Raw genomic sequence first — 72,089 nt, 5'->3', positions numbered from 1 at the left:
AGTATAGAAAAGAAAGGATGAAGGCATGATAAAATGTAAAATACAACTAATGGTAGATTAAACATGCATTTTTCCTTTTGTTAGACAGATAAAATGCACTGTAGTGTGATTATGACTAACTGCTAAGAGTAAGAGGCATCTCACTTCCAAGCTAGCCACAATGCATTTTTAGAGCATTTTATATAACTCTGACAGCTGATTTACAAACTAAGCATTTAGTGCTTTTTTATAATTTTATTCATTTAATTGTCCCACACTAAACAAGCAAGCAAATAGTAGCCAAATGTCAGTGCATATGTTCTTTAGTTATACACTCGACACTCAACCATAAAGACCATTAAGAGCAAGAACAAATCACCCTTGACGTAAATAATTTAACCATGCTCCTATTCTTTGTCCAAAGTGGCTATGCAGGATAACTTTAGGGAGAACTTATAACTGCCCATTCAATTATCGAGTTTTATTTTGAAAGTGGCTAGGATGACATTTGGTTTACAATTGAGAGAAGCTTACTCCAGAGGTGGAAAATAGTTCAGAATCTATCATAATATTAGATATATTTTATTTTGTGCCGTATTATTAGCCCAAAACTTGCTTTGAACATTTACTGCCAAAATAAAAACTACGGTTTAGTGCTTTCATCATATAATGATATCATTAGAACCTTTGAATAATATGCACTATACAAACAATGATTAAAAACACTTAAGCGCATACACACCCCTCAGTTTTGTCCAATAATGAACCAAATAGGCCAAGTAAAATATCAGTCATGTGTTTTAAAAAAATCCAATAAAAATCAAAAAGAAGAACTTCATGCCTATCAAATAATTACATAAATACACACCCACTAATTGTATCCAAAGAAATGTTAAAATTCCAAGGACCAATCCTATGCTAATGAAAGAAAATTTGACCAATTAAAAAACATCATAAATCATACTCCAGAAAAAGTTTTTTGCACTCTTATGGCTCCATTTTTTAATTCACTATTAATTGAAATTGAATTTTTGAGTCCTGGTGGCATGGTGACATTTAATTTCAACTGTCATATTGTTCACAGTATAACAAGTGTTTTTTCCGGTGTGGATATTTTTCTATTTAATCTGATTTATAAGAGTGCTACATATGGCCAATTTAATTGTATGACAGTCTGGGTGGTTTACATGGCATGGTGCGGGTCATGTACTGCTTTCTATGTTGGGAAAACCAACAACACATTAAATAAAAGAATATGCCAACATGTTTACAGCATCGAGAAAAAGACAGCAAAAGCACATTAGCTAGACATGCACTAACGTGCAGTAACTTTGTTAGGTTTAACTTCTGTGTTTTGGAACAAGTGGGATGTGAAGTTTTATCTGGTGACTGGAAAACGTGCTAACCTGTAGTTTTTATTTTGGCAATAAAGGTTCGAAGCAAGATTTGGGCTACCTGGTCATTTTTATTATTGCATTATTGGATTATTTATATACCAGTTCCAGAGTTCTGCTTGGTCTGTTATTTTCATTTCAAATATTATAGAAGTTCTTAGATGAGAAGCTTTATTGCTGTTTTTGTTCAATACAAATATTACTTTGTGAGGTGGCCTTAAGAAAGAATGCCATGGAGTAAATGAGTCAGAAATGGAAATTCTGTACTTCAGAAAAGTAAAAAAAAAAAACAGAGGTGAATAATTTAATTGCCAGGGAGATATGTCATATACTACACTCTATGAATGAACTGTGGATTCACTTTTGCCAATAGATGTTTAAAGCAGCAGTACTATTTTAATTAGAAGGCAAAATCATTTTCTTTCTGGATATGCAGATGTAATAGGGTATGTAGATGACATTCAGTTGTAATAGTTGCAATCTAGATTTAAATATTTTATTTAATCATCACTAGCTGTGGCCTAAACACTGCACTCCATGAATCTCTGTAATCCCCCATGGGAACTAACAATAAAAATGCAGCCATTCTAGATTTCATACAACCAATTCAATAAAGCAATGCATTGCCAGTCTTATGTACTTATTCACTGAGAAAAACATTGGTAAAATTCCAAATCAATAATCTACAAAATGCACATGCAAACTAATTTTATTATACCCAACGATTTCAAAGAAAGTAAAAATCAACATGTCATTGCTGATACTACTACTGCTTAAAACCAGAGAGACTACTAGTGGTACCTGTATATATCCTCCACTCCACATGATGGCACTGTGATTTATTATAAGACCTTGACTTAAATTCTCTTGCATTTGAAAAGTTCCTATTTTTACATTTGTCATGGACTCATCAGACTTTAGCCGCCAGTTAATTATATCAAATTCTACTGGCACATCACCATTTTCATCAAAGTACACTTGCTTTCCAGAAATATTTATGAACTTGACTTTCTTAATATAATGGAGGAGCTGAAAATAATTGACAATAAAATTAAAATGCTAGATTCCAAGTTCTAAACACAGCTAAACAAAGTGACACCTGCTGATAGAAACATGTACAAATCAGCTGTAGAAACAACAGAGGAAGATACTTAGTAAACAGTAGCAGCTGAGCAACTGTAATTGCAAAGGGATTTGTAGACCTGTTGTATAGATTCTTGCAAACACAATTGTTCAGGAATATGTAGACCTGCTATACAGATTTAACCACTGCTCCTTTTCATGACTAAAGGTGAGAGAATTTCAGGGGCTAGTAGAGATATAACTTTGGTTATAGTGATATGGTTTATTCATAACTCTGAATGACTAATTGGACAAATCCAGAAATAATCAGGGACAATCAGGAACACTTTTAAAATACAAGTACTGTTAACTTGAGACATTAGCAGAATAAGATATTGTGAATTAATATACATTTTCTAAAGTAAAAGAAGTCTAAAATTCATTATTGTCATTATTTATTAAATGAAATTCACTACCTTTTTCCCAAAAGTCACCAATTTTAGGAGGGATTAAGACAGACAGACAGCTAAAATTTGAGTCAAAATCAGGGACAGTTGACAGGTATGGGTTTAACTGAATCCATGATTTCAAATCACTGCCAAAGATATTCAATGACCTAGACGCCTGTTTTATTTTTATTGGTTTGTAGAGGTGTAGACTAATAGCTGTGAAGCAGTCCAAACAAATGAGAGTCACATAATTGATTAAACACACTGTTTCAGTCCACTGCATACAGATGAAGAGATCAGATGTGATGGTATGTCACAAAAAACATGGTGTAAAACATAGTGGCAGACATGAACTCATTGTCCAACCCAGGATGCCCATGTCCTTACTTACTGGATAACTTTTACATGATACTTAACTAATAAGGTATTCATTATATTTTTTGTGTCAGCTTCCATGTGTGAAAGTAACATAAGGACTAAGCCATTGAAATTCAGCACTGCTGCCTACTAGGAAGCAGAGTGTTGTGATGAGAAGTTAATTGTCATGAATAAAGGAGACGATTAATGGAAAACCAAAGGAGCTAACAATGGGTTCAGAACTCTTCACAGAGTTCAAATCAGACACATCTGAGAAACTGAACAGGATTAGTGGTTAAACAGAAGGCACATAAATGTGTACTGCAGTGCAGAATAGCCAGACGAGTCTAAGAAAGAGTGTGAAAAGTTATTGAGATGGGCAGAAAGAGAACAGTTGGAGTTCAGGGCAGTCAGATACAAAGCACTCCACCTGAGCGGCAGCAGCCCAAGTGCACAGTCTCAGCTGTCATGATAAAATCACACAACTGCTCAGAAAATACCAGAGTATGTGTATCATGCCTTTACTCCATCAGGAGCAGAGCAAGAGGATTATGTCAGCAGTAAACATAATTGACATCCTCAAGGGGCTGGATCCGCTAACAGAAAATGTATGCATTCATCTACATGTACTTGGGCACAGCAAGCTGTGAATTTGAAATGCAGTTATGAAATTCTTATCATGACAGTGGGCTGTCATATGTGCATCTGTTTTTTTTTAAATATATGTAGTACCCTCAAAAATCATTTGCTAGATCTTGTTCAAATGAAGTAAGTGACAGCCTGATACCACTGTTTGTCTTTTCCAAGCGTGTGTGCTACAAATATGGAATTGGCATACATAAGTTGGGGGTAAAGGAGTGCAGGAGTGTTGCATTTTGGAAAAAAATTATCTGTAATGATTGAATGAATGCCACTGATAAGTTTTAGTCACATAAGTATGTTCCAAGTGATTCTATCTTGGTCCTTTATACTTGAAGTTTGAGAGATGTAATATGTTGGTAGAAGGGATACAGAGGAAGCTATCAGAATGTGCAGTGGGATGGAATGGAGTGGGTACAGAAAAAATAAGATGTAATTGGTTCTTCTCAGTAAGGATTAGCAAATATAGAGTGGAGGAACATGTTATAGATGCACAATATCATTTTTGTAAAATGTGACAAGGGAGACAATGAGACAGAAAGACAAAACAGAGGAGGCACTGCCTCCATAACAGCTCACTAGATCTCTGCAGATACTTTTTTTTTCAATGGAGATGACTGAGGAAGCATGGAATTGCTTAGTAGAACAGGCAGTGGCATGGGAATCCAGAGGCACTTCGGTACAGATAAGACAGGTTAAGAAAAGGAGAGACTAAAGTAGGGATAAAGGGAGGTAGAAAGATAAATTCACGTAGAAGAGGAGGTATAAGGATAAATGTGTTTAAATGTAGACTAGATAGGCTAATTATCTCCATTACTGGCCAAACGTAATATAATGGAAGTAAACATTTACATGTACCATGAAAATAAACAAGAATATGTGATATTTAAAATTATAGTTCCGGTAATCAGCAATATTTAAAATAAACATTATGTTGAATTTGTTTGAGGACAAATGGAGGAAGGAAGTCTGGTCTGGTATAGTCTGCTCTTTTTAAGTGCCTTAATATTTTAAATCCCATTGTTTCCTAGCTTTCTCCTTACCCTTTACCACCTGTTCCAGTCTCTACTAAGTGTACATTGGATTTCTTCTCTAACCCTTATTTTGAAATTCCATTCTCTAAGTCCACTACCTCTTTTGCAGTTATGCAATCATTAGTCCTTGCAAACCTACACTTGCACTCTTCCCCTATAATTTGCTAAGAATTCCCCCTCAAACCTTCCTGAAACAGTCCTGTACACCAATATAATCCTCCCTCTCCTTCTTCTGGTTGTAAGAAAGAAGAGCTCTAGCTCCTATAGCCTCTGGTAACATTTTTACCAGCAATCCACAGACATGTCTGATGGCTTTCCTCTAAATTTCTTCAAGCAGACCAATATTTTTCCATATATGAACTTCAGACATACATGTATTATACAATCTGATAAATGTCAGTAGAGTGGAAACATTGCCTTCTTCTTTCTGGCTCCTGTCCTAGTGGATGCACTCTAGCATTTTGTTAGCTACTGCCACTAGTCACTCTGTGGTCCCTGTGGTCCAGCGCAGGTGTGATTAATAACCTCTTGTCTTTTTTCTGCTTTGTTACTACCAATTTTACCTATACTTTTTAGGTGATACTTCAAAACAGGGTTATCATGGGACAAGTGCAGGCTTTTCTTTTGTTTGCACTGGACTTTATTTACACTTTCTCCCAGCTGTTGACTCTTTCACTACTGCTGTAGCTATCTTTGTGCCATCAAGAAGTTGATCCTGTTCACTATTTCTTTTTCCTCAAACATATTTGAGACCAAAACAGATTGAAAAGTAATGGAACTGGGAAAGACCCAAAGCACTTGACCAGTGACTTTCATAATTTCTGACAGTGTACCTCTCACTATGACCCTCTGAAACTGTTTTTGACATTGTACCTCTCACTATGACCCTCTGAAACTGTTTCTGACATTGCACCTCTCACTATGACCCTCTGAAACTGATCAATCAGTCATGTAGCTATCCATTTCCTTAGTGTTCTTATTGCTCTGAAAGCTTTCAATTTCCCTATCTGGGTTAGGTACAAAGGCCTTGTTGAAACTCAGATAAACTATATCCACAGGCACTGCACTTTCATGCTCTTCTGAAACCCAGTCATAAAATTGAATCATGTTTGACTGCCAGCTCCTTCTGCCTGTAAATTTATATCAGTTGCTGCCCTGTAGATTTCTTTTAATAAGAAATGTTAGCACTCTTCTACCTGGGATTTACTGCATGATTTTCTCTGCTATCATTAAACTAAACAGACTTTTTTTGTCAAGATTTTTTTTTTCTTCCACCCCTTGTACAGGGGTCCCTCTGGTGCTGTTCTCCAGCCATATTGCAGTTTTGCAATAACCAGTGAGCTGTTGTTGATATCCGTCAAGTTCTCTGCTGCTGCATTCATCAGATTTCGGACAAGCAACACAATATAGTCTATATGATCATTCATTCTTATCATCCAAAATGGCAGACACTGCAGTTAGTTGATTATGAACCACCTCCCTCTTTATTTTGGCATCTGTCAATTGTTTCCCCATTCTGTGTCTCAGTCTAGGCAAGACTACCTCATCTTACTTTCCTTTTTAAGCACTGTATCAAAGCATTCATTCTGTAGCTCTGTTGTCATTTACTCTGCTGTGATTTTCTTTCTATCTTTCCTCTGACTGGTCTGTTCTAACCTTACCTTCTTTCAATCTTTCTGCTTTCCACCTAAAAATCCCATTTCACTTCTTGACCTCTTATTCTAACTCACTATTAATGCTATGTGTTGCTGTCTATACCCTGTCTGCCTCCTTTTTGTTATTCTTCTTGTATTGTTCCTCTGTTGCCTCCCCAGGGTTTGCAATTCTGCTTTATGTACAACTGTATCTTTTGTCCTAATTACCAACCTCAAATTTCTTTGTAGCCAAATTGGCTTTTTTTTCTCCTCATTTTGCCTTTCAAACTTTTTTTGACTCCTCTTTTTCATTTTTTCATAGCCCTGATGACTCCATTTATGTCCTATTCACACAGCATATTTAGTCCTTTGATTTATTGCCCATCTCATAACACATCCTTGACCAAAATAACTGATTTTTTTCATAAATCCAACTCTGCTGTGATTGTCTTTTATATTTTCCCTGGCTCTGACTCAAAATTGTGCAGTAACATGATTATTGTTCTACAAGAGTGAATTAACCTTGACATCAATAAAAGAATTCAATATGCATTTGCCCCTGTATAACCTGGAGTTCAGAATTTCCAAGTCTGTTCTTGACAGATTAAAATTCTCCAATAAGTATTATCATTTTACTCCTTTCCTACCCCTTTATTCTCTTACTTATTCTCCTCTCTTGTATTGTGTCATCAAAGTTAATGAAGCAACTAAATTCTATGTTAATAAATATTCTATGGTTTCCTAAAAAGCCAAGAATCAGCCATGCTTGGCACTACAGAAGCTGGAAAGATGGGGGGATAGCATTCCCAAATTTAGAACTTTATGCGTAATCTACCATACTTAATGTGATGAGCCAATGGTTAATCTACAAATTTAGTTCTAATTGGAAAAATCTCCATGTAACTATCTAATTATCTGACCTAGACACAAATACTGACAATAATATGTTCTCAGAAAATAAAAAATCCTCCTTGTTGTCAAAGAACATTTCTACAATACCAATAAGAATAAAAAGATTCTCTTTTCACTAATTATATATTAGATAAGTTTAAAAAGATAAACAAAAATCATATGACAAAAAGTTTAATATTTTTAATATTTCCCATAGCATACACGAAGATATGTCTGGACTCTTTCAACGTATCTAAAATAAAAGTAATGGTTGAAAATGGCTTAGTTTTCTGGCACCAGTTTCTCTGCAATAATAATATCCATGAACCATGTTCTCTTATGGCCAGGTATAACATAAAGCACAACATCTGATTGAACATACAAATATTTAGAGAATACATAGTTAATTTATTCAAAATATGTCATATCACCAGCACAACACCTTTACCTAAAATACTTTCTCTTCTTTGTGAAATAAATGCTTTGCCCATTAATAATATTCTATCATTGTCAAGTATATATAAATCTTTAAGAACCAATATGCAAATCCCAGAGGACTCCTTGTGGAATTTCACAGAGAGAATAAACAAATCCATCTTTTCAGATAGTGATAAATAATTAGTACTTATATCAATTAGTAGCACATCATTCCCTTCTTGGAAAATCTTGACTTGGAAATATATCCATAGGAGCTAAATCACCCCACATAAGATGGACTTGATATAAAAAAATAATCTTAATAAATGTTGGAGATGTGAGGAAATACTTTGTGCAGATTGGGTACACATGTTTCTTACATGTAAAATAGTAACTCCATTCTGGATAGAGTTCAGAAATTTCATAAAAGCATTGTGGTCTTACAAGTGTGAAGTATCTGACTCATTATTACTGTTTAATGCACCAATACCAACACATATTTCCAAAATACAGGTGCACCTTATTTGGTCCTTGCTTGCAACTGCAAGAAAAATCATTATGTCAAATTGGAACTGTAAAAAAAATCTTATCATTTAAAGATTTTTTACTATTAGCTAAACTTGTATGTAGTAGGGAGTTGCAAACGATTTCAGAAAAAAACTATTAAGATAACACATAAGAAATTAACTTGGTTGAAGCTTGAAAAACTACCAGATAAAATGTAATCATAACAATGACATTATATCTGTTATGGACATTGTAAATAGTTATTGTTCCATGTTATGATGTTTTTAAGACATATATTGTGCATATTTATATATCATATTTCTTGTATTATTTTATTTCATGAATGTCAATAAAAAATGTTTTACAAAAAAAGAGCATGCTGTTCTGATCAACAGGGATCATGCTATTCTGCTCAGAGCATCATCTGCAAATAAGGAGAGTTTCAATTCTTTGCTACACTCAAAGAAAAACTCTCAGTGGAGATTGTATTATCAATTGGGGAACAGGTTATAGATGCAAGACAAAGACAAGTGGGGAGAAGGGGGAACCCTGCCTTTTTCCCATGTACAGGTGCAATGTAAGGGTTATCCCTGCAGACATTTTTGCAACTATATTAAGCCCTATAAATTTTCTCTAAAAGATCACAAATCAACCAGGGAAGTCCAGGTTTTCTAAAAGTGCAAAAGAATAGCCCAACCTAATCTTATCTAATGCTTTTTCAGCATCTAAATTCAAAATAAGAAGAGTATTTAGTGATATAGTTGCCTTCTGTAAAATCAACTTAGCTCTTAATGCATTATTCAAAGTATTCTACTCCTCTTCCAGGCACATTGATCCTCCTGAATTAGCAGTAGCAGGTATTTTGTTATTTTTTTTCCTATAATATTCATGAAACATTTATAACCATAGTTAAAAATTGATACTGGGTGACAAGATACAGCGTAACAAGGATTTTTCCCATCCTTTAGCAGGAGCACTATAATGGCTTGCTTCCATTTCTTGGGAATTTTCTTCTCTGCCAAATTTGATTCACTAACTTCAACCATAGATCTTCTAATTCATTTCTGAACCACCATAACTCTATAGAAATGCCCTCTGGTCCAGTAGACTTCCCCCTAGACTGTTTCCTCAGAGACCTGCTTAGTTCCTGTTTTGTTATATCCCACTGTACTTCTTGCTCATGCTCTTCCATCAAATGAGGATGAGCCAGACCTCTAGGATAACTACCTGTCTCTTGTATTCTGTCATAAAATTCTTCTGGATAAGGAAACAGATTGCTATAAAATCCTCAAAAAAACTCCCAACACTCCATTCATTGAGGTTTGTTATAACCCCTCCCTTCTTTTCCAAATCTTCAAGATCATTCTTTCTACCACTTGCTGACTAGTATTCACTGATAAATATCATAGAGCCCTTGAAGTGTTAAAGAAATGAAAGTATATCTCAGGTTTCATTTTGAATGCTAATTTTTGCTCTGTAGCACACTGCACGTTTACCTTTAAATCCCTCAGTTTGTGTTTCTCCTGCTCTGTATGGTCCTTAGATAGAATCTGTAATTGTCCAGGCTGTTGCAGGTAGAACTGACCTCTCTGTCTCCTCTCTTTTCTTACATTTTGTATATTCCATTATTTCTCTCTTTACCCATTCATTGAACACATCCCACCATGGGAGTGGGGGCTGGGGTTAATGTCTCCTAACTGATTTAACCTGTTTTTGATCCTTTCTGTTAACCATTCATGGGTAGAGGTGTTTCCTAGCAAGAATGCTGGAAACATCCAATGCTTCGCAATACATGTTTAATCATCTTGTTCAGACCTGCTGTCAACATAGGGTGACTGAATTAATATATTGGGTGCACCCTGAGCTTTAAACTATACTCTCTCTCTCTTTGTCTCTCTCTCATTAACAATAAGAATTTTATCAATCCTTGACCAATGCTTAAGTGTGGGGAGTAAAAGGCATAGCCTGGTTCTAATGTGTTTCCTAGGGAAATTCTCCACATGACCACCTAATTCATTTGAATGAAATATTTAAAAAAACTTTCCCTGCAGCATTATCCTTCTAGACGTACATTCTATGGTAATATTCCATTCATAAATTTTAGTAATATTCAGCCCTTTAAAAATGATAATTCTTAAAAACCCTATATTTGCATTCCTCCCCTTTACAATTTTACTCCTCTCTTTCAGCACAACAAGTTTAACCAAATAATAAGAAACTCTGTATAATAATTCATCATTTAATCATAATCTGACAACCAATGCTGGGGCAGTCACTCTCAAAAGTGGTGCCTCTCAATATCTCTGCTAATCAAAAAATCACATGCCATCTGGTGCACCCCCCCCCCCATGCTTAATACAATGTCAAATAGAGAGAGAATATCCTCAGCATATTACTTTGTAAATGTTCTTACCATTCTTAAGGTAATGTCTGTCAACAGCAGTATAAAAAGGCAAGCAAATATTGGAGAACTAATTTTAAAAGCGATTAAGTAAAAGCAATTAAGAAAAGTTAGTAAGTCGAATCCTCTTAAGACATCTTCCAGTAAAGGAAACAAACCAAGATAAAGTTATAATAAAAGTTTGACTACAAAAGATCATAAAATCTCAAAATTACTTACTTCATTTTTATAATTACTTTTATAATTAAAATTGGTGATTAACCATGTCATCCAAAACAAGTCTACTGTAAAATTAGTCCAAAGTCAAGGAACACTTTTCATATATTATATACTAACACCACAGAATGAGTAAAGTTCCATTTATTTTCTTAAGTTTCTGCTAACAATATTGAAAGAGTACCTTTCAAAGAGACGGATGGACAAATGCAAGCACACAGGATCCAGTGATCAGCTATTCAGAGCAGACTGACTTCTTTTCTCTCGTATCATTCCTTTTTCCTCACAAAACAGATTCCCTTTAGAGAACAAAATAGTGGCCTGTTGTCTGCCTAGTCAAGATCAAAGGTTTGGTCTGGAGAGTTTTCAGTGGTGCTGGACTCCTCCTGATTTAAGTCTTTTCTTCTGTTAACTACATACGAGTGAAAGGTTACTTCTGCTTGGACCACATCTGTAAAGGAGTAAATGTTGCAAGAAAAAAATATGTTTGAAGTTGCAGAATACGTCATCCAGCGGCTAATCCCCTAAGAGCAGCAACATCTTGCAAATAAGGAAATGGCAGCTCTCTTTCTTCTACTAAATATGGAGAAGTCTTGGTCTGTAAATATACACCTATCAGCAAACATAGAAAATTCAGTCTACCACAGTGCTGACAAGATATTTTTTCTTTTAATGACAAGGATACAAAGCATATCATGATCTGTCTCAATTTACCTTTGCTGACTGCCTGGGGATTCCATGGGGAGCAGAGTGCTCTTTCTATTCTCATTTCTTCTGGAGGGATTCCTGTCCACTGGTTTTCCATAGTTTTAGCTAGTCTTAGACAGTCTTTCCTCTGTTGTTGCTCCAGTACTCCAGATAACCTAATATTCTTATGGGTTGTCTCTTCACTTTCAGTCGTCTCCTTCCATATACTCTTATCACACTTCCATAACATCTTTACATGCTGCAAACTCTGTGTTGTCTTCTTCTAGAAAGGATATTCTATCAGAATGATTAGTCACACTTGTATCAAGTCACTGAAACTTCTTTTCTGTGTTAGGTATACAAGACTGCAAAGCTGATTAATTCCCCTAATCTCCTGAAAAAATATTTTGTGGTAATAGTTCCTATAAATCAGTCCTGTCCACCTCCATCATCTAATGGCATGCAGTCTCTGCTATTGTAACTTACCCAATCTTGCAGAAATTTGAGATAAGTTTCTCTTTTAGTTTACTATTTTTTTTTGCCCTGTATAAATTTTGACATCACTCTAGCTATGTCATACACGGTTTTAGAGTAGTTCAAAACTTCTTAGACAAAGGATAATACACCTATTAGGAGAGGAGTGCTAACATAAGCATACAGCTTGTGATTAGATCGCCATACTAGTCCCTGAGCATGGTCTGTTTTCTGTAATGCCTATCCATGCCTCTTTTATCAAATCCCTCTCTATATTTATTAATTATAGAAACTACCATATCCTTCAAATACCTTGGCATTTGGCTAGAACAGTCTCTTAACTTTCAACTACACATTTAAAACATGCACAAAAAGATGAACACACTACTTTTCTTGGTGAACAAGCTATCATCTCTTCTGCCAAAGCCAGCCAGTGCTGCCATAGACAAAGGCGTCCTCTTATCTCAACTCGAATATGGACTATTCATTATAACTTCAACCTAAAAGAAAAATGCCATCACCTTACAAACCATCTCCAATAAAATCTGTCATTTTATTACCAACTCCCCGAATAATGAACACCACTGCCTAACTCTTGTCAAAGCTAAATGCCTTCAAGTACCTGAGAGATAACTTCCTACTAAGATCACTAATTTATAAAGCCTTTCCCATTTGTCATTGTCCCATCCAATTCAAACGTTTTAGCAAAACCCCCATATACAATCTCAGGGGTATCTCTCAATTTCAACCCACCATACTAACTCTAACAACTAAAGCTCATTGCACTAACCATGCATTCTCTTCAACTATAGGACTCTATTCCTATCTATGTCTAAGACACCTAAAAGGACTCAGACTTCAGACAACAGCTCAAGGAACACCCTGCAAATATTCTCACTTGTCTCTTCTAATGTCTTCCTACCACTTTATATAGTGATCTGCTACTATCCCTGTAGCATAAGCCATCTCAGTCATTATAGCTACATATCGTCCATAAAGCTCTGCTAAGCATAATTCCATTTTTCCATCCATGTTTCGCCATCGCAAACTGCTTCTTGAATGAACTGTTGTAGCATTTCTTGCATCTGCAAATATATATATATATATATATATATATATATATATATATATATATATATATATATATATATATATATCTATATTTATGTGTGTGTGTGTGTGTGTGTGTGTGTGTGTGTGTGTGTGTGTGTGTGTGTGTGTGTGTGTGTGTGTGTGTGTGTGTGTGTGTGTGTGTGCGTGTGTGTGTGCATGTGTGTGTACGCGTGCATGTGTGTGTGTGCGTGCTTGCATGCGTGCGTGTGTGTATGCATGCGTGTGTGTGTGCATGTGTGTTTGTGTGTGTGTGTGTGTGTGTGTGTGTGTGTGTGTGTGCGTGTGTGTGTGTGTGTGTGTGTGTGTGTGTGTGTGTGTGTGTGTGTGTGTGTGTGTGTGTGTGCGTGTGTGTGTGTGTGTGTGTGTGTGTGTGTGTGTGTGTGTGTGTGTGTGTGTGTGTGTGTGTGTGTGTGTGTGTGTGTGTGTGTGTGTGTTATTTTTAGCATATCCTTGAATTTTTAAAGATTTTTTTCTTCCTTTCTTATGTGATCCCATTCACCCAGGGTGTGCCTTCAAATGGACCAATAAGAGCAATGCATTACCCTGATAAACAAAATCTAGCTATATATATATATATATATATATATATATATATATATATATATATATATATATATATATACATATAGAGAGAGAGAGAGAGATACAGATAGATAGATATAGTTCTAGCTATAGACATAGATCTAGCTATAGATATAGATATAAATATAAAGCTATTTTCCATGGTTTTATTTTCATTTCTTTATCATTGTACTCACAATCCTCTTAATCTGTATTTCTGTAATTGTATGGCATCAAGAAAAGATGGACATTTTAAGCTCAGCCGTTCCTTTCTTCCTTACCATGACACAACTGTTGATCTATATTGCTTTTGTTTCATTTATTTATTCAGCCTCCAGTAAACAAAACCCCTATATTTCTGTACCAATTCCTGCTCAAAGAGATACAAGGCAAAACTACCTCATTTGACCTTTAATGTATATTAGTATGAGTACCCTTGGGTCTTGCTACTAAGCCAGGTTTTTGGGGCTACAGAGTTTTTTAATAGTCTGATATCATTTCACTTTTGATGGATGACTTAGTCTTATTTATTTCCATGTTTGTGGCTCAATTATCATTGATATGAAAAGTTATACAAAAGTCTAATCAGAGTGTGACTTCCTGTGCTAATTATTCAAAACCTATTGCACTCAAAGCTAATCATCCATAAGTGCAGTGACTAATTTCCATTTCCTATTCTTAGTGACCACCACAACAGTAAAGTTTTTAGGAGATGGCTTTTGCAGTTCATCTCAATACTGTGAGTTTAGCTCATGTTGATAGAGCTGAGAAGAACAAAAATATCTAACAGTAGGCCATTGTGAGCTAATTATTGCAGTGAAAGTATTACATCTTCGGTGAAAGTGCTCATCACCTCTGATTACAGTAGACTGTTTAACTTTGTATTTCACACAAGTCTAATCTCCCTGATTAAGTGCACAGATAAAGACCAATAGCCTTATAAATAAATGACAGCATATCAAATAACTGCTTGTTAATGCTAGGTTCACTGACCCTTCCAAAACTGACATCTGGAAATCAACAAAAAGAAAATCTATGTAATATTCTTTTTTTTTTTTTTTTTTGGAATCATAACTCTGTACATTTTCCTGTCCCAGGCAGTAGAGTACACGTCCTATACCCTTAGCTTAAATATTTTATCTTGGAGGTCTTTGCAGTCTATAGAAGTAAAAGCTGATACCACAGCAATTAAAATTGAAAACGTCTCTCTGTTTTATGACTGATAAAGTTTTTCAACCTTTCATGTATTAGTAGATGCATTCTTAGCAAATATATCTTCCAAGAATCAAAACGCAGCCAGTCTTTATAGCTAAAAATGCTGACAGGAATTCCTTTGATATAGTTTTCTTCTGAAATCCACAAATGCTGAGACAATCTAAATATCTTACATGCCTGCTACTGTTTAATATTTTCTATTTGTTTTATTAATGCGCGGTTTATCCTGATGAATATTTATCATCATACATTACAAAGATTTATATAGTCTTATTATCTTGTATTTGTCTTACAGAATTTTTGGGAAATATACTAGCTGAATGAGATATTTTCTGTTGTTTTGCTCAACTCCCCCCCCCCCCCCTTCCTCTATACTGTCTTCTGTCACATGCTGGCAGATTTCCATAAATTGCATAATCTTGATAAAGAAGATGGAATGTGGTGTTTTTATCAAACTGACAGTTCATTATCGGATACTAAATTTTGCTTCTGTATTTAGATTTTTTGATATTCAAAAGTTCTCAAGAGTGACTGTAGTTAAGAATTAAAGGGAAAAGAAAGAACATGGCCTGTGATAACATTTTATTAAAATAAAGCTAATTGGCCATTGTGTGAATCATTGAGGGACTTGGCAGAGAATTGTTTACTTTTATGTCACATAATCAAGTGAATGGTTAAGTATTTGCCTGATGTAACAAAAATATATATACCTTACCTGCCATGGCTGGAAATGCCTCTTGTCTGCACATGACCCATTTCTAAATGGCCCTTCATTGGCAGTGCATATCTGAAGGTTATACAGGGCATGAGCCAGTGAGTACACAGCATTTAACATATTGTACTGATACTTGAAATTTTCAAGAGGATATATGCTCTGCTCAAGTGATTCCAGGTTTTCTTTACCAGTACACAACTGGAATGGTGCAATGTTTTCTTCATTCTGAACATGTGTCATAGTTATGTTATCTAACCACTTGCATCTGAATACTGTCTCCCAAAATTCTTTCATGTAAATATCATGTGGACATTTTGAAGGACTGATACTATTAAGAAAATCTTTAAGTCCGGGAATTTCCATACTAGGCTCTGCAAACCCTACTGTGCCATTTAATATCTTCCAGAGTTCCTTTTTTGAAAATATACTATCATCTATCCAAGCTGAAGTCGCTATCCAGACTTTTCCTGCTACATTCTGTGCAGACATTTCTTCCATGATTAGTGCCACTTCTTGGGGGTAGGAAAAAATTATGACCACAATTGCTGATGAAGTCATAACTTTCCCTACAAGGGAAAGCATATTTTTCCTTTCAAGGTTTAATGGAATGATCTCAAAAAATGCCACACATATATTTGCTTCAGCTAATGTTGCCTTCAGTTGTTGGCTTGCTTCTACATGAAAGTCATCACCAGAATACAGAATCCCAATCCAGGTCCAACTGAAGTGCCTCAAAAACTCAGTAAGACCAAATCGTTGAGGATAAATACTCCCTGTAGTGCGAAGAAATGAAGGAAACTGATGCTTGTCACTCAGCAGTGGAAGCCCAGCAGAATGACTAATCTGTTAAACAACAAAAAAGAAGGTATTATATGCAAAACAATATACATTATGCAGTGTCCCACAAAACAGTATATAATAAATAGCAAAAAAAAAAAAAACTTTGAGAAGGGGTTAAAAACATTTATTTTGTTAGGAAAGACATATAATAACGTTTGTAACCTAATTAAAATGTAAATTATACCTTGAAACAATAACACTGAATTGCAGTTTGTATGAAATATGTAATTTATGACTAGCCATACATACTTAAATATCTCAGATATTAAACATATATGTAACTGAAGGTTATTCAACTTTTCATTCATTATTTCTTATAGATTTGATCCTGTGTTCTGCCTCCTTTATTTTCAATGAAATTGCTGTCAGAATTTACATTCATGGGCAGAGAAGCATGCAGTTTGACAACTGTGTTTCCACTGGATTTTCAATGTAATGCTTTCATTTTGAAAATGTACATACAAGGAGTACTCTAATATTATAGTCATCATTTATTTACTTGCAGATATGTAAAGAGGCTGTGAGCAATTCAAAGTTGCATTGGTTCTTTGTGTCAAACTGCCAAAAGGATTTGACACTGCGGTTTAAAAGTATTACTTATCTGAGTAATTCTTTTAACATTTATTTAGAATCAGTCCTATAAAATCAAAATACATCTACATTTTTGGCCAGTACATGTAAATTTAGATGGGACAACCAAATTATGAAAAATGAATAAAAGATGTCAGCCCAATAACTGAAAAGTGGAATAAGATATGAATATGTTGTGTTTGAAGCTAGATTAAGGTCAATTAAAATGTTTATAATTTTATCTGAGACTTCTTCAAATATCACAATCCATTTAAAAAACAGAGTACTGATGACCTAATGGTATTCTTTACATCTAAAACACCATATAGTATTCATTTTGGGACCAGGAGGTTGAGGGGAGGATGATAGTATTCACTAATATTGAATCCTATTCTATAGATTCTGTATTAAAAAAAACACTAAAAATTGAGTATACATATGCAACCCTGTGGAAAACAGTTCATGAGTACATTTGTAACAGTCTGCAGCTGAAACCTCTTTCATCTTTGATAAGAATAGCAGCTTATAATATGTAATACATTCTGCAAATCATATTAATAGTTATTTAATAAACACAGCTAGCACTAACAATATTATGTAGTATTAAAAATAATCATAAGTTCATAAATTAATAGTAGGCTAACTGCCCTTGTTGGTCACTTTAAGCCTAGTCCATTAACCTATGTGGAAATCAGACCCTGCACCTTGTGTCTGTAAGGCAAATATTTTAACCATTATGCCGGGGAGGATACACATCCTTCATTAAAATGGATTTGTTTTATTTTTCTGATGATATATACATTGGCTATACAATTTTATATATTGGTTTAATTGTTCTGAAGAGATACAAAACAAAAATTCCCACTGTCTCAATTATATTTGTAGCATTTCCACTAAATGTTATGCTTAGGAATAGGAAATTTCCTTGGTGAAACAAAAAACCTCCCTACTAGATGTTAGAAGTAGATACAGTAATGTTATACTTCATGGAATGTCTTGCAAATATGAATCTCCTTTTTTATTTAAACACTTAAAGACATTTTTAAATAAATGTACTGGGTAACCTGTCCCTAAGGACACCTTCATAACTTGTTAATAAAATGACATTTTAATGCTCTCAGACACAAAGACAAACATCCCTCTCTATATACATGCACTCTCTCATTCACACACACACACACACACACACACACACACACACACACACACACACACACACACACACACACTTATGTGTGTACATATACAGCTCATTAACTGTATATATATATATATATATATATATATATATATATATATATATATATTGAGAGAGAGAAAGAGCATTTGCACTTTCAGTGCCAAAAAACAACACTGATTTAAATTCAAATGGTTCAGAGTTAGGATTATCATAATGTCATTTAGCAAGAAGGAAACCTTCACTATGCTCCCAGTTATTTTTTTTTTTTTCAAAAAGTAACTTGGGTCTAGATGTTTTGCCCTGCCAAATTGTCTTTGGCATGGAATGGCCATTAATGACTAGAAGAATGGCTAGAAGGACTATAGTATACTCAAACTGCTTTTCTTAAATTGTTTTCTTTCAGTTCTGACTGAAGTTGTAAGAGTATTTTTCCCATAAAGCCAGCTAAATTACTTTAAACCTGTCTATGTCTGTGTTTTTTGTGTGCACAGCATTAACTCAGTAGTAATATGTAAATATCCTGAGACTAATCTATTGATTCTGTGGCACCATTTTACCTTCTTTTTTGACTATGACCACAGTTTACTGCTTACTCAGGTTTATTTTGTTCTTCCATTCTGAATTGGCTTAAAAATAAGGACACCTGTTGTTTAGGCATTATGGACTTGAACTCAAACATTTGGAAATCTGAGACATTTAAATATTTACTTACTAAATTTTGTTTTACTGCCTTATTTGTATTTCAGTCCATAATTCACATGACAGGAAATGGAGCATATTAAATAACTATGCTTATCCAAACAAACAATTGAAACTATGTATTAAACTGATATTGCATTACGCAAGTGCAAGTCCTAGCTGCACTTGAAAAAAAATGGTGCAAGCAAATAAGCAAAGTTGATGCATTTTGGCTACACTGAATACTCCAGCAATGCATAACAGCTCAAATAACAACACCATCTTCTTCTTCTTTTGGCTTTTTCCCAATTAGGGGTCACCACAGCGGATCACCTGTATGCTCATGATTGGCAGTGGAGTTTTTATGGTGTCGACTTGCCAGCCCCATGCCCAACCTTCCATAGAAGGCACATACACACACTCACACCTAGGTCAATTTAGAGTGCCCAAGCCACCTACCGCATGTCTTTGGGATGTAGGAGGAAACTGGATTACCCGGAGGAAACCCATACAACCACAGGGAGGACATGCAGACTCCGCACAGAAGGCACCCCAGCCAAGGATCGAACTGGAGAACCTCCTGCTGTGATGTGACAATGCTAACTGCTGCATCACTGCAGCCACCTATCTCAAATAACAACACTGTGATGCAGAATGGAGTGTAAAGAGTGACACAAAAATCTGTTCACATACATGGAAATGTTAAATGTGCAAAAGACTTTGTACAATAGCATGTTAAGATCCAAGATAACTCAATAGGAATATGCAGACAAAGTAAAATTGCAACAAGAAAAAAATTATGAATTAACCAAAATAAAATGTATTTCAGCCATAAGATAACCAGGGAAATAGCACCAATGGTGTATATCTTCCAAGTATAAAATGCTACTACTAAGAAATGGAAAGTGACATTTAGTATGTATGGATTAGTGGAAAAATTGAGTGGAAAACTGCAGTAACCCTAAGCCTATTCAATAAAAAGGAGAACAAAAATGAAGCAAGTTGTGGAGACTAAAGTACAAAAGCAGCAATATTGCATATCTAGACAGCATAGGATGACTAAATGTGAAAAATTTTCACAATGTTGATTTTTAATTTAGAAAGCATAGTAGTTGCATCTTATCCTAAAGTTCTGGTGGGTAATGAGGGAGTTGAACTTTAATTCTTGTGGAGTGGTTTATATTGTCATATGTATGACTTGCAGCTCCTATTATGTTGGTAAGATGGAGATAGTATTGAAATCCAGAATTTATGAGCATGACTATGCAATAGGGAATACATGCTTATGGAATGGACTTCTTAACAAAAAAAAAAGTTTATTTCATGCATTGGAAAAAGTAACCCAAAAATTTGAGATGGGGGGGGGGGTGTTGGAAAGCAAAATTTGAATATACTGAATTATACTGGAAGATTCTGCATACTGTGCATGCTCCCAGTGGCTTAATGACAAGCTGTGAATTAGTAGTACATTAACATTGAAAGCAGTGAAGTTACTGTAAAGGTTATGGACGTTTGTATTATTTTAGTATGTTTGAAAGGCTATATGGATGTTTATGATGTAGAATATTTTTGTAGATGTTTTAAATATTTACTTAGAAATTAATATAATGCACAGTTTTTAAGCTTGATGTTTTATTTAATTAATTGTTTATCTTATGTTTTGATTGCACATATATTACTAAAGTAGTTTATTAAAAATGAGACTATACCATTGTCTATAGTTCTTATGAAGTTCTGTATGATTGAGCAAAAGCTACCCGAATAATACATTTGCAATGGTTGTAATATGCCCATTTTTTTTTGTTTGTTTAGTTTTTTTGATTGTACAGTGGTTTGGGATTTTGGTTCTTTGCTCCTGTGATATATTTAACAAATAAATGGACTTCATTACAAGAAATGTCAGTGCTTACAGTTTTACCCTAAACTCATGAAAGCTATCAACAAAAAAAAAAAAAAAGAAGAAGAAAAAAAGACTCTCAGACTGGAGAACATCCTAGAAATGACTATACATAAAACTTTTTAAAGCTTCATGAATCTTTTTTCCATTAATTTTAAGCGATTAATTGTGACTGAATCCCATCATTAATCCCTGTATTGGTTTCCATTACTGGACAACACTGATTACGTCAACTACTTTGTTATCTTCATTTTTTTTCTCACAACTTTCCAAGTTTAATTCTTAATTCTGATTTTATTTATTTTTCCCTTTTGGAGACTACACACGTTTGAAATTTCTGGGTCTTCATTTGAAAAAAATATGTCCTTTATTTTTAATTTTGGGAATTAATGTTACTCCAATAATAATGTTCTTCTTAGCAAAAAAATAAATGTAAGGCTCACTTGATAACAAACCACTCTAGTTGATTAGAGTTTCAGAAATGTGTTTAAAATGAAGTTAGATTTAAAGGTGCTAAGTTGTTTATGCCCTTCAGTTTTATTAGGAATAAGCTTAATGGAAGTTGCACATTGAGTAGATATCACTACAAGGACAAACATTCTTGTTAATTGCCACATTATTAACCTTTTTTAGTTTTAGTAATAACAAATATCAGGAAAAGGAACTGACATTGAAGTTAAACCACTTTTATTTCAAAATAATGTGTTACACTCTTTGTCTGCTTAAAATGTTTTTAAATGTTATGTTCCAGCCTATAAAACAACTGCTAGCATGTACAGATACATACAATTCATTGATACACGGATGTTAGTTGCATGACATGATATGACATATAAAATGTATTTCTTTGTCTAAAAGTCTTATTTCCACACATTGTAATTCTATTTGAAATGTGTTTTCACCAAAAAGTACATTAAATTAAAATATTTAATTTTAAGTCATACATACCATAAGCGTTTGTGTCTTGTGTGTACATGCAAGCAAGACACACATTGCACGAGTACAACTTTTTTAGTGAGTGGTGTGCAAATGAAGAACATTTAAACTAGATCCTCATTGAGTAGATGACACTACAAGGACAAACATTCTTGTTAATTGCCACAATATTAACTTTTGTAGTTTTAGTGATAACAAATATCAGGAAAAGGAACTGCCATTGAAGTTTAACCAGTTTTATTTCAAAATAATGTGTTACACTCTTTGTCTCTTTAAAATATTTTAAATGCTATGATCCAGCCTACAAAACAACTGCCAACAAGTCCAGATACATGCAGTTCATTAATGTACGAATGTTAGTTGCATGCCATGATATAAGATATGAAATGCATTTCAGTCTCTAAAAGGCTTATTTCCACATATTGTAATACTCTTTGAAATGTGTTTTCACCAAAACGTGCATTAAATTAAAATGTCTGTTTAATAATTTTAAGTCATATATACCATAATTGTTTGTGTCTTGTGTGTACATGCAAGTAAGACACACATTGCATCAGTACAACTTCTTTAGTCAGTGGTATGCAAATGAAGAACATTTAAACTAGATCCTCCTAAGTAATTTTCATTAGTGAAAGTGATACTTGAGATAAACAGCATCGGTTAGTGCAACATGATAACAATACAATCCTCAAATAGACAATTTGACATTTTTAGCATAATTAAAATAGATGTGGGAAACTGTGGCAGACAAACGCAGTTTTAATGCATTCCTCATTAATATGAGTTGTGATGTTATGAAGTAGTGCCATCTGTGGAAGGTGCATGATCATATATGCCAGCACAGCTAGCTGGAGTTTTGTAAAGTATTTTATGTTATTTGACTATCACATTAATTTGTACAGATGTTTGAGTTAAAAATATATTTGTAAAGTTATTTGTGTTAAAAACACATCAACAGTAAGTCCTGCTGGGCAGAAGGAATGTATGCATGTATAATATGTTGTATTTTTAGAACTGATCAAATGTTCATGTTTATCATAGAACCCTGAAAGGGTGGAAAATTTGAAATTGTGTTATAGCTTTCAGATGCAGCCAGAAATTTTAGCAAACCTCTGTGTGTCTATTGTACCAGATTCAGGTAACCAGAGTTGATGTCAAACACTAACCAGCTTGTTTCTTTGGAACTTTCAGAGCAGCACTTTGGAACCTGACAAGACAGATTTCTGACAGGATATATATTTCACACATCCACACAAAGAGAGATATAATCTGGCTTTTGCTGTGGTATGACACTCAGCACACATCAGCTTACCTTGCTTTATAAGTAGTCAGGGAACAGTAATTCTTTAGTCAGTCAGTAATATTTAGTGAAAATAGCTTAGTATTATTTCCTGCATCTGTGAGCAACTATCCAACTGTATTATTTTTTATATCTTTGTGGTTGAAAGTCTGTTGTTTATTGTATTCACTATTCTCCTGCTTCCTGTTTTATTATTTATCTATAAATATTTCAATACCTTTCACTGTGGCTGGTCTTTTAGAGAATACTTTTAACATCTTGAGAGTACTTATGCTTGTTTTAGTGACACTGTGGCTGATCCTGAAAGCCTTGCTGCTTTGGTCACACACTACCATTTGTATTAATATTAATTTTACACAGTATAAATGTGTACCTTTTGTAAGAGCCTTAGGGTAGATGACTGGTGTAGAGAATACTTTTAACATCTTGAGAGTACTTATGCTTGTTTTAGTGACACTGTGGCTGATCCTGAAAGCCTTGCTGCGTTGGTCACACACTACCATTTGTATTAATATTAATTTTACACAGTATAAATGTGTACCTTTTGTAAGAGCCTTAGGGTAGATGACTGGTGGCAGAGTTATTACCTCAGAGTCTGGGCAGAAAAGGGCACATCTAGTAAATCTGTTCCAGCTTTTCCCAGGAATGTATGTGTGGGTGAAACTCAATTATCCAATGTGTATGTCAGCTATTGGGAACTCCAAAGTGGTTAGCATGGGTCCGGAGAGAGAAAGAGGATCCAGCCCCAAGTAAGTAGCATGCTGCCTGTGTGCTCTTAAGAGAAATTGTACTTGGTGCAGGAAGCTGCATTGGAAAATACTGTGTGAATCCAGCTTTGCTCTTAGTGATTATCCCACACCAGAGTCAGGGATGAGGAATGAGTCTCCTTGATTGCTGGCCTGGAGTAGGGCCCTGTCATATGAGTATGGGTGTCTTCCAGCACGAACCTGAAAACATAGTCACTGCTGTACTGTGTTTCCTGAGGCACTGAAAGATAAAATTTGGCAGCAGAGATTTCAGAAAAATGTTCTACTCTCTGTTCCTATACACCATGTCACTATGTATGTGTTGCAGATTCTCCATAATGCTGTTGGTAGCAGCTGCTTGTACATGAGTCACTGATCTGCACATCAGTGCTGCATTTACTAGCTATATTGGGATGAACTCTGGATTAATTGCAGCACTTCAATCCCACCCCCCACCATCTGTTCCTTATAATGTATTTGTGCACAACTTAGAAGTGGTGTGCATTTCTGATGATGTACTAACTGAAGACACAGATGGATTTTGTGAGGAGCTCCCAGGTAGAAGTTATAAGTCATCCTGGTGAGGCTGTGTGCTCAACCTGTACTTCTACATGGGCTTTCATTATTGTAGATGTCAGTGACCCATCTTTAGTGCTGCACACACTGACAAGGATTCAATGAATCATACCGATGCCATTTGTATTTTGCCATCATTGTTAACCAGATGTGAACTACTGAAATCATCCCCATGTTGCCTAATTGTGTTGGGCCCTTCACCAGTAAAGCCTATGAAAACAGGAGCAAACATGACACCTCTGCCTGCCTACATATGATCATCAACCCCCTTTTTCTTATTTCTACATGCGGTCTGGTTGTCATGTCAACTGTCACAATTTATTTTGATTCAGTGCATTTCAGTGATTTCTCTTGATTCAGTGCCATTTTCCTACCTTCTTTGACAGTCATGCCTAACTGTTAAAGGTCCTCTCTGATGCAGTGTATCCCTCTCCTTGGTGAACGTCCTTGTTTCCTCTTGCCTTCTTCTTGTCTCTCCCAAATCTTCATTAACAGATCATAGTCTGCTTTCTTGCACATGTCCAAACTACAGTAATCTGTTCTCATTGACATACTCTGCATTTGGAACTACTATGGCTTCTGCTCTTATTTCCTTATTTCTTTATCTGTCGCACAGTGTGCATCCTACCACTAATCAAAGGCACCACCTTTAGCTTCCTAAATTGCTCTGTGTTCACTGCCCAGTTTTCTGGACCATATGGTAGTGCTGGTCACACCATTATTTTGTACATTTTACTTTTCAGCTTCTTTGGCCTTTATTTATTTACTTACTTATTTGTTCATTGTTTTCATTTCTGTGATTTTGGACAGTGACAGATAAGTAACAGACTTCGATCAAAAGTTAGGATGCCACTACACTCCTTATTATACCATCACCAAGTGAGACATCAAACAGAGGTCCATGTGCATGAGTTGGTGGTAGGTCACATAGATATAAAACATCCCAAAACATTTTTGTAAGAGAGTCATATTCAACATAAACTTAAAAAAGAAGAGCTAGTCAATAAAAGAAAAGAGAAAAAAAATGACATAAATGCAAACAGCATATATATATATATATATATATATATATATACACACACACACACACACACACACACACACACACACACACACACACACACACACACACACACACACACACACACACACACACACACACACACACACACACACATATATATCTATCTATATATATATCAGTTAAATAAATCAGTTTCTCTCAGCATTTAAGCAGATTGAACTCTACAGTTCCCTACAAAACGGAGTCTACAGGACTGCAATTGGTCACCATAACAAAATCAGTTTCTCTCAGCATTTAAGCAGAGTAGGTTGCACACATAAAGCATTTGTTAAGCTTTCACTTACAGTGCTGTGTAATTTTGCAGGTCACCATTTTGGTCAGCCATAGGGCTCGTTTTTTCTACTTGAGTGTTTGCCTCCTTCCCCTGTAACTTAAGTAAACTGACTCTTACATTAAGAGTTATAATACATACCTTATAGCTTTAGCACACTTTAGGAAACCTTGTAAACTGTAATAGCCCCGCTACGTTCACCCTCGGTATGCTCGGGCTCTCTTCACTTCCCTCCCTGCCTCCAATTCCATCCCACCCCCAGTACATCTAAATTTATATTACTATAGCCACTCCCCCACTTTCTAGATCCTATCTGCTTTTATCTCGGTAATTCCTCCCACCCCCATTCTTCTACCTACATTTTAATAGCACCTATTAGCTTTCATCTGTCATTCTCCCATCCCCCTTCCAGTACCTTTACCTCACCACTCTATCTTCTGGTGTTGCATCACCAGGTAAAACAGTTCCTTAACTCACTAGCTGAATCACAGATAATGATATACTCCTCTTTATATCCCCCTTGTTCACACCATGCCTCCTTACCTTGTATGAAAACCAGTTTCTCACGGGAATCCAGGTCCTGAAAGGCCATACTATCACCCCAGCTGTAAATCCTCCCACCTTCAACCATACTTACAGTACCAGGTCTTATCCAACATCTTGTTGAGTCTATCAACATCTCAACCCCAGGCACATTAGCTCTAGATCCAAACACTACCACAAACTAATAAACAAATTCCTGAAGTTCATCACCAAGTATAGACTTAATCTAATACTTGGTGGTGATATTCAGCCCAACCCTGGCCCACCCACTTCAGATACACATACCCCCTCTACTTGCAATCTAAGCTACAAACCTGCAATTAATAGGCCAACTAACTCTCTCCTAGCCTGTCATCTCAATATTAGAAGTATTAATAACAAGGTACATGAATTGCATGCACTTCTGGATGTCCATTCACCTGGGATTCTCTGTTTATCTGAAACCTGGTTAAAACCTAACACTACAGACAATGAAGTGTTACCACCTTTTTACAACATACACAGGCTGGATCTTGCTTCAAGGAAGGGTGGGGGTAACTTTACTCTATAAATCTGAGTTGAATGTCACCATAGATGTAATACAACCACCTCAGATTAATAACACAGAGATTCTTGCCACCAAATTGCAACTTAATAAAAATAAATGCATTAATATCATCTGTATGTACATTCCCCCTGGTAACAATATAGCCACACTTGAAGATATCCTGCACTGGCTATCAGTTCACTACCCCCCAAGAAACCCTACTACTTGGAGACTTTAACATAGACTGGGACACCTGTTCCTCAGAATCCCCAACCACCCATATTAACCTGCATGCATTTACACAAATCATATCCACCCCTACCAGGATAGGTAAACCCAACCAAAAAGAAAGCATACTTGAGTGGGTACTCATAAATAGTCACCCCCAACTGTACACCTCTGGTACCCTCCCTGATGGCCTAAGCGATCACCTTCTCACATATGTAATTAAGCACAAAGCCATTAATTCCCAACAACCCTTACTCGGAAAGGTTAGAAACAATAAAAACTTTGACCCTGCCAAATTCCAACAAGAACTAAACTCATGTAATTGGTCTATCCTAAAACACCTCCCCTTAGAGGAAGCAGTAGCATGCTTTAACAACAAATTTCTTGAGATCCTTGATTTGCATGCACCTGTTCGTTCAAAGAGAACAAAGGCAAAAACTGTGCCATGGCTTTCTAAAGAGTCTAAACTCAAAATTACCCTTAGAAACAAAGCATGGGCTTTATGGCGTTCTTCTAAAGACCCCCAAGATCACATTAAATACACGCAATCCAGGAACGAAACTAAAAAATCCATTTTACAAGACAAAAAACAATACTACTGTAATTTACAGACAGTGAATCAAAACAACCCTCAGAAGTTTTGGGCAGGTTTAAATCATCTACTACATCCTGGACAAACTTCAACCCCAATCCCTGCTGCTACTATTGATAAAACCCCTGAAGATGTTTCTGACAGTTTTTACCAATTCTTTACTGAGACAATTCAAGCCCTAGAAACCTACTCGCATTCTGCTTCCAACCAGTCACCACTTCACTTATCCATACCTTGATCAAAAAATTAAAACCCACTACACTTTCTGCTGATCAACTCCCTGCTGAGTACCTACAAAAATCAGCTGATGCTATTGCTTACCCCGTCTCAATACTAATCAATCGAACCATAGTAGAAGCTAAAATTCCCACCATCTGGAAAATATCCTATGTAATCCCATTTCACAAAGGTGGCAGCTCTACTGCATTCTCCAGTTATAGGCCAATAGCTATACTCTCTCCACTTGCAAAGATTAGGGAAAAATGTATTCATAGACAACTCATGCACCACCTAATCCAGAATCACCTTATGGCAGACACTCAGCATGGATTCCGTCCTCATCACAGCACTACTTCAGCCCTCCTAGCCTTTACCAACACCATAAACCATAATCACAACAATAATTATACATCCTCAGCCCTCTTCTTGGATCTTTCCAAGGCATTTGATATGGTTGATCACCAACTTTTAATCCCACACCCTGTAAACATTCTGTCTAGATACTAGTGCCCTTCAATGGTTTCAATCCTACCTGAATGGTCGACAGCAGGCTGTCCTCTGGCAGAACAAACTCTCTAACCTTCTACCTAACATCCTTGGAGTACCACAAGGCTCTATACTAGGGTCTTTGCTGTTCTCCATCTTCATTAACAACCTTTATACTGTCATCCCAAAAGTCAGCTGTATCCAATATGCTGATGACTCTACTCGGCCACATCTCCAATAGAATTATGGTCAGCTACCCAGACCACCTTTAATACAATAGAAAACTGGCTTTCTGAATGTCGTCTGATCCTAAATTCCAAAAAAAACTAAAATGCTGTTATTTTCACCAACACGTAGGTCTACCACTTTCACCTTTACCATAAATTCGAATGATGGCACAATAATCTCCCCTGACCCCTCTACAAAACTATTAGGTGTCATCGTAGACAATAATCTAAAATTCAACCTACATGTTAACCAAACTATCAAAACCATCAATAAAAAACTAGGTTCACTTTACTGAATAAAAGCCTTCCTAACCTCTCCAGCTAAAATTGCCATAGCTCGCTCTCACCATCTTTCAACCCTTCTGTATGCATCCCCTCTACTCTCAAATTTAAACAAGACTGTCCTTAACAAACTCTCAATTTGCTACAACCACATTGCCAGGATTGGCACCGGGCTGCCTTATAGGACACATCATTGTATCAACCTAAATCACCTTGGGTGGCTTGAACTACCCAGCCTAATCCAGTATAACCAACTGATTATGGTCTACAAAATCCTCTATAATCCGGACAATACTCCTGCACTTAAAAATATTATCACCCCCCCCTATAACAACCCTAGACTGCTTCGATCCTCTAACAAACTACTAACTCAGACTAGCAAAATTAATAACACAGCCGGTGACTCGCTCTTTGCAAACTCTGTAAGTAGATCCTGGAACTCTCTTCCAGCTGATATTACCTTACTTTCCACCTTAGGTCAATTTAAGACTAGACTCAAACAACATTTGTCACTTAACTGACTATGTCAATGTATCAAGCCTGGCTAACTCTCTCTAGAATGTGTATAAATCTGTTAACCAGTTTACTGTGTAATTTAATTTAATCCTGACGTACGCTCGGGATTAACTCTAACCTGTGGAACTTGTTTAACTTGCTTACTTATGTAATCTCTGTAAATAGTCCGTTTGCAATGCTGGTATTATGTAATGCTTTATCTGCTTACCCTTGGAGCTTTTCTCCCCGGGCCTCTGTTGAAAATGGACATGCATCCAGTCGGACTATCCCAGTCAACAAATGTAAAATAAAATAAAAATAAAAAAAAAATATATATATATATATATATATATATATATTTAAATAAATATATAAATAAATATATATATAGGGTCTATATTAGTACAGCAAAAACTGCACTGTGCAAATTCCATTTGAGTGACACTAAATGTGCACACATCGCAAGATTGAATGTAGATCGCCTTAGCCAATTTTTCCCTTTACTTCAATGTAGTGCAATCTCAGAGTTGGTATTTTTAAGTAGTAGGGGTGTGGGGGGTTTGCCCCCCTGCATAAAACACTTAATGACTGTTAAACTGACAGTTTTCCTGTCTTAATTTTAATTTTATTCGGATTCAAAATTTTCAAACTTCGACCATATGGTATCGACCATATGGTATTCTGAGTTTGAAACAATTTTTGTTCCGATAATATATATATGTATATATATATATATATATATATATATACATATATATATATATATATAGCCACACCCTCCCACACAGCGTGAAAGAGAGAGATGGATTCACTTCACTCTTTTGAACATTCTGTATGTCTACTGAGTGAAGTGCTTAAGAAACTCACTGAGATCACTCATTACTGAGTGCCTGAAACGTTGAAAAAAGGAAAACCATGAACATTTGTGTTGGGGGAAAGATAAGTATTGGTTTGTACAAACATTTGGATATTCCAAACATTTTGGCATTAAGGGGATGTTTGAGTGTTTGTAGAACAGGTTTAACGTAAGGACTAGTTAAGGGGCAGGATTTAATGTTGTACATGTGTTCTGCTAGTATAGACTGTATGTCTGAGTTTTTGTGTAGCAGTATTGTTACTGAAGGGGTTTTCCAAAGGTAAAGTGCAGGGTTGGTCTTGGGGCAGGAAAGGGATAGGGTTTGCATGCATTACTAATGTGGTGCATGTGGATAAAGCAGTGACTACCAGGTGACAGTTCTGTGACAGTCTCCAAAGTAGGACTATAATATAAATTCTTAAGTTGTGTTCATGGTCATTATGCAGTATATATGCACTAGTCGAGTTCAGAGGCAAGCTGCACCATATTTGAAAAGTTAGATAATCATTTAAAAATCTTGCATGGAAAAGGGAATACATGTATACATATATGTATATGTATATGTTTTTTTGTTTGTTTGTTTTTTTTTTTTTTTTTTTTTTTTGGCAACAGCTTCTTTATCGAGACTACAAGCAGATGATGTGACCAAATATTAAAAGAAAAAAAAAAAAAACAATTAGAAAAGCAAGTGAGGGAATAGTAAGATGCAAATACAAAATGAGTAAAAGAGCTGAAAGATCTGCAATTTACTTAAGTAAAGCAACTTTTGCAATTCATAGTCTCCTTCATGTGCATAGGTATCATAAACATTTGGGTTATAAAAAACATTTCTGCACCTTTGCTACTTAACTTGGCATCCGCAAAGATGCTCTGAAATATACTCTAAATGCCTGACTGCAGTGTTACTCATGTTGTATTTATTTGTCAAAGGAAACGTGCTTTGCTTTCCGTTATTGAGTACGTAATTGCCACAGCTGTTTTCTCTCTCTCTCTCTCTCTCTTTTTTTTTTTTTTTGATTGCTGTCTCATTTGTTTCTTTCATGAACAAGAAGTGCAGATCTGATATGATCTCATCTAAACCTGCATGCAAAGTATCTTCCTGGTAAGTAACTTCTGTCATTTATATTTGGAAGGTGTCATAAAAATATCCCCAGAGACAGCGCTAATGATGGTCTCAGAGGCCATGAGCAAGTATTACCATGTGAGACTGATGCTGATCCAGTGAAAGGATCTACTGGATGCAGGGGACTCTCTTGACTGCAGGAGCTACTCTTGGACTCTGAGGTTCCATCAAATGAAGAGGACGTTTCCTGAGACCTAATGTCCTTCTTGTCAGAGGAATTCACATGAATACCTGCAGCACTTTTTTTGGGAAAAAATAGTATCTGGCCTGCATGTCCAACATGCATGCAGATATTCTCTTTTCTACTTCCAGATGTGTCCCCAGTGGGTGTCTGTTAACACTTAACTAGTCTGCCATGTGTATTCCCCCTCTACCATGTACTGTTTAGAGAATTCCCTCATATATTGTCTGCAGCTCCCTAACAATTTCAACTTGATTCCCTGACAGTGGCATTAACTTAGGCCTGAACTATATCAAGGTACATCTGCTGTTAGGCAACCAAGGTTCCGGGTGTCTACATAGCTAGCAATAAGAGATGTCATCACCAGGTAACTCTGTGTACAAGAGAAACAGTGGATTCTGCTACCACATAAAGGGTTGTCTTTTGATCAGGGAGTCGAGGCTTTGCCCAAGAAATCAGTCTACAGATACAAAGTGACCGCCATTGTTGCGATGTCATTCCCTCATTATGCAGTGGTTGTGCATCTGAGTCACTGCCTACGGAGTTATCCACCTGATGTGAGGTAGTGGTCCCTGCCAGTACACTTTTTGCAGAGTGCCACTGTCCTGAGGCTGTGTTATAAGAAAGTAATGGCATCATCATCAACAGCCATGCTGCTGTCTGCACTGGTCTGATGTGGTGTAGCACAATATGCAATTGATTTTGTTGGTGATGCTGTTATGAAACATGTATTGATTTGGTTAATGTGACCTGTGACATGTATATGACTTAATACAAAAGGTTGGATGTCTGCACTTAATATGGGCTGCTTGCACAGGTGATGCTACAGCTGAAACTATTGAAGTACCTGATGAGATTTACAGTTATTGTAGCAAGCAACCCTAGCCCAAAAAGTCCACTACCAGCAAAATACTGACCTTGCGCGTGTGTGTGTGTGTGTGTGTGTGTGTGTGTGTGTGTGTGTGTGTGTGTGTGTGTGTGTGTGTGTGTGTATATATATATATATATATATATATATATATATATATATATATATATATATATATAAGCTGTGTTACTTTTGGCAAAGGTCATGAGCTTTGTGTTGGGAATAAAGGAGGGATAGAGAAAACCCATGCTGGCAATGTGCTCTGAGCAATGCAAACTAAATTTGGGGACACATAATTTACCCTCTAAAGTACGCATCATGTCTTAAACTCCACAGCAGAAATAATGTTAAATTTTGGCTATAAGGAATTTACCTAAGGTGTTAATGTTTGGGATTAGGCAGGTTGCTGCTATATTGCTACAAGTTATTTTTAAGGGATGGAAGGTAAATTCAAACTTTGGGGAAAAATCTTAAGTTGCGGAAAAATACCAATATTTTTTGACTCTGGAATGAATACTGGACTGTTTTAACCTAACCTTTTGTAAATAAACTTTGTCTGACATAGTAATGTTAACAGCCCTTTCATAAATTTGTATTATACTTAGCCATATCTGGTTTGTAGATGTTTTCTATAATAAGATATATTCACAGGCAACATTTAAAACATTTACCTTTAACTGATGTCAAGCTTACATGTCTATAGTTGAAAATATTCTATTTTTTACTGCTCTTGTGTAAAGTCAGGAACCACATATGACTTGACCCAGTCTTGCTGCACTATTTCCCCATTTAATAATATATTAAATGCATATGTTAAAGGTTACACCAAGGTCCTGTGGCTGACAAATTGGCCTGATATGCTACCTGGAACCAACAAACAAGCATTTTTACTTCTGTTAATGTTTTTGTGTACATAATTCCTAGTAATATTTTTTACATAAATTTATGTGATATTTAGCATCATAATTTAATATCTGGAAGTTGGAAATGGTTGTCTAAAATTTCTGTCAAGTCTTGTTTGGAATCTGCTGGTACCCCTTCAAATAAGAAAGGTCTTAATGTTATTGATACATTTCTGTGTTTGTTAACATACATAAAAATTTTTTTTTGTTAGTATGATTGTTTAGTAACTGCAACTATTTTTGTAATTTGTATTTTTTTAATTGCTCTTCTTACTTCATTAACTTTTCCTAAAATAATTGTTCTTAATTATTATATGTTTCTTATGACTTATTTTTCTTTTAGTATTTTCATCAGCTTCCTGTCCCATTCAAAGTTTATTTCTTGAGTCATTAGTTTTTACTGTCTTTGTTTTATTCAAATGTTTTATTCAAATGTTATTTTAATGTATTTTTAAAGTGGTCTCAACTTGCATACAAATTATTAGAGTTGTAGTTGCTGTCCCAGAAGAATTTATTACTTTCCTTTCGTAAGTTTACCTCATAGTGTTTTCTCATATCAGGATAAGAAACATTCCAAATTTGTTTTTCAGTCTTGGGATGTCAAAGGTAATTAAATCATGACTAGTAGTACCTGTTGGTTGTTCAGCTCTGCAATGGTTAACTATGTCATCACAGTTTACTCATACCAGATAAAATATGTTCTTGTCTTTTGTGGTTACATTATGTCCATAAAGTACTCCTTATATTCAGAGATAAAATGGTCTGCATCCTGCATGACTTTTTGAATTCCTTTGGTCATGTGAACATTCGAACATGCGTAAATGTTCAAGACAAATATCTATTTCTTCATGCTATATACTTCGGTGCCACCACTCAGCTCACATCTGCATGAAACAGCAACTCTTACAAAGTAAATGAATAGGCAGAATTTACTTCTATCAGTCACTGGCAACTAGGGATAAAAAAAACTCCTGCTTTATCTCAGTGCAACACTGTACCTAACACCACAGGAATCCTAAATAAATTTTAAAAAAAATCAAACAGAAGTTACATCTTGCAAGACCAACTATTATAGGGTAATTGCAGAGGCAGGATTTTCTTCTGTTAGCTACTGGTCAGCAAGGATAAAAAGCAACATAAGCACCCCTGTTTTATCTTAGTGCAAAACGCAGCTACAATACCATGAAATGTAAAATAAAAAAGAAAATAATAATAATAATAATAATAATAATAATAATAAGACAGAAGTTCAGAATAGCAACTCATTAAATAAATGAAGAGGCAGGATTTACTTTTATTAGCTTCTTTACCTCAGTGTGAAAAAACAGCTTCAACACATTGGGGAGGTTTGAAAAAACAAAATAGAAATTATGACTCAAAAAAGCAACGATTTAAGTTAAATGAAAAAGCAGGATTTACTTCTAAGTAAAAAAAAAAAGAAGAGAAAGGAAAAAAAAGGGAAAAAGTAAAAAAAGAAAGAAAGCTACACCAAACTTACACAACCACCACGTTTATTAGCAAAAAATAAAAATAAGATAACGTTAGCACTTTCATGACTGCTCTTGTCACTTCATCAGACAAACTGAACAACTCTCCAACCAGTTTATATCACATGTTAGCTATCAGCTGATAGGAACAAAATGTTCCAATTACACAATTAAAGCAAGCTAATGTTCTAGTCAGAGAATGCTATAGTAAATTACATCTAAAATTTTAAAAAGCCAGTCTATAAAAATGCATATGTGAAAGTAGAAATAAACATCTCTAAATATATATATAGGAAAACCTATATACACAATGGGCTGGATTCACGAAACCTCCGTGTAAGACTTAATATGTCTTACTCGGAGGCTGCAGTTGAACGGTATGATGTCAGCATGCCATGAATATTCATGAAGACACGCTGACTCAACCGTAACTCTTACACGGACTGAGTAGGCAAGCAGGGGGCGTCTCAGACTGCAGAGCAGTCTAAAAGTCCACGCCCCTGCAAGGTTTTAAAAAGCATAATGTCAACAGACAAGAGTGAGTCCACTCAAATGTACTTGCACCCAACACCACACTCCCTGACACTGTAAACTCCCATCAGAGTTATAGAACGTAAAATATAATTTTTTTTTTAAATCCATGATTTAGCTGCCCGTATTTGCGCTTGTTTGTGCTGGTGTGCCCATTGCTTAACCACAGTTAGCAATTGTGACATTGAAGAGCATATAAGAACTATTTATGCAAATTAATCCAAATAGCAATTGCGTAATGGCAGAGCGTATGCACAAAGAGAAGGCATTCACGGTTCGAGTCCCACCACTCCCCTTCTTATTTATGTTTTAAATCAGTATTTGAAATAATACCAGACACATATGATTAAAATTTTATTAAAAGCAGAGACATGGCCAAATATATTTTGAAAATACCCAGATATATAATAGCCTGCTGTTAAGCAATGTTTTACACAGCTAAACACAGGTGCCCAAAGTTTAATAGTGCTTTACCCATCTAAACAGAGGTGCCCATAGTGTAATAGCGCTTTATCCAGCTAAACAGAGTTCCCCATAGTGTAATAGTGCTTTACACAGTGCAATAGAGTTTGCCCAATGTTTAAAAGTGCTTTACTCAGTGCAATGTGTTTGTGCGGACGTGCGTGCCGCGGCAACCAGGGCACAGTAGGGCACAGGGGAGCAACGTAGAGCTAAGTTGCTTAAATGCAGCCACACCCCCTAGCCTGTCTAGACAGTATTAAAATAAAAGAACGACAAGGTTTGAACCCAGGACCCTTTGTATCATAATCAAAGTACAGAACCACAAAGCCATGACAACATAGGGGAAACAGCCACTATTAACATTCATAAACTTAGGAATGGTAGTTTAACCATTAATAAGCAGGTTTGCAGTCAGCCTAGAATTTTACAAAATGGCCAATCACAAAAAAAGGCAGGACATGTGGCATATTTAAGCCCCACAGGCGGGAATACATGCCATAACTGATTGTAGCTCACGTCTGTGGTCAGAATGTCTGGTGTTGGAGAGGAAGCGTGCTTCCGAGCACAGAGATGGGGCATCAAGGAGTTCAAATACATGGTTTGGCTCTTAGTCCACCATCACGAGGCAAGACTCCTGCAGGGCCAGTTCCAATGGATGGAGAACAAGGCAGAAGCTTGGAACCAGTTAGCTCTTGACCTCACCAGTGCCACAGGCATTCCTTGGACTGGTGAGCAGGTCCGTCACCACCATGCGGACCTGAAGAGACGAAAGGAGGACCACCTGAACCAGTGAATACAGGAGGCCCGTGGCATGTGGGATGCCCCAGTACTGGGTACGTAGCCATGGAATGCAGTATGTAAAAATTTAAAATGGAGTATGTATAATGGATAGGAATGTCTCAATATCCCTTCATTTACTTTACAGCTGCAGGTGACCGTGTTACGAATCAGCAAGCCTATGCTGATAGGCTGCTAAGGCTGCACTGCCAGGCAGGTTAGTGATTATTCTGCATGTATTGTCATATAAAATATGGGAGAGAGCATGAAAGAAAGTGTTGTAGTCCAATAATATAGCCATAAAATGGACTGAATAAGTCCTCTGCATGTACTGCCAGATAAAACGTTAGAGAGGCAGAAAAAGAGTGTAGTAACCCATTAAAAAAGGTAACAAATGTCTGGAATAATATCTTTGCAGGCACTGTCATATAAAAGAATATGTGACTGAACCTGAAAAAAGAGTGTGCTAACCTATAAATAAATGTATAATACATTGTGAACATGTCTGCCATATATACTGTTAAAACAAATAAAGGAGTGAGCCTGTGGAAAAGTGTGTAATGTCATTAATAAAGGTCTAAAGCCCAGAGTGTGTCTGTTTCACTTAGTATGAAATGTTGTTGTACCCTTGCATTATACAAATAGTAATGTGTTAGAAAGTGCTGGCAACCCAGAGTTCTGCAGTCCCATCTAAAGTGTGTGATGGAAGTGCTAGTAGCTGTGAAGTAAATATACAGTCCTCAACAGTCAGTTACTGTCTGGCATGCATAAGTAAATCTGGCACATGAGTAGCATGCTAATATGTTCCCCAGAAATGTAAGTGTGCTTCAATAAATGCAGGGTTCTGTACAATGTGAAGTGAAAATGTCATGTGAAAACATCCAGATATGTAGATAAAGAAATATAAATGCAGCCATGAAATATGTAGCAGTAGCATCTGCATTCTGGACAGTTAGTATGTGAGATATAGGTCAAGTATAGATTGAACTAGCCAAACCCACTACACAACCTAATGCATGGTGGCAAGTGTAATAATACATGCAGTCACTAGGAATGTAGTGTAGAGTAAAAGTGTTTATAAGATGTTAACGGAGGTTTTTTATGCGCCCTATTGTTTGTGCATAAACCATGCAATTCCACACCTCAATGGGTATGTGTAATCTTAAATATTTGTTGGGATATATGTCCAATTGTTCTATAAATATTTGCACTCATGTTGATGCATGTGCCCTGTTCAAACACCATGTTCATGGTGGCCTGTTGCTACCAATCATCCCTGCATGTGTTTGGAATAACCACTGTTGTTCAATATATGCATGTATTATGTTTGCTATTCAACTGTTGGAACTGTGGTGTGTTGGGTTAATGGGAATATTACTGCATGTTGTTACAACTAATCTGGAATTCTGTTGTTTATGTTGTAATGAAACACACCTAATCACAGAACATATGGGAGGACGGTCCCAGCAGACCCACCTGTCCCTCCTCAGTTGGCGAGTGCACTTGGCACCAGTGGCTCTGGTGCCCAGCCCGGATTCCCCTCCTCTGTTGGTCCTGTGCCACCTTCAGATGGAAGTGCTGCAGGGGATGGGGCTCATCACCCCTGTGCAAGCATGGGCAGAGAAGGGCTACCTGTCACTCTTAGAAGGGTCCGGTTTGTGGTGCATTGGGAGATCCAGTGTTCAGTCGCTGATCCTCTATGCCAGCTTGAGGCAAGAGTGGCATGTCTCATGGGTGAGCCTGCCTGTCCTACTCAGCCCCCAGCACAGCCACCTCCGTGGCTGTGAAGGTGCAGTGGTGACTGCCCATGGGTGGGGATCTCAGTTCCACTGTTACCATCTGTGGGCTCATGGGCTTGCGATTTCCAAACAACCTCCCCCGTCAACTGTGTTCACCCACCCCATGTGTCAAATTCTGCCCCTGTATGCGTCTTGTTTGTCTTGTCTGTTTACCTCCCCAACCTACCTCCCCAAATATACCTACTTCCCCTACCTCACTTACCACTCTCACCTAAAAAAAAGAAAAAAAAAGGGCAATCTGTACCCAAAAAAAAATTACGCCCCATACATAGCTTTCCATTTTGCACACATGTCCATAGGACATGTACACTGATAATTCTAATTGGCAGTGCAACAAACTATGTTGTCCGCACCCCTCTCTCAGGGGTGGAAGCTCTCAAAACTCACTCCAAATTTTCAACATATGCACAGCTGTTGCTGTTAAAGAAATGGGCAGCTATGGGCCTTCCCTACACCCTTCCTGCACATCCCGAGCTTGTTTTCCTACTATCTTTCCCTCTCTGTGCCCCCTTTTTCACCACTTTCCTATCTCCCCATTTTCTTTTCTTTAAAAGAAATTAGCGCGGGGGTTAGCAGGAGTAAGCACTTTTAAGCAGTAGTTAGCGGGGGTACGCGAGTGTGAGCTTGTGTGCACTTAGCTAAGCATTGCTAAGCGTCGCACAAACCCATGCAAACCCCTTACAAGTGCTTAAAAGTGCCTTAGTCACTCTGTATGACAAGGCCCTTGTACTGTTCAATAGCAAAATAAAAAACTTTGTCAGTCTTGAACCCGGGACCTTGGACTCACTTATCTGCATGAAGTACCACTACACCACAGCAAATATACAATAACTTACTGCAGAAAGCAATTTATCATGCATTACCATGAGTGAATGTAAAAGGAAAATATGAATGGCATAACACAAATCTTGTTCTGTGGGCCTTAACCAGCAGGTGTTGTTGAATTGCATGCCATGACTGTGAAAAGAGAATCAGCCATGCTAGTAGGGAATAAGGTTACAGTAGCAGCTTACAAACCCCACACAGTATCAGGGCAGGATAAACACTGGCATATTTACATAGGTCACAGGCCAGACCTCCCAACAGTGACTGCTCTACAGTGATGACCCTGATTTGTAAACAAATGTAAGCTGTGCCCCTATGACTCCCTGTGAAATGTACTAACAGTAGGCAGAAAGGTGTTGAATCTCACTTAATAACAAATGTCAATAAGTGAGAGTGCATGTCAGAAAAGGTGTAGTAATAGAAATGCTCTGAATCACCCAAAGTCTGAACTGCAAAATGTCTGAACTATATGACAGGTGTATCCCAGTTATATGTACCTTTCCCTGAGGCTGTTCAAATATATACGTGAGAGTATCTGAGGCATGGAAGAGTCAGAAACACACAGGCATATCAGCTTGTCTGCTGTTACACACTCTGCAAATAGCTGTAGAATGAATCCCACAAGCATGCCCTTATGTAGAAGTACAACACAGAAATAGCAAAGGATGTAGCCATGTACTGCTAGCAACCACCTGTGACAATGCCATTGTTCATGTGCTGAAAAGACTGCTGTAGTGCACAGTCAAAGAATACTAGGCTGACCTCTGTCTACCATCTGGATATGTCCACAGGTGGGAGCTACTCAGATAGACTACAAGCCTTCATAGACTTACAGGTACACAGCAACTCTGCGTGTTCAGTAAGATACACATCACACGATAATAAATAATGCACACTGCCATTCTGCACCCCTACCCAAAGGTACTATATACCCATGTAGTCAGGCACAACCAAGGGTGTAGGTAGGCATACACAGTACAGAAATATGTCCAGTCATCCTGAGCGGACTGTGCTAATGCCAATACAAACCACAAACTGTTCAGATGTGAGTAACTTACTAATGGCAGTATAGCAGTTCACAAACAGTGCATGTGCCTGATAGTCATAATTGGTAGTACAACATACTTAGATGTCCTCACCACTCTCTCAGGGGTGGAAGGTTTCAAATATCCCACTTAATGTATTGCATATGCATAGCTGTTGCTGGTAAAGAAATGGGCAGCTATGGACCTTCTCCACACCCATTGTGTACATCCCAAGCTAGTTTCCCTACTGTATTCCCTGTTTGAGCACCCTTTATCGCCACATTCCTATCTCCCCAATTACTTTTCTGTCAAAGACATGAGCGCGGGGGTTAGCGGGAGTGAGCACTCGTAAACAATAGTAACCGGGTTTGCACCAGTGTGCGCATGTGTGTGCCTAGCTTAGCATTGCTAAGATATGATAAGCTGCACCAATCTTAGCTTACTATTGCTAACATAAAATAAGCTAAGCTTAGCTTAGCTTAGTATTGCTAAAATACAATCAGCTAAGGTAAGCGGTGCTTAGCATCGCTAAGCATCGTGCAAACCCACGCCAACTCACTTACAATTGCTTAAAAGTGCCTTTGTCACTCTGTATGACAAGGCCCTTGTATTGCTTAGCAGCAAAACAAAATACCGTTGTTAGTCTCAAACCCCACACCTTGGACTCACCAGTCTGCATGATGTACCACTAAGCCACAGCAGATATACAATAACCTGGTGCTGAAAGAAATATAACATGCATTACAGGGAGTGCATGTAAAGGGAAAATAGGAAAGCCATAGGAAGACATTGCAAGAAAGAAATAGAACATGCATTACAAGGAGTGAATGTAAAGGGAATATAGGAAAGCCATAGGAATACATTGCAATAATGAAATATAACATGCATTACAAGGAGTGAATGTAAAGGGAAAATAGGAAAGCCATAGGAATACATTGCAATAAATATAATATGCATTACAAGGAGTGAATGTAAAGGGAAAATAGGAAAGCCTTAAGAATACATTGCAATAAAGAAATATAACATGCATTACAAGGAGTGAATGTAAAGGGAAAATAGGAATGCCATAGGAATACATTGCAATAAAGAAATATAACATGCATTACAAGGAGTGAATGTAAAGGGAAATAGGAAAGCCATAGGAATACATTGCAATAACTACTGTTGTATGCCAGTTAATTCCCTAATTCCAAAAGAAAGTACATACTCCCATGTATCCAGTGTTAGAATTAGGAGGTGTGAGTAAACTTACACACTGAGAAGAGTGTACTGGAAGAAGCAACAGTCAGGTTTCAGTACAACATGCATTTCACTGGCTACAACCCAGCTTCAGATATGAGACATATACCAACCTTCTGACTGACACAACAGTGTCCACAGCAAACAGGCATGGTCCCCACCTTGCAAAACTGAAAGGCCTATGCCTACCTAACCTATCATTTTATAGCAGTGTCCTGAAATCACAGTGAGAACTGCAATTACCACACAGCAGGCTGCATGGAATTACTAAATGGTGGGCACCAATTGGTGCAGAGGCCGTCACATGCACATGTGCAGATACCTACAAAAGCAGCCTATACTTGCTGTCCACAAATGCAATGATATCATTGCAGCAACTGGAGAGAGAGAGAGAGCAAGCGAGAAAAACAGACAGACAGACAGACAAACAAACAGAGTCAGTTGGAGACCAACCCAATAAATAACAACAAACAGAGGCAGTTGGAAACACCAACCCAAAAAAATAAATAAACAGAGGCGGTTGGAGACACCAACCAAAACAAAAGAAAATCAACAAACAGAGGCAGTTGGAGACCAACCCAATAAATAATAACAAACAGAGGCAGTTGGAGACACCAACCTCAAAAAAAAAAAAAAAAAAAGAGGCGGTTGGAGACACCAACCAAAACAAAAGAAAAACAACAAACAGAGGCAGTTGGAGACCAACCCAATAAATAACAACAAACAGAGGCAGTTGGAGACACTAACCCAAAAAAAAAAAAAATAACAGAGGCGGTTGGAGACACCAACCAAAACAAAAGAAAAACAACAAACAGAGGCAGTTGGAGACACCAACCAACCAAAACAAAAACAAAAAAAAAAAAACAAACAGAGGCAGTGGAAGACACCAACCTAAACAAATAATAAAAAAAAACAAACATCAACAGGTACAACAGACTGAGGTGAGAAATACAAAGGTAAGGTATGCAACACAGATGTAATTTCTGGCACCCGAATGATGTGTGTGTATATATATATATATATATATATATATATATATATATATATATAGATGTATAAATATATAGATATATATATAGATATATACAGATATCTAGGGATATCTATGGATACATATAGATGTGTATATATATATATATATATATATATATATATATATGTATATATATATATATATATATATATACATATATATATATATATATATATATATATATATATATATATATATATACATATACATATATATATATATATATATATATATATATATATATATATATATATATATATATATATATATATATAGTGAGAGAGGGAGACACAGGGTCAGGCGTATTGCAACAGGTGCCTGGTGACCAAGGCATGGACTGAACACCAGTGTTGATACTGCAGTGCCATACCCCATTCCAAAACACTTTACCCACTAACTACCAGATAGGCGGTTGCCTGAACAACACTGAAGGTGTCAGAAGGGAACATGGGACACAGGTGGACAGTAGCCTCCCCTTTGATATTCACAGTGCCACACTAGTCTTGTAATCTGTCTACGTGGTATGTGTCATCACAAATTATGTGTCATGTACGGAAATATAGGTCAGTATTCCCCTGTACTCATCACAATGCCCCATGTGGTATGTACCTCACATGACAACTACAGCAAGTGGAAAGGCCACATACATACCTCACAAATGGTAATACTGCCCTGAAACACATTCCCTATGCAGACTGACTCACATAACCACAGCTACAGTGCATTGCATACCGGCCACCCAGAGGTTACCTGTGCCGAACATACAGAGGTATGCCACACCCATAGCAGTCAGACAGCCACCATGTCAGCATCTCACAATCCCACCGGGCTACATGGCCTAGGTTCCTAATTCCTGCAACCTCACTAAACAGCACATGCTGCAGGGATAGGCTCCTATTGGCAAATATGCCATACTCTGGAGTAAACCACCCAGCATGAACAAACAAGGCTCCTCAGTAGCAGATATCAGACATACCCCTGATGATTGTCTGGGGGATAGGTAACATGCCCTGGGAATCATCTCTGTGTATCCGGTTGACAGAAGGAAGTGAAATCTAATTACATGTGTGTCAAAGGCCAGGGTAGCATATGGCTAAGCTGCTGTAGGCCCCAGGGACAATAGCGTATTACCTGCTTATGACACAATGCACACAGACATGTACCTGCTATGTGAGGTGGAATGAGTGTGACAGTGAATGTGTGCAAGGTTTGTAACGGTGTGATAGCTAAGTGTGAGGTTGTTTCTGTCATGGTCGTTTGTGTCCTAAGTGTGAGGCCAGAGAAAGATGTGTCAGTTATTGGGATGCAGACATAGTAGGATGGTATATGTTGTGACGTAGTTCCTTGTGTACGACTGTGGTGTCCCATCATAGGCTGAAGCAATACATGTATGCTCAGTAAGTGGTACTGCTGGTGAATCCAGCCGACATTTGAACTGTTGTACCACCTGAAGCTGTAGACCTAACCAGCACAGTATAGTGTATGCTCACATTCCCTGGTAACACTGTCTTGTGTGTTTCCTGTAGTCTGCACAGATTACATTCCTCAGGCATAGGTATCTGTAAGTAGGGGGCACACAGTACTGTAAGGTACACAGGAAATGCTCATCTGTGTCAGCATACATTTGTGTGTTGTGCGAATGTCTGATGTGTGTGTAATGGTGCCTGTACCATGTCCGCAATCACATGTCTGATGCAGGGTTTGCATGTGTACCTAGCAACATGTATACTCTGTTATAGCAGTATGCCAGCTATATTAACAACTGTGCACATATGTTAGGTAGGGGTATGGCATCAACGACTAGGGTGGGTTATTGGTTATACTGTAACTGTACTTCACATTCATTGCAATGGATGACATATTTCTGCATACATTAGCATGATATGTACCCCCCTGGCGAGGCTGTGCATTGGATCACAAACAGTGAGCCGAGTACTGGTGTATACTGGTGTGTCATATGGAGTGTAGCAGGCACTGTCAGCCAGTTGTGGGCTGAGCACTGATATGTGGTATTGAATGTGTGTATCCTCTGACAGATGAACAGATGCTATATATGGCAGTTAACTGATATCTGTACTGTATAATGTTAAGTGTGCCACATGACCTGCTCACACATATCGTTTACTTGTCTTCCAGGCTTATGGCTCATCACAGGAATCCCTGCTACACAGCTGCAGAGGAACAGGAAATCCACCACAGCCTGGTTCAGCACTATACCCTGCTGTTTTCCAGGGCCAGCCAGCACCAGCAGGAGCGTACTGCACTGTGGCAAGAACTTGTTTGTCAGGTAAATGACATAGGCATGCATAACTGGACATATGAGCAGGTATGCCATCACTGCAGTGACTTAATTAGACATGTCTGGGAGCATGCATCTGATATCCACAGACAACAGCTTGCCACAGCTGGTGGGGTGGCCATACATCCCCCCTTCACCAGAGTGGAGGAACTGCTGCTATGTGTGATGGCTCCTGGCCTACAGCAGCAACAACATCACACATGTGTCATCATGGAGGCCAGAGCCACCCAGCATGGTGACATGGAGTGTGTATGTAACATGCCCTAGCTGTAGACTACTGTTACCTGTATTGTTAGATTATGCATGTGTGAGATGTGTACAGTGTTTAGCAGTTGTGCTGCCTATTGTGTGCAATACTGATAATTTGAATAGTATCTGTACACCTATGCCTATTGTTCTACTGTAGTTTAGCACACTCACACTAGCAATACCACAGTTGTGGCCACTGACAAACTGTGTCATTTTCTTGCAGGTCCCTCTGTTGTGACAGCAGGGCAGACGTTATGTGCTGGTGAGTGTGTTAAAACTTTAAACTTGGTATTGAACTGTGCATGTCATAGGCAAGGTGTAGCCCATGTACACATAACACACCTACGCATAATGCATAATGCATGCTGTACATGTTTGCTGTGAGATGTGAAACATCTCAGTAATGTCAGTAGCTGCCTCAATCACATGCAATGCACAGAGCATCAGACAGAAATGTGGCAACACTGTACTGCACATTGGATAGGCATAGTTGACACACATGTACACAACATAACACATTTGTCATACGCAGTACACCTCAACATGCTACACATAGTGTAACCAGACACCCGCTGCCAGGTCACACTTAAGTATCCCACATGTCATCCACACACCACACATAATATACCTGAGGGATAGGGGCCTAGCATGGGGCTGTGCAACACTCCCCAACACATAACACAGTCATGTTAGGCAATGCTTCCTATTGGGCACCTCACACACCCTTGTGCAATGTGGCTGTGTAATTGTGAACTTAGCCATGGCACTGCAGTTCAGGTACAGCATGCTAGGCAGTGGTCTAGCACACTTTAGTGGCCTTGAGTGACCACATGATGCATTATGATGATGGCTAATGGTACTACACCCCATACAGTTACAGTGACCACAGTACTACACAAAGCTGTCATTGCTTTGCACCTCCATGTTGTGTGTGCACACACATATGCACCTATACACATTATGCATAGCATGTTGTGTGTGTGCAAACATATACAACTATACACAATACGCATAGCGGTTGCATTCTGTACAAAGTGACACATATTTGTCCTGGAATGCTATTGGGTATATAGGTCACATGACACACACTGGGTATGTGTGATGTTTAATGTTACAGTCATGTACCATGCAATGTCATGGCTGGCACTGGCATATCTGGAATATGACCCACACTCATTATAACCACTGTACAATGGCCATGTCCAGGATTGGTATTCCATCACGTATACATGCACCACTCATCCTGTGTTTGTACATAGCATGCATGTGCTACACCTGTGTCCACAATTATCTGCTACAGACACAGACACTGCAATCAGACATGGAAATCCATGTGACACACAGATAACACATGCAACCATGGTATGTATACCTGTGAGTGATGGTACACAGGACATTGCAGAGCTTATAATACTTGCACAGACATGTCGTGTCCTTGTACACATTGTGTTCCAGGGTGTAGGCAATCACTGAACATGTACACACATGCACCACAGCCATGTACACTGTCATTAACTATGGCTGTCTACACTCACACTGCATAGACTTGATGAACACTTATTCTGCATGCTGACATGTGTGACGTGACTGTTTGCCTTGTGATACTGTCACCCACCTTCAATCAGTATTGAGTATGATTTGGATTTCTGTTGTGTGTGTTTATCTGCTGTAGTAAGGAGTGTGCATGTGTTCCTGTGTGCATGTGTTTCTGTGTTCCTGTGTGCATGTGTTCCTATGTTCCTTTGTTCCTGTGTGCATGTGTGCATGTGTGCATGTGTTCATGTGTGCATGTGTCAATGTGTTCATGTGTTCACGTGTGCATGTGTGCATGTGTTCATGTGTTCATGCGTGCATATGTTCATGTGTTCATGTGTGCATGTGTGCATGTGTTCATGAGTTCATGTGTGCATGTGTGCATGTGCAGACCAAAATGTGTGTTTCCTGTCTTCCTCTCACAGGTGCTGAGGTAGGGGTTGGCGAAAGCAGCAGCCTACCTCTCAACTGTACATATTTTCGCAGAATGTCCAGCTTTTTGGCTCATATTTTTGGCCTGCTCCTCTTTTTTTTCCTGCAAAATACTTGAATAATGTCAGGATTAAAGGCACTAAATAATGACATACATTTGAGTTTCAGACTTCATATCCTTCAGAAAATGTATATTAAAACAAATCCTGTTACTCTAGCAACATTCTAAGTTTAAGTTTATAAGAGCAATATTTAAAATATGTCCCTATTTGTACCCCCATTTTGTCAAGCTTTGTCCAGATTTTTTGCATTAACAGGTTGAGAGGTATGGCAGCAGGTGACCTGAAGCCACTGCCATGGATAGTGGTGATGATAACACATGTATTTTGTCACAGGGAGATTTGACATGGTCTGTCATTAGTCCGCCAATTGACAGTACACAGCGTTCATCCCCATCTATGAGCACACTCATGCTGCCATTACATCCCTCACCACCAATGGCCATAGAGGAGGGACAGCATACAGTTGGCATTGACCAGGAGAGTGTGGTACCCATGGCACTTGCATCCCCTCACAGCAGCCATAGCCATAGACCTGGAACGGTGCCACATAGGCAGAGATCCAGGGGTTCTCAGGGGAGCACCACTGGACATATTGCCCCTGGCAGGTATGCCCTCACAGGTCTTACGATGACCACTATGTTCTGGGCTGTAATGCAGGCTCAGGCACGAATGGAATGGTACACCAGGCAGGGACTTAGGGCACAGAGGGCACATTACACCGCTATCAATGACAGCATCTGTGACCTTGCCGGTGCCATCCAGATGTACACCGAGGTCATTGATAGACATTGGGGGTAGACAATAGATGCCCTCCACAACATGTCTTCCTTGAGCCAGGACCATGCGGGATGGTTGCAACGCCGATGCAGACACATGCCAGCAACAGCAACAGCTGGCAGTGGTCGCAGATGGCCCACAGTTCACAGCCGCTCCAGTAGTGGCAGTACCAGCCCCAGCAATGCTGGGGCTGGCCTGTCCATTGTCCGTCCCAGTAGACCACGTGCACGTGGCTCTGGCCAGTCACAGCAGGGACGTGGGTCCAATCGTCATACCTCTGCCTCTGATGACAGTACCCAGTCAGGGTTGGTACCCGATACTGTCCGTAGCACCCCTGCCAGGCACAGGTACTGTGTCCATGGCCAGAGACAGAGATCTGTACAGCCAAGCAGGTACAGTCTGTGGCTGTCCCACAAACCATCCTATATGGCAGCCACATGGTGGAGCTGTGTGCATGCAGACACACACACATTAACCAAACAACTAGGGCTCACACATACACACACACATTACATCAACATTGGCCCATGCTGTACTGTTGTCCCTCTCTCTCACACACACACACACACACACACACACACACACACACACACACACACACACACACACACACACACACACACACACACACACACAGACATGTCGATTGGATGGGTCAGTGTCAGGCTTTGGCAAACAACAAAACACCCTGTGTATATGATGATACCTGTGCTACCTCCTGTCATCTGCAGTATCAACGGAAGGACAGGCTAACATGGTGCTCATGCACAGGGTGCACTATAGCAGTGTAGCAATAATAGCAAGTTGTCAACAAGGAAGTGTAACTACATCCTTGTAGGTATATCTGAGCAGACATTATGCATCAAAGCTCTGATTGTCTATGTAGTATTGTTTACACCACTGTTAGGTCTAAGTATGTATTATCCACCCATGTGCCACTTGGCTGATGTGTGATGTGTTGCCAGCATGTGTTAGTGAGTGTGCAGTACATGTGTGATGTGTGCAGTACAGATTAGCAAGTGTACATCTGTGAACATGGTGGGTGCACACTGTCTGGATGTACATGCATAGTGGACACATGGGATGTGTGGCATACCCTGTCGTACACATTGTTAACATCTCATTGCATCTTTCAATGGCCAGTATGCAATCTACTACAGTTATGTAATAACATGGGTAGACATGTGTATGACTTGGGTTGACACTATGCTGCGGGTGATACCATTAATATAATTCAATGATTTGCAGTCTGGTAGTATACACAACCTCAACAGCATGACTATAAGCAACCATTGGATGATGTCCTGACAAATGACACACAGTAGTAGGGAACCCAGTATCAATTGGATCCTTCCGGTGCTACACTATAACACTAACCAGTCGTGATGACCGCCACCCATTACTGTGACCACACCTGTGTGTCATATAGCCCCCTTAGGTACATGCAGACACACTAGGGATGTGTCCATCCAAATCTGAGAATGCATGGATTGGTCTACAATGCATTCCCTGGATGGGACACATATCCTACACAAGGATATCATACAGACAGATATCTGTTGCGTGATACATGCTGTATAGCAGTATGCCAACTATGGCATAGTCATCCTCATGTACTAAACATATTATCCCATCAGTACCACACAGGTGGTAGCCCTCAACATGTATGTCGGGTACCATTGTGTACATACAGACACATGTTATGTCATGTGTCCCTTGGTATCCACATATCCATAGGTATTGTGGAGTCCCAAGGTGTATCACATAAGACATTACAAGACTGAATGCATAACCACAAGGCAGTCATACACCTATAAAGACTGTCCATTCTTGGCAGACTTTGTTGTGTATGACCATGTCTGACATATACCCCAGGCATATACCCTCACTCACACTACTCTTAAGTAACTGTCATGGGTGTGTGTGCCACAGATGACCTTGGCCACAGAACATGATAGTGGACGGCCATGTCACATACATACATATGTGACCTATGATCTGAGGAGCAGCGGCACAACCTGTCAATGCAAATAAATGTATTCATGTAGTATGCAGGCTTCACACCCATGTACTGATTGAGGGGACATGTACACATATATATTTGCCACGCAGATACCTGATGTCTGCAATGCACTTACTTTTGTCATCATACCATAGTAACAGCAAAACCCACACCGCGTTGACCAACAGTGACACACACAGTCAGCATTTGCAGGATTCAAACCCCTACCTATGTTATAATACTAGACAGAGATGCAGTAACACGACGCACTATTTGCTTTACTGGCTGGCTTCCCTTCTCCTGCAGTATTTTTAGGATGGTGACATCATCAGACTTTCCAAAGAGGAATGTACCTCTTTTAGTGTGTTTTCACAGTCTCCAAAAAGGACACTCCTTTCAAAGACAATTGCACACATACACACAACCCCCCCACACACACACACACTCACTATTTGCAGGATTCAAACCCCTACCTAACTATGTTATGATACTAGAGAGTGCTGCATTAACATGGCGCGCTATTTGCTTTACTGGCTGGCTTCCTTTCCGCTGCTGTATTTGTAGGATGGTGACATCATCAGACTTTCCAAAGAGGAATGTGCCTCTTTTAGTGTGTTTTCACAGTCTCCAGAAGGGCACTCCTTTCAAAGACAATTGCACACATACACACAACCCCCCCCACACACACACACACACACACACACACACACACACACACACACACACACTGTTTGCAGGATTCAAACCCCTACCTAAATATGTTATGATACTAGAGAGTGATGCATTAACACGGCGCACTATTTGCTTTACTGGCTGGTTTCCCTTCTCCTGCTGTATTTGTAGGATGGTGACATCATCAGACTGGACATGGTGATGTGTGTACACTTTGTTTTATGCCATTCCAGGAATGGTCCATGTGGGTCAGCAGGTGTCAACAGCTTGAACATTACCTCAATATCCTTACCTTGTGTGATCTATCTGTGGACACATTGACATTCCGTCATATGTCATCACATATTTATGCACAGCTTCTTGGTTTTGTGGATACTACATGTGTCTGGGATGTTGATAAAGGGCTATTCAAAGTCTATGTGACACATGTGTAGATGTGCTCATTGATGTATGTCCTGGGTGGCTGCCTTGCAAACAGTCTAGCATGTTTGGGGACCATGATCCGCACATGAACATACCACAGTTGGTACGATTGTGTGTGTGTCAGCTTCCAATAGCTGTGTTTATGACTGCAACCATGATGGACTCCATTACCTTGCAGATCAGATCTCATAGGCATACTGGACTTGACTTCCCATGGTGTGTTATGTACCAACACTTGTGGGGAGTGCCATATGTAGCTGTTACACATTCAACGGTTCCACATCCTGTGTAGGGGGGGCGGCTCAGCTGACTGTTCAGGTGCATGATCTGTTTGTTCTGTAGTTTGTGCATGACACATATTGGGAATCAATGTATTCCACCTGCTGCCATGCTTTTGGCAGTGGGGGTAGCTGCTCATCCATTCTACTTGTGATATCTCCTGGTATGATGATGTGGACTATTGTCAGTGGGGGATGGGTATGTACATATGGGCCTGTCTGTCATGATGGCATTGACACTCAGGTACAGTTGGCCCTGACTCAGGACATATATGGGTGTACACTGATATTTATGACATAGCTGAAGGAGGTGTCATGATTCAGTCTGGACTCCTTCTCAGCTCCTCTTTACAAAACACTAACAAACATGAGCACTAATCCCTGTTATACTCTTTTACACTCTTAACACCCTACTGATCCTTTGTGATCAGGCTACAGAGTATGTCATGATAATATCCTGGCATGTCCAGGAGTCGGTTTTGTGTGTACTCTTCAGTCCAGCTGGTGGATATTGTGATATTGACACAATGTCACATCTGCCTCATGTACACAGACAACCCTCTCCTCCTCCTCAGGACAAACTCAGATATATGTGTGAGATGCACCTATATAGACATACAGGGAGCTGAACTCTCTCGACCCATGACTGGCACAGTCTATCAGGTGGTGAAGGTAACCACACACACCACGTATCAGTCTCACATATCCTCTAGCAACAGCACTCAAACCACATTAGCACACATTGACATACTCGGATGCTGTAAATGTACTCTACCTAAGCAGCAGAGACCTCCAAAGCAGACACATACATCTACTACCCCACTACAATACCCACATATCACAAAGTTCACAATGTCAGTGTGCCACACAGTCACTGCCCTTCAGGCTAAACAACACACCTAATACACTTGTAATAGGAGACACTTATGTTCAGACACACTGACGTACCACTCACCAGCCCTGACAAGGGAATAGTAACTTTGGGCTGTCTGTTGGGTGCCAGGATCTACTGCATAACACAGGCAGTCAGGTCACTCCAAAGCAAGTACAAGACTGGCACCATCATTGTCCATGCTAGTGTGTGTAACCTCAGACGTTACTCCCTGGACCACATGACATGATACATGGAGGTACACTCTGATCATGTAACCCAGGCCAGTATGACCCTGACCTTGTCTAGCATCTTACACCCACCAATTATGATGTCACAGTATACAGACACACATATCACATTTAACAGTTGGCTAACAAATTTGTTTCATTCATAGGGGATACAGTGTCTGTCAGCGTATGGTGACATGCTCAAAATGCCATGTAGCTTCACTAAGGACAGCTTGCACCTGTCACCCTTGGACTTTGGTATGCTGGCTAAGGCTCTTGCTACCACCAGAGTGCCTTTTTTAAGCGGGGCTCAGAAGGCAAACCCACCTCCATAGACATTACAGGTTAAATGAAACTAAGGGTAATGCTGCTCAACAACAGTTGTGTTAACCTCATATTGTGGCCACTCAGGACTCTCCTTAGCATGGAGGAGAGCAATATCTGTGCACTGACAGACACCTGGTTCAGGCTGACTTATGCACACCAGCACTACCAGGTTATGTTTCATACCATGCTGTCTGACAACAAGACTTGAAACAGACAACACAACTAGGGGGAGCATCCATATACATCACAGATACACACACCTCCAGGTTAGTAGCACTGCACAAAGAATCACAGACCATACATATACAACTACCATTGTGCAATACTGCCTTTCAGTTTGTTGCCTGCTACAGAACACACTCCCAAACTCAGGAACCACACTCGGCTTTTGTGGTAACTATGGAGAATATGAAGGTCTCCACAGACACCATTATATTGTGTGACTTTATATACACACATACTGACTGGGGATACTACTCAAGCCCTGACAACCTCACCCAACAGTCACTACAATTTGTGGACTCATATGCTTTGGCACAACTAGTCAGCACAGCCACAAGGGGTAATACATATTGGACCTGCTTATCACCAACATGGGGAATCTATGTTCCACACCAGCGATGTACCCCTCATTGGTAAGGTCAGAACATACATGTATCTCACAGGACATACATATACCCTCCACACACCCATCCTGGGTAATCTTGGTGAACTTCTCATGAGCCAACATCAAGCTTCACCAAAGCAAGGTGGTATCCTTCAGAGATCCTGAGGCAGTGGCATATACAGCTCACACTGCTGCATACTTTAAATACACATTCTATGGACACCTAGTGGACCGCATGGATTGTGCTATCCCAAATAACAAGACCCACTACTACAATTTCAGGGGACCTGTCTGGTAGACCCCAGCCATTAGTACAATGTCAAAAGGACGCTACTACATGATAGAGCACAATCCCAGACTGTGAAGGCATCTGTGATCTGTACAGACAGCTACAATCACTCATGGACTTTTCTAAGGGACGCTTCTACCAGACAATTGCACCTGACATGTAGGACTATCACATGGCCTTCTTCAGTTATGTCAGGAACCTGAGTGGACACTCACTGATATGCTGTGAGTTACTGCATACTGACTAAACCTACCCTGAACCCACTGGCATTGCCTACATCCTGGCAAACAGGTTCAGTGCAGATGTCTCCCACCCATCCCTCCTAAGGAGCAACTATCCATCCCAACACAGTATAACCTCCCTGACATCACACAGTAACAGGTGAGTGCTGCCCTTCCCACAGCATACATCACAGTATCAATGTGATCAGATGGTGTCACAGCCTGCATCATCCACGAGTATCATGACAAACGCAACCCTCACATTACATCACTGTTCAATATCGGAGTTGCCATAGGATATGTACCCAAGGAATGGCGTACTGCGACAGTGGTCCCGCTCCACAGAGTTGGTGCCACAATGGACCACAGACAATATTTCCCTATAAGCCTATGTAGCTTGTTCTGCAAAGCTATGGAGCATATTGTCATAGGACTCCTACACATAGACATCGGGAACCTACAGATACTGTGTCCTACTCATTTCAGCATTGTTGTGGGCATATCTTGCCTCTTGAACCTGCAGGTATTCTTTAAATGGCTAACAAGTCCATCGACATAGGGATGGCTGTCCACACAGCCTACCTGAACCTTGCAAAACCATTCAACACAATAACCCACTGGGCCATTATGCATAGGCTTACTAGCATCAATTTGGACACATATCTCACACAATGGATTGATACTTAGATCAGGGATAGCACCCACATGGTCAGAATTGGAGGTGCCACGTCTGACTATACACCAGTTACACATGGCATCCCACACGGCTTGGTTCTGGGATCTCTCCTGTTCAGTATATATTTGTCTTACATACAGGCTATCACAGGGGGAATATGGCTGAACATGTTTGCACTTGACTGCAAACTGGGTGCCATGATCAACTCTCCAGCTGCCACATGCATACTCAGTCAGGATCTCACAGAGATGGATGACTGGTGCCTGAGCCATGGCCTACAGCTAAATGCCATTAGTTGCATAGTCATCCCCTTTGGGAGTAACAACATGCCCACACATTACCACATAGGTAGTACTCCATTACATATGGTAGGAGTTGTTAGGGGTTTGGGGACATCACTTGTTCATACTGCCGTCTTTAACATTCACTTTGGCAAAGTGGTTGGACACACCTTCTATGTGTGCCACCTTATCCCATATGGTTTCACATCTAGATCGAGTGAGGTCACTGTGCCACTATACTCATCACATCCATGCTTGGTTACAATGCCACATTTGGGGTGTACCTTACCTGACACCTGCAGCAACTGTACTGGCCATGGACAGTCCTCACCAAGCAGATCTAGGGACTCACACAGATGCCCTGCATGGTTCAGATGCAGTAACTCCAGCTCTACTCAGTCGCTTACCACCTACTCAGATATGATGTGTGCCTGTTGTTTACAGCTATACCCAAACCAGAATTACTGGACATGCTCCACGTCAGGATATCCAACTCCCTAGGAGCTACACACTGCAGGGACGTATACCTCAATGCAGATGTTAATAGGATATTGTGGAGGGACAGATTCTTATCCTGGGGGCTCCACTCACTACAGAATGTAATCCCAGTTTCACATAGGCAGAGCCACCCACTGACCATCTACTGGAGACATCTTGACGACTGTATGGGTAATTGTATATTTACCCCTGGGATATCTTCTGTGCCCCTGCTAGACAGAGGCACACTAGCATAAACGTACATGGGCTATCTTGTGTGACCTACTATTCACACACACAGTGTAGTAATCTGACAGGGTTGCAAATGCCAAACACACTCTGGCTAGGCTTGTACATGCTCTAGGGCAGATAGCCTAGTATCGACCTCTGAACCTATGCTAATGTTCAAGATGCACAGTGTTTATTGCTGATACTGTTTGCAGGTCTTTATCATCTTTACTTTACCAGTTTGCATGAAGAACTTCAGTATCTGCAGAACATATTTGATTATGACAGGGTTCCACTATATTATAGATGTGTCTGTTGTCATATAACTGTGTGTACAGGGTGGATTGCTGTATAGTGACAGGTTCCTGGGTTAACACATGCAACTGCCAGATATGCGTGGACCACTGCTGTACTCAGACATGGCCTAAGTGTGTGAGCATGCCCAGTTCTGACATTCCATGTTTTGTTGCCTGACATTTGTCTCATTTATTCAAGTGTGTGAGCATGCCCAGTGTGACCCTTCAGTATGTTGCTATCTGAGGTCCACTACATTTGCTGATGTGTGTGAACATGACCAGTATTAACATTTATACTGTGTGTGTTGGAAGTCAGGTTCTGTTCTCACTGCAGGACTCACCTTTGTGTCAGAACTCAACAAGGATTATGCTGTGCCTGCAGGGTTTCCATGGAATACTTTGCATAGACTTATCAACATTCCATCATACAGGTGGACCACTGCAATACTGTCATGGTTTAGTAGTTCAGTACTTTGACTATAGTGCACAGTATTCTGGGTTCGAGGCCCATCACTGCTTTATATTTTCATACTGAGCAGACAAGACTGCTTAAGGGCCTGTTAAGCAAATATGAGCATGTTGGCTTTTGTTCAGCTATGCCCTACTTAGACCAGGCTTGTCCGACATTGCTCAGTATTCACCAATATTGCTGGACGTTGCCCAATATTACTGAACATTGACCACAGTTGTGCTAGTTGGTGTGTGCAATTTTGTTTGCATATACTACATGGTGGTAATTGATGTTTAGCACTGCTTTATATTGCTTAAAACATGGCATTCATGCCTTAGGTGGTGCTGCAGGGCTGCCTATGTCGGATGCACATACTACACTCCTTGCACATGTTTGGAATCAGGTATTGTCAGCTTAGGCATCCCTTTTACTTTATGTGCAAGTCGGAGAGAGGTATCATTTCCAGAGTTCCTACTGAGCCAGTGTATGTGCTATGTGTTGCCTCTTTGCCAAGGCCAGAGCATACTGGGCATGCCTCCTTCTGCCTACTGGGGCAGGCTCAGGTTGTTCCTCCTCCGAGTCACACTCTGCCTGTGATGGCCTTGGCAATGGTGGGGGGCTGTTTGGCCCAGGCCTATGCTGGTCCTGCTGCAGCTGTTTTTACAGGATCATATTATGTAGCATAGCACATACCATGACAATTTGGGTACATGTAGTTGGTGAGTACTGCAAGGCTCCACCAGATGTGTCCAGGCACCGGAACCGTGACTTGAGCAGCCCAAACACATGCTCTATTACATTACATGTTTGTGCATGTGCCTCATTACGGTGTTCCTGTTCAAGTGTGTGTGCGTTTCTGATGGGTGTCATCAGCCACGGCTCCAGTGCATAGCTAGCACCCCCCACTAGGTGACCATGTGGGATGTCCCCATTGGCAAATGTCTGGTACAGCTGCGTCAGATGCCAGATATGGGAGTCATGGTAGCTTCCATGGCAGCCTGCACACACATTCAGCATTATGCCCTGGGCATCACACACGACCTGGCAGTTGATGGAGGGGAAGCCCTTGCATTTGAAGTAGACCCTACTCCGCTCACCGGCTGGTGCTTTGATGCATATGTGCGTGCAGTCTATTACACCCACTACCTCAGGCTATTCCGCTATTTGCTGGAAGAGACACATATTGCTGGCCAATACCTCACGGAAATTGGGAAAATATACATGATCACCGACATGTGCTGACATGGCATCCAGAAACTGGTGTAATACCCTGGATGCTGATGCCTGTGATATCCCCATCATATCAACAGTTGGTCTCTAGAAGGTACCTGTTGCTAGTATTCTTAGGCCAACACATACTTTGGTTTCCACTGGCTGTGCTCATTTGCTATGTAAACTAGCGATTCACTATCCTAACACTCATTTACATAGGATTGCCTACTAATGCTTAGTTACATGTCTTACACTGAGCTTTCCCCCTTTGCAACCTCTACTCGGTGGCCATGTTGTCTTCAGCCTGCCATTCCCTTGCATTGTATATTACCACTTTCAATAAAATCCACATTTATGGGTTTTAATTTGTAGTATTCTGGGTTTTAGAGGGCAGCCCATTTGCGCGGTGCTACCCTACGCTTATACATCGAAAATCGCCGAAAAAAATTATTTCTTTTTATTTTAATTTTGCATCAGGGAACTTTTCCAATGGCCATATATTTGGCCATTGGCATGCTTCCTGCACTGGATGCAACCTTTATTTGGAGCTGTCACGGCTCCATTTTGCTATTTGCAGAACGGTACATAGTTGTCAACTGAGTACATTTCTGCAAATAACACTGCTCTTACTCGGACAGGTTCTGGTTTCCTGAATCGTAATTCTACCTCATTTGCATGCCTTTCACCTGCAATTGAGGTGATTTGCATGTCCCAGCCCTGTCCATGTAAGACCCGATCTAGGAGCTCTCTTACACGCCCCTACATGCTGTTCCTGGATCGCTCGTCGGACATGATGGATGCATGGAGTCTTACTCTACTCATAGACTCTGTGCAAGCCATCATGAATCCGGCCCAATATCTATTAGAATATACATAAATGTACTATAGTAAATTGTTTAAAAACCAGTCCATAAGTATGCATATGTAAAGGTATATATAGACATCTCTAAATACATATATAGAAAAGCTTGTATGCACACTATCTATTTAAATGTACATATGTATATGTATATGTATATATATATATATATATATATATATATATATATATATATATATATATATATGCACACACACACACACACACACACACACACACACATATATATATATATTTCAAAATATATTTACATAAAACCATATACAGACAAATTCTTAAAAAACATATATTACTATCTAAAAAGTACTAAGACAATCATCTTGGAACAAAAAATTCTTCATAAAGGTTCATCTAAAACTCATATAAAGGCATATTAAGGCATAAAAAGGCATGTCAAAAATATATTAAAAGCATATATGTATATATGTGTGAGAAGACAAATTATACATACATAAATGATTATAAAAATACTTAACGCCTGAGACGACGAGAACGGTTTTACGGATGTTGTACTATTTAAAATAGGATATCTCTCAGCATTCAGAGAGAGAATCCATTTTTATTCAATGCTCTCAGTTAAATTTTCTATATCACCTCCTCTTACACTAAGGTGAACTACTTGAATAACAAAAAAATTAAAATAGTGTGTGCAGTCTGTTTCCTTAATGTGTATGGCCAAGGCATTGCTATCCTTACAGTTGTTGATGTCCCTAATATGTTCAAGTATCCTGTCCTTGAACATTCTGTTAGTTTTACCTATATAGAATACAAAACATTTCTGGCAGAAAGAGAAATATACAACATTCATTCTGCAATCAGCATAGCCCTTGCTTGCGATAGTAAATAGTCGCACGGTGTGTGTAAAAGTATTATTTCTATAAAGATGTTGGCATGCAGAAAATCATCTGCATGGAAAGGTGCCAGTCCGCATGGACTGGATAGGTCTATTTATATCTGTCTTGTTACAAAGATGATTTTTCAAAGACTTGTTGTTTCTAAATGAAAAAGATGGAATATTGCCTATCTTGTCCAGGTGTCCCAAGACCTCATGTAAAATATGCCAATGTCTTTTAATAATGGGAGTGTACTCATTTACATCACTAGAATGCTGAAAAACTACTCTAAACCTATTATTTGTCGAGTTTAAAACATGCTGGTCATCATTCTGTGTGACATCCATCAAATATGGTTTGCATCTATTGTCCCTTTGTGTCCAGGCCTGAACTATAGTGGTCTCAATCTCTTCCTTAGAGTAACCTCTATCTAGGAAATCTGATTTCACATTTTCAAGTGCCACTCTTGCTTCATCATCTTCATTGTGTAGTCTTAGAACTCTATATATTTGTCCCTTTAGGACATTTTTGGCAATATGTCTTGAGTGCATACTAGTTCTGTGCAGCAGGGCATTTCTCCTGGTGGGTTTCCTGTATATACTACTGCTAAGCTTATTCAGTTCAGATTTCCTAACTATCACATCCAGGAAATTGATCTCAGTTGTGGAATGTTGATACATGAATCTTAAAAAATCAGTGGTAGTATGTAAATAGTTCACAAAATCAGTTAACTCGCTTATAGTGCCCTTCCACAACATAAAAATGTCATCCACAAATCTGACATACCATAGAATATCCCCAAAGAAAGGATTAATATCTGACAATAGAGAGAGCTGTTCCCAACATACCAACGCCAGGTTGGCATAGCTATTGGCACAAGTGGTGCTCATTGCCATGCAAGCCTTCTGGAGATAGAACTCATTTTCAAACACAAATACATTATTTTCTAGGATAATCTCTAATAGACTGCAAATAAGTTGAACCTTGTCATTTTCATGACATCTGTTCATAGTAAGAAAATCTCTGATCATATTAATGCCCCATGTGTTAGGTATTGATGTAAAAAGTGACTCAATGTCCATAGTAACAAAGATATATTCACTCTCAATTGTCATTATTCTGTTGTGTAACCTTTCTAGGAACATTTTTCTATCTCTCAGTATAGTATGACATCCCTCTAATAATGTGTGGAGGTTGCCCTCCACAAAAATGGAGAGTGGTTCAGTGCACCACCCCGCGCCTGAGACTGTTGGTCTCTTAGGTGGCATTTGAATGTTTTTGTGTATTTTTGGAAGGCCATAGATTCTTGGGACAACTGGGCTATTGATGTTAAAATACTTAAATAGATGTTCATCTGTTAGATTCGTCATCAACAGATTTACTTCAGTCAGATACTGGCAACTATTGATATATATATAAAAAAATACTCTACACTTTGACTGTGAAACTGTACCTACAATACCTCTGGGACATTAGAATAAATAATAATTAAGTTGAACTATTAAAACATATTCTGCATCCTGTCAATGGGGTCTAACCCCCTAACTATAAAGTCTCCAGTCACTCCCTAAAGCTAAACTCCAACCCCATCGCTAAACCTAAATTCTTCAATAGCTCTCTAAACCTAAACTACCTTCTAGATTACATCCATTATATACAGCCCCATCGCATTCCATCCCCATGCATGTCTCACTCAGCTGCTTCGCAAACTTGTATTTGAGTTTGAGCATGAGTGGTATCCTATAAAAGCTGCAATTCAGTTCAGACCCTGGTTTCAAGATAGTTCTCTTTGAGCTCTTGGTACTCAAGTGGCTATAGTAGAATCCATGCAAAGCTGCCACACACACACACACACACACACACACACACACACACACATATATATATATATATATATATATATATATATATATATATATATATATATATATATGGGTCTACTACTTTTAATCGAATATCACTTATTCGAAAAAGAGCAGTAGACCGCTCAGTTACCCAAAAGTGCACTTTTGCAAAACACGGTTCAATGAACCATTAAAAATATAAAAAAAAAAACAAACACAAAACACTTCCTAACATTACAGTGAGTGGGGGGCTTCGCCCCTCACACCCCCCTACTTAAATATACCAACTCAGATCCATAAATTCCCTATTTCCCACTGTATTGTGGCTCAGTGCTTCAGTTTCCTTGAATAGTTTGTTGAACTGTGCTTCACAGAAGTGCACTTTCGCTTAAGTGCACTTTTGCGTAACTGAAACTCAGCTGTTCATTTTCAAACAAGTAGACTTTCGGTCTTTTACAGTAGACCCATATATATATATATATATATATATATATATATATATATATATATATATATATGGGTCTACTTTACTTACCCGAAACGTTATTCACCGACACTCCGTTGACCGACACCTAAAGACCGACAGTACGAAATACCGACACTGTAACACGCCAATGATCGTAATCCTGACAATTGCACTTAACAGCAAATCACGTAATATTCAGCATTACTGTATAAGTATACCATACATCTACAGGGAAGTAGCTTACTATGATCAGTATTTGTGAGCATTTCACAAATACTGATCATGGTAGGCTACTTCCCTGTAGATGTACGGTACACTTATACGGCATGTTACAGTGTCGGTATTTCGTACTGTCGGTCTTTAGGTGTCGGTCAACGGAGTGTCGGTGAATAACGTTTCGGGTAAGTAAAGTAGACCCATATATATATATATATATATATATATATATATATATATATATATACACACATATGTGTGGTATGAGTGCGTGTATGTGTGTGCGGTCAGTAAATACAAATAAAATAATAATGGTTATTTAATTTCATTATATAAATTTGTAGTTATTCAGTCATGGTTAATGAATAGCAGTGTTACAAAAATAAATACTACTGAGCTAATATCCTGAACATGAAGAGCTTTCTCTACTTTACTATTAAAATATCTAACCACAATATAATAACAGATTAATATTTTTGATTAGAAATCCTACTCTATTTCTTGCCACTGAAATAAAGACATTTCTTATTAAATACTTAGGAGTAATTTCGTTGTCTCCTTTTTTCTCTGTCTCTCTTTTTGTTTGGTTCCTTTTTTCATCCCATGCCATTTTGTTCATTTTTCTGAAACTCCTGTAAAATCTGTGGTACTTCAACCACAGTCAACCAGCAAGACCGACAACCACTGACCTCTGCTCACCGGGGAAGTTTTTCACAGTATTGGAGCTGTAGCTTCACCCCTGAGGTGTGACAGATGGAAGAAACAGCCTGACTTTCCTGGCTAGATGAAGGTTGCATTCAAGAGGGTGGAGAAGAGATGAAGAGGTTATTATGGATGTCTCCTCCAAAGGGGTGCATGACTTACTGTCCAGTTTGGGTCATATTACCAAGGGAACCGAGGCCTTATCCCCCTCACCATTGGGATCCCCCTGCTTAGGACCACTAAGCAGGATTATCTTTGAGGCTCTGGACTGTGATGTTACCATTCATGAGGGCCTCATCACCATTGTCTTTGTGTCTGTCTGTCTTCCCTTCCACCTGTCAGACCAACATGCTGTTTGTGTTTGTCTTTATGTTTCTCTCATAAAAATCCTAAACCTTTCCCTAACCTTCTGTTCTACCCACTCTGCCCTTCTTCCTTCCCCAACTTCACTTAGAAATATATATTTATAAAAATGTAGGTATATCCCCCCAAAAATATTACACATCCTCTTCTACTGCCTCCAGCCCAACCCTCAGTGTGTTGTATTTCTCTCTCTCTCTCATCTTTTTCTAACTGACCTCACTTCCCTTTTTTCAAAATTATTAAATCCAGAGCAGGGTAAGTGAATACCTTCAGTGCATATTCCAGTCTACACAAAAAATGAAAATGATTATGCTGGTAGCCAGTAGCACAAACTTTTCTGGGAAGTTCTTCAGAGACTCTGCATTCAGTGCTGGCTGCTGAAATTAAATGACATAAAGCAGGTTCACAACAGGTGAGACATTTCTATACATAACTAAACATTTTTCATAACAGTTTACACAAATGTAGGTATGTGAAACTATGCTGGATGTTTTGTCAGAAGACCACAATTCACTTATTAACAAAGACAGGTAGGAGCGATATTCACAGACTCAATTACACATTTGAGAAGCTTGGGTTTATGACTACTAACTTTAATCTTAAATACTGCCTTTAATTGTCTGTAGGGTATATCTAACATGATCATTAGTAGGAGAAAGAAAAATACATCCTGGAACTCTTTCTAACCATTGTCTCAGCAGATTTTAGTCTCAGAGCAAATTATTCATGCAAGAGAATAAAAAGAGTAATTCACAGATAGCAAGGTGGCTAACAATATACAAGAGCAAAGCTCAGACTGCCAAAAACACAATAAAGAAAAAAATCATTTCTTGTCAGAATATTTGAGAAGTAAGCAATGTTCAGATTTCTTGAGGACTTTTAATCTGATGTCCTTGAACTTTTCATTCGATGTGCCAGTACAGCATAGTAAACAACATTAGTTCAGCCTAGGTCATGCAGTGCCAACTTGCTGTGCACTTCCTTTGCTCTATCTGCTTTCCACATTTGTCCTTCAGTCATGCGCACTTCTGTGCTGGATTTTCTAAGGTGAAGGACTTATGGCACAAATTATATAGCTTTGGGAACATTCACACAGTGCCACTCTAACAGGGGATCTTTCTGTGCATGTAAGATTTGTATTGAGTGGCATAAACTGTACCAGGAAATACCAGTAGTATTGTTAAACTTGTGACAGTCCAGTTTGTTTCAAAATAAGTCCATTTAATAATTTAATAACAGAAAATGTTCTTACCTGTGGAAATCTATAGATGCTCAGCATTCTTGCAATTGGAACAGTCAGTATTGAATGATATTCTGCTATAACAGCCAACAACCTCAATTGCTTTGCACATCTGTAATTTGGAATGAACATCTCTCTCTCAGATAAAAGTCGCATAGCATTCTCAACAGCAAAAGCTGCAGAGTAACATGAATCAAATACTTTGAATCCCAGCGTGACATTTGGTATTATGGAATGGTCATGATTAATTTCACCAGTGGCATACACCATGGCCAATGTATCCTGATATGGCATTGGATCAAGCCTGTATGTGCATATATTATTTCAAGAATCATATTGTATGCCAAATGAAACACCTTAATTGTTTGTGCAGTATGAATTTACTAAATTGTTTATTGTGATAAAATCTGAAGTCACTTAAAGGTTAATGTAATGGAATTCATATTTTTTCATACTACTGAAGACCATGTAATTTGTGATTGTTTTATACTTCGTTTTTATATCTTTTATGCATGTATCTAGCTCTATCTCTCTCTCTCTCAATATATATATATATATATATATATATATATATATATATATATATATACATACACATACCCACAAAAAAAATTAGACACACACACACACACACACACACACACACACACACACAAACACACTCACACAGGCTTATATGTATGCTTTCTTGGCAGTCTCTTCATTGCAGAGCCGGTCAAAGGGTATATTCTGACACAAGCTATCAAATGCATTGTGTTAAATGCAGGTACTAGTGAGTTGCATAGCAGTGAATACTTTTTAATTGTGCAGCTACCAATCACAACAAATTATACCTGCATTAATGCTTCAGCTTCTTCCTTTTTTTTTTTTTTTTAAATCTTAAATCTTAAAACTCTCATTATCATTTAGTCCTGGAGGGTTGCTGGCATCCAATCTTAATCGTCAACAATGCTCCCTCCCGTCCAACTCATCTTCAGCATCTAATGTTCAAAAGGACTAAAATTCTAAATTTTAAGTGATAAGAAGAATTAGTTAACTGATGTGTGAATTTTTGATTAGCAGATATGTAAGATATTGTAGTAGGCTGCAATTCATTCAGTCTGAAGAAATCGTATGTTAGACAAAAGCGCTTTGTTTCTTGTTTTATAGTTATTGAATTACATTTGCTTATTTGCTTTTATTTTTTTCTTTTGGCTGTTTTGGTTAATAGTTTGTTCATTAAACAACTTATTTGTTTCCATTTTGGTTTTGAAAGCTTGTCACCTTGAAGCTTTGTCAGAAGCTTGGTCTCAGCTTTAAGGCTAAAACAATTTATAACAATCATGCTTCAGTTTCCACAATTAGAAAATGTATCACTTCTAGCCAGCTATGTGGTATGTGTATTCTTTAAAAACTTTGACTTTTTGTAGTTCTTGTCACACAAGAAATATTACAACAGTCTAGCAATGTTTGCAGTGGAGAACCATTACACAAGTCATCTTTGTCACCAATTGTAATAATTACATTGGCTTCACCCTCTGCAATATTAAAGATGCTACATCTTATTGTAGTTGATTCCTTCCTAGTTAGACCAAATTCTGAATAATCATTGTCCACTCATTGAGTGTTACACTCACATCTCCATTCTTCATTCCTCTGGTTTATTCTTTCCAAACTCTTACTATTGTTAAAATATCACTTTAGAAACATCATATTTTCTGTATTAATTTCTAAACAATTTAATATTTTTTATTATCTGTTCATCAGATTCAGCTCATATTCCCTTCCAAAATGAACTTTCATAGCACTTTTTCTCTTCTCAGTCACTTTTTTCCCCTCCATATGTTTTTTTAAGTGTCTGCAATGATTTCTCAGGTTTTGTTTATATCTCTCTGAAATATTATATGGTTACAAATGTCATTTTGGGTTGTTTATACTTACTGTATATCAACAAGTTAAAATGTGTCTAAACATTTGGGGTAAATTGTGTATATTTTATGTCTACCAATGACTTGTGTTTTCCTTGCATGTGAGAAGTAGACTGGTTTTGCAGGCTAATTTCCAGTTATTAATACCATCATGATATTGCAAAACTAAGTATTTATACTAATACTGTTCATTTTTTACTGCTCTTATTGTTGAAATGTTTCTCTGCAGACCACAAGTAAAACAGAACACACTGATGAGCAAACAAATTAACAAAATGCTCCTCGTGAATCAAGGGCTCATCCATTATAAGAAATCCTCTTTCCAGCAGAATAGGCTGTACCAAGGGATTGAAAATCCTGTTCACTATATACATACCTCTTTTCTGTTCAGTATTTCAAGGGATGTCCCTCCTTTGTTTTCAAACATTTGCTTCATATTTCCTAAAATTATAAATTATTTTGAAAAGTTCTAAATTAATAGTACTGGCGTTTCAAAATATCCATAACATGAGTCCTTTCCCTAATTATTACTATTATTTTATTTATTTTTTTGCTTTCCTCATAACTTTGGAGGAAACATTCAGGAAGTATGCTTTTGTATTAGAAGCATGACATTCTGCCTTTTTTGAAAATGGGGGCCACCATCATTTCTTACCAGTTATAATTACTACCCCTGTGTGTGTGGCAAGGCCATTTAGCAGCTCTAGGCACATTCTAGACTGGCCAAGTACATTAGTCATCTGGCTTACGGGCACTTACCTATGAATACTTCTACATAGCCTGGCTCCAGTGATGGATCCCAATATTTATTTTCAAAGCAGTGATCTGTTATTCACTGCATGAACAATTTTGATTAACGTTTTGTAGATTGTTCATTATCTAAAACCTGATCTTAGACCATTTTGACAGAAATGACCTTAATATAGGTGTAAAGTTCAAGAAAATGTAGATCTATGGATCATGGGAACACTTGAATCTATCTACCACAAGGTCTTGCCCAAGTGGATCACCATTCAGAGAACTTAAAATTCATCAAGTTAGTAAAAACTGACCACCTATTCTTTGTCTTAAGGTAACAGACTTACGTTGCACATTGCCTGGGTCCTTCTGGCTCTGTGTAGCTCAATGGAGAGGTGATATATGTTGAATGTATTGTACTGCTGTAACCTAGAATGTAATCGCCATCCATAAAATATGCATCAACACTGGGGATTGACATCTTGCAGCCAGGAATTAGAAGTTTTGATCCAGAAGATGATAGTAGTCGGAAGAAAAACAGAACAAAGATTGCCACACTGGATGAAGACACTGCAAAAACATAAAAGGAAATATGTGAGGAAATGAAAGTGGAAATGATAGTACATTAGAGGTGGTATTCTTGACTGAAGCACATTAAGTAGGTGACACATAGTCAAAAATGAAAAAAAAAATTACAAAACCACTCAAGTCAAAACCATACTTACATCTCACCTCCTCCTCCCCAATTGCCATACACCCCGTCTTAGTCTACATTTAAATGTCTCACATGCATCTATCACTAAGGACACTTACTCCCTATATCTCTCTAAACATCTTTCCTACTATCATAAAAACACTAATGCTTCTCTTTCTATTCACCTCTTTGCTGCATCCATCTAATGAATAGCATCATTTACAACTCTCTCTTCCATACTGCACTGCACTACATCTACTCCAACTAAAACACCTCCCTAATGGTTCTCTATTAAAATCATGGCACTTGTAATGCTGAATGATGACAGACCAAAGACATAAAGTGCAAATACCCAGGAGGAGAGTGAATCTAGAATATATGACATTTCCTTTAAACTTCATTTTTGCACTGGGGCATACTGCTGCACCCCTAGATGTGCAGGGGCAAGCCCCCAGAAAGTACAGTCATGTAAAATCTTACCAGAGCAGTGATTCCTTTTCACTATTGCAGTATCCTTTACATAAGGGTTCTCCTTCCACAGGTAGCCCAATTCTGGCCACCATATCTGGATACCAAAGCCATTAGATGTGATATTGTACATCATACATATGTTCCTCACACAAAGCATGTGCAAAAAGGTGACATAAGGATGCAAGCACTCAAAACTAAAAAGCCTCAGGAGGAACAGAATACCCTTAGGGACAAAGGAGGACATGTACCACCAGAAGGAAAAAAAGTCAGAAGGAAAGGAAGCAAGGGCCACTTGGCCAGGAAGGCAACAAAAACTCAGGGCAAAAGCTACAAAAGGGGAGAAGGAGGGAAGAACTGAATACTGCAACAGTGAAAAGAAGGACATCTACTGTTATTTTAAGATTTTACACAGCTGTACTAAGTCCTTCCATATCACTTTTGCTGTATTCTTTACATAAGGAAAAGTACAAGAACTAAGAAGAAGGCTGGGAGGAAGAATGCACAGAAGAGCCCTTTATAAACCCATGCATAATAGCAAAACATGCCCTGGACTGTAAACAGCATCAAATCTGTAATATTTAAAGTATGAACAGAGGACCAATGAGAAGCCTCAAAGATGGAATTCATATCAAAACCCTTGAAAAAGGCACCAGTGGTGGTTACTACTCTAGCAGACTGTACCTTTCCAGATGAAGAAGAATTTTGCCATGAAATGAATAAAAAAAAGAAAATGGACTTAGAAATCCAGAAGGCAATGGTTTGCTTAAAACAGCCAAACCCAATGTCCTGGGATGAAAAGAAACAAAAAGCTGCCCAGACTTACAAATTGCCTTTGTCTTAAACTAACAACTGGTAGCAGAACACAAATCAAGCCAAAACAAATGAAAAACAAACCACAGGTCTGCAGAGACTCTGACTGTAAGCCCCTAGATCAGCCAAATGTACTTGGAAACAAAATAAAGTATCATAAAACATTTTATGATGTGTTCCTTTGTTTTATTAGTAAAAACTTCTTCAGATAGATTCAACAACATTTAGAAGCTGCTTATATAACCCATTCTTCTTACATGATCTCAAGCCCACTGACCTCACACAAGAGATTTAGAGTGACAACACCCTGGTTACATGCAAAACAGTATACAAAGGAAAACATACTTAAAATCATTTTTAAGAAACTCTTTTTTGTATAAAATAATCTTACATCTTAAAATATTCCTTGTATAAATATTCCCCAGTGTGACACAGATTTTATAACACATTTTATAACCACAATGTTTATCTTTAGAGTGCATTTATTTTTAATAAACAACTTAAGGAAGTTTGTTTGTTTAAGCCTGGCCACGTACTAGCACTTAATGTCAATTGCCAGTAAAGTTCTGTCTTCTCCAATAATAGTGGTCGTGGCTTTCACCATTTATTATTAACTTTCTCTAGAATGACAAACATAAACTGATGTTCAGGGTGAGCTTTTAGATGTTTAACCAGAGCGTTATTTTCATTTTTTCTCTTTAAATCATACATATGTTCATATATATCTTTTAATTTCCGCTCAGTCTTCCTATATAATATCCTGAACATTCTTGGCATAAAGCAGTATAAACAACTCCCTGTGTATGACAGTTTAGCATACCATCAATATGAAATACATAATATTTAATTTTAAACTGGTTACATTCTAGTATGTATTTGCAAGAAGAGCATCTTCCATATTTACTGTTATTATTCTATCTAGTACCAAAGGCTTCAACGATGTTCTATAAACTGTGACCCTTTTTATTTACTGTGTGGTTTGGATCCAATTCTTTCTAGGAATTCACTGTTGTTTCCCAAAATCTGCCAATTCTTTTCAATTACATTTTTTATGATATAACTGTCAGGACTGAAAATTGTTATAAAAGAGTTCCTAACGTTTCAGCCCCCAGAATTGTTCAGTGAGCTTATCTGAAGACATTTTTACTAATAAAACAAAAGTGCTCATCATAAAATGTTTTTGGAATACTTTATTTCATTTCAAAGTGCATTTAGTTGCTCTAGACTACAATCAGAGTCTCTACAGACCTGTGGTTTGTTTTGTCTTTTACTTATCTAAATAATAAAATGCAGATACGAGGTATGAAGAACCTTCTCAATGGCAGACTGCGCAGAAGGAAAAAAGGAGGGAATGTGAATAGATTGATTAAGGGACAACTCATTAACCACCTTAGGCATAACAAAAGGATTAGTTGGAGGTTGTCTCTGTGAAAAACTAAAAAAGGACGAATACCCATGAGGTCCTGAAGTTCAGACACCCTCTTGGGTGAAGTAAGAGCCAAACGAACAGTCTGCCAAGTACAATGTTGTAGGAAGCTGAAGAAGCAGGTACAGAAGGAGCCTGAGTCCATTTTGTAAGTACAATACTGAGGTCCCAAGAAGCAGAATAGGCTATCTGGAAACCCTGGTATGAAGGACACCTTTAAGAAATTGCTTGACCTCAAACTGAGAGGCCAGAGGAGAATTCAACGGCAGACAAACAGAAATTGCTGAATGGTTTGCTTTGAATATGCCACTCACATGGAGCAGATCACACAGATTTTTTTTTTTTTTTATTATTATTTGTTGAATGGGAAAGTCTGACTAGGTTCCACGGAGCCTATTTTCAGCGGAGGCCTGGGGAGAAATGCTCCAGATGCATGTATTTGGAATAGATAAGAGAGTACCTGTGGAACCTCCACAGAGAGGGGATCCTGATGGCAAGAAAGGAACCAGATGTAAAATCTTTTCCATTTTGACATATATGAATTTCTGATAGTGGATTTTCTGGCCTGCTGCAGAACCTGGAGCACATCCTCAGAAAACAAGTGCCTACAAGGAATTAAAACCCGATCACCCACAGTGTCAGTTGAAGAGTGGATGGGTGAGGATGGATAAGATATCCCTTATCTTGTGTGAGAAGATCCAACTGATGAGGTATCTTGTGATGATTGCCCCTGGTCAGGTGAAAAAGAAGGGGGGAAACCAATGCTGCCTGGGCCAAAAGGGAGTCACCAGCAAGAAGTCCTATCTGATTGTGTGCAGAACCTGTGGCAACAGAGGAAGCAGGGAAGACACAGAGAAACATCCCTTTCCAAGGAAAAGATAAGGTCTGCTTTCCACTTTCAAGGACTTGGAACTCTGGAACAGAATATAGGAAGTTGTATGTTTAGAGGACAGGAAATAGTTCTTCCTGAGTAATACCCCTACAATAGACTATATCCAGGAACACATCTCTGTGAAGCAACCCTTCATGAGCGTGTGTTCTGGACCCGCTCAAACAGTCTGCCACTAAATTGTGCTCTGAAGAAACGTAGATTGCCTGAAGAGTTGCTTGATACTTAATAGCTACATCACAGACCTGAAGAACTAATTCCATAGGTAAAATCTGGAATCAACTCCCTCAAGAAATTACTAATCAAAACTCTACCTCTCTTTTCAAAAAACACATCAGAGAACATCTTAAAGCACAGTGGTTGTGTCCTTGTGCTAATCCCGACTGAAACCATGTCCTCATTTACCTAATTTTTCCTCCCCTTTCCACTTTCTGAGCTCCTCACAAACACTTTCAATAGTTTGAGATTTGTATCTGAGAATGTAGACTTTGCCAGCAACCTTTTTTTTTTAACTTCATCTTGTGTTATTGTTTCTGTTTTATAAGTCTAATACAGTAGTATATATTAGTAGTAGTGTTATAGTTTCTTTTTAATAAGTCTAATACAGTAGTACATATTATAAGTTTATCTCCTATTTTTAGTATCTCTTTTGTATTGAAATTGAATTTTCTTTTTTTACCTTGTATTGTGTTACTCATATTAATGCTTTATTGTGCCAAATCATTGTTTATTGCCTGTACTGGAGCTTTTCTCCCCGGGCCTCTACTGAAAACGGATACATGTCCAGCTAGACTAGCCCGGTCAACAAATGTAAAATAAATAAATAAAAAAACTAACCTGTAGAGGAGATAGGACTTTTTACCCCCCCCCCCCCGCAGTTGTTGTCATGCCACATCACAGTGGTATTACTCGTAAAGACTCTGAGGGAGCCAGGGTAGAAAAGAGGATGGAGAGCTTGCAGGTCCAGAAGTAGGGATCTCATCTCTTTTATGTTGACATGGTCTGACCTATGATGAAGAGGCCACAGACATTGCATTGGATCCTTAGGGGGCAAAACGAAGCTCCCCACCGCATGTTTGAGGAATCTGTGGGCAGTTCCTGAGGAAGAATCAGAGCTTGGCAGGGGAGGCCCTGTACTGATAAAGAGTGATGAATCAACCCCTGTATCTCAAGTCTGAGACAAGAAAG

Source organism: Protopterus annectens, chromosome 7.part0 (assembly GCF_019279795.1).
Source record: "Protopterus annectens isolate FY-2018-M chromosome 7.part0, PAN1.0, whole genome shotgun sequence".
Lineage (NCBI taxonomy): Eukaryota > Metazoa > Chordata > Ceratodontiformes > Protopteridae > Protopterus > Protopterus annectens.
The sequence above is the reverse complement of the archived record's forward strand: the minus strand, read 5'-3'. Positions refer to the sequence as shown.